The 72,089-nt window shown below is 29.8% G+C and overlaps 3 protein-coding genes across 8 annotated transcripts; all 3 read left to right on the top strand.

The window, feature by feature from the left end:
* Window positions 1-30,724: 30,724 nt before the first annotated feature.
* LOC113872936 (cyanate hydratase) lies at window positions 30,725-34,356 on the top strand. Its single transcript, XM_027510838.1, has 4 exons — window positions 30,725-31,072; window positions 31,515-31,586; window positions 33,319-33,427; window positions 34,002-34,356. The coding sequence occupies exons 1-4, from the start codon at window positions 30,804-30,806 to the stop codon at window positions 34,047-34,049; spliced, it is 498 nt and encodes a 165-aa protein (XP_027366639.1). The 5' UTR covers window positions 30,725-30,803; the 3' UTR covers window positions 34,050-34,356.
* A 4,279-nt stretch (window positions 34,357-38,635) lies between these two features.
* LOC113872898 (ribosome biogenesis protein BRX1 homolog 1-like) lies at window positions 38,636-42,340 on the top strand. 2 transcript variants are annotated; one of them, XM_027510776.1, is made up of 9 exons: window positions 38,636-38,692; window positions 38,861-39,080; window positions 39,267-39,408; window positions 39,841-39,919; window positions 40,110-40,234; window positions 40,780-40,881; window positions 41,518-41,586; window positions 41,669-41,767; window positions 41,875-42,340. In XM_027510776.1, the coding sequence occupies exons 2-9, from the start codon at window positions 38,884-38,886 to the stop codon at window positions 42,004-42,006; spliced, it is 945 nt and encodes a 314-aa protein (XP_027366577.1). In that variant the 5' UTR covers window positions 38,636-38,692; window positions 38,861-38,883; the 3' UTR covers window positions 42,007-42,340. The 2 variants fall into 2 exon arrangements, with proteins under 2 accessions (XP_027366577.1, XP_027366578.1); XM_027510777.1 differs by lacking the exon at window positions 38,636-38,692 and having other exon boundaries at window positions 38,764-39,080.
* Window positions 42,341-46,867: 4,527 nt separating this feature from the next.
* Window positions 46,868-64,922, top strand: LOC113871128. Of its 5 annotated transcripts, none has more exons than XM_027507930.1 (10): window positions 46,868-47,013; window positions 48,789-50,366; window positions 50,460-50,597; window positions 55,992-56,063; window positions 61,009-61,050; window positions 61,322-61,408; window positions 62,139-62,249; window positions 62,383-62,475; window positions 63,463-63,542; window positions 63,642-64,905. In XM_027507930.1, exons 2-10 carry the CDS (start codon window positions 48,789-48,791, stop codon window positions 64,378-64,380), a joined length of 2,940 nt encoding a protein of 979 aa, XP_027363731.1. In that variant the 5' UTR covers window positions 46,868-47,013; the 3' UTR covers window positions 64,381-64,905. The 5 variants fall into 5 exon arrangements, with proteins under 5 accessions (XP_027363731.1, XP_027363730.1, XP_027363733.1 ...); XM_027507929.1 differs by having other exon boundaries at window positions 46,901-47,013; window positions 48,746-50,366; window positions 63,463-63,551; window positions 63,642-64,922; XM_027507931.1 differs by having other exon boundaries at window positions 46,902-47,013; window positions 48,746-50,366.
* The last annotated feature ends 7,167 nt before the right edge of the window (window positions 64,923-72,089 follow it).

Here is a 72,089-nt window from a genome sequence, read left to right as displayed (position 1 = left end):
ATAGGACTGTTACGGACAACAAAACTTTTTTTCTAAATATGTAATTTTATATATTCAAACATTTATAAATATGTTATCTAAAAGTTAATATTTACTTATATTTTAATAAAATTTTATAAGTTAACATAAAATAATAATGCACTGTCTATTACTTTTTGAGTGTATATCAAATTTTATATAAATTTAATTAATTTATTTGACAAGAACATTCAAATTATTATTTGAATAATAAAATTTTGTATTATACAAAAAATTATTCGATGATGTAATTTTTTAAAGTTAATACATACATACATACATATATATATATATATATATGTATACGTGTATGTGAAAGGTTATTCTTTAATGGGTCAAGTCTACAAAAATGATACAACAAAAACCATTTAATACGTCATTGGACAATTTTGTTTTAATCTTTGTTATACATTTTTAAAATATAAATAAATATTGATTGTAAAACTTTTATATCTACCAATGTTTAATTTATCTAATATTTAATATGCATAATCAACATGATAATACAAATTTATTTAATAATTAGATTAACAAAATTTAATATTTATAAAAAAAACTTGTTAAACAAATTAATCTTTTATTTATTTTAAATTTAATATACACAATTATTAATATAATATCATATGATTTAACGGTTAAATTAATAATTTTATATTTAAATTTCAGCAAAATACATATTGAAGATTTAGAACATGTTTAATTTCATTTTTTTTTTTAAATTTAGTTTTAATATTATATCTTTTTTTAAACTAAAAACAATTTTTAAAAATAAAATCAAACATCCTCTTAGTCTTAGTATTTAAATTATTTTTAATCTAAAATAATAAAATATTTCAAAAAAAAAAACTAATTTATTTGGTGATAAATTACAATAAAAATAAAAATTTTATAAACCTAATAAATAAGATACTATAATATATAGGATCAAAATTGATATAATATTTAATGTTAAAAAAATTTTAAAAAAGTTCTTAAGTGAAAAGGTGAATATCTAAAATATTCTCACGTGACATGATTTAATATTTAAAAAAATGATTTTTTTTTTTTTTACATATGTAACAAAATACTTATTACATATCTTCTAAATAAAAAATGATTTTTATATAATTATGCTCATTTTTTATTTATTTATTACTAAACATGAATATTTTATTAAGGACAAATTTAGAGTACAACTATATATGGATATTCCAATCCATTACAACTCTAAAGAAAATTAACAATACATGTAAAGGGATTGTTAATCCAATTCACATATACAATTGATATTTTTGAGCGAGTCATTTTTAAGAACGATATTTAATAGAATTAAATATTTTATTAGTATTTAATACATTGTTATTGAAAAATATTATTTTGCTGAAACCAAATTTATATAAATGTGCTTCCTTGATCACAATATTATAAATAAAAATATTTTATTTAAAAAGAAAAATATTTAATAAAATTATTTTTTTCTTATTAGCCACATGTATTTTTAAAATTAAAATTAACGCAGAATAATATGTGAATTATATTTATTAATTTTATTCTACATTCTAGAGATAACAATTTTTATTATATTATATGGACTTATAGATTTTTATTGTAAACTTATATTTATATTTATAAAAATTTCTTATTACTTATATTTTATGACTATAAAGTTAAATTAAAATAATTTTTTAAAATTATTGTCAATTTGTATATATAATTATTTAAAATTAATAACTTTTTATTTATTAAAATATTTATTTATTTTGAAATAAAATACTTGTGTACTTTATAGAGAGTTGAAATAACTTTGAAATATTAATGATTTAAAATATAATATACAATGATATAAGTTATTATGAATTAAAATGTAATAATAACTATCAGCGGAAGTTGGTCCAAGTGGCAAGCAGCTTGGTATCGCTTAAGTAAGGTTTTGAGTTTGAGCTCTTGTGTATGTAAAAAAACTTCAATAATAAATTCACCCATCACATTCAAGTGCGCGATCGAGAACTGAATCAAAAATAAAAATTAAATGTAAGCAAAAAATAAATGTAATAATAACTATTAGCAAAAAAATAATAAAAATGTAACAATAACTCCTTTATTTTTTATATAAATTTATGACAAGTCATTGATACATTATAAATTTCCACAAAATAATTATCTTTTATCTTAAGTGTGAATCCCATTTCTTTTTTAATCTGTATTTTCTGCACGTCCAATTAATGCTTTCAAAATAATGTCGAGCCATCTAAACTATTTTCTTTTTCACCTATCAATTCAAAAAATAACATATAAATAAAAATATAATTAATATTCATATTTATATTAAAATATTTTTTATATTCATAACATCAACTCTAATATTATTTTCTCCTTTTTTTATAATAAATATATAAAATATCTAAAAATTAGTAAACAAAAACAAAATTAATGATAATCAATATTATTTTAAATTTCTAAATGGGTATATAATTTTATTTTTCAGTTTTGATCGTATTTTTAGGCATATGTTACATTTGTCGTATTATTATTATTATTATTATTATTATTATTATTCTTTTAAAATATATATATATATATATATATATATATATATTTCAAATACATAATAAGAATCTGTATATCTAATTTTTAAAAAAAATATATATTAAATTTGATATTTTTTTATTAAGCAAAATATATATTATTAAAGAGAGTTCAAGGAAAACTCAAAATCCATATACATAAAGAAAAAAACTAATACTTATTCAGAAAAATAAAAACTAGAAACATACTTATGTAAAGTTAAGACGGAAGCAATTTAGTAGGTTTAGATACTAATCTGCTAACAAAATAGCTTCTTCTTTATTAACAAGTGATAGTCATTTTCAAGACCTCAGAATCATAAAATTTATGACTTCTTTCTCATCCAAAACACCATTAGAAAACACTATTTTATTTCTATGTAACTACAAAAACCACACTGTACTTATCCAAATAATTAATAAACACATCCTTTCTCTTTTACTGTAACCAACACCAACCGAAAAAATCAAGTGAGTCGATAAATCTGAAAGTAAAATCAATGAAAATTCAAACCAACACACTTTTTTTTATATTAAATTATTAATAATACTGAATAATAATTATTAATTTTATATTATACATTAATAAATATATATATTAAAAATAATAATTTTATTATTGTTGTTATTATTGGCAGAAATTATTATTAATGAATCCATGTATCAATTTTTTCACCAACTTTTATTGAATGTTCTTAATTACTTTCTCGCCTTTTTCATCTTTTAATTTATTGTTAGTTGTATTTCGCCATTTATTTGTTTACCAACTTTTGGTAATGTCATTGAACAAAAAAAGGTCAGGATTACTGATTGTACGCACAACCTAATTCAATAATGAAATCCGGCCGTAAAGAAATATATACATATCTATCGTTTTGATTTTTTATTATTATTATTATTAACATTCTCGTACACAAAGAAGTCATTGATTTCACTGTTTATGACTAATTTTAAATGTTTTAAAATGAAAAATAATATAATTATTATATTAAATTATAAAAATAAATTAAATACTTATTTTTTAAATAAAATACTATTATTATTAGCTTAAACATAGTTTTAAAAGTCTGAAGTTAACATTTTTCTTAAAATATTACAGAATTTATTTTTTAAGAATAAAACTACAGGGTATTATTATTATTATTATTTGTAGACGCAGGTTTTCAATAAAATTAAAAATTTAAGTTCTGATAAATAAAAAAACTACTCTTCTCTTAGATAAGTTGTCAAAAATCTCTTATTAATTTATTCAAATGTTTATAAGATGATACAAGTGCATAAAAGCAATATATTATTCCATACACAACTTATTGCAATGTTTGAAAATGATTAAGAAATTAGACTGTTAATACAAAAACTAGCCATCATGGAAAGTTATTTTAACTTAAAGATATAAAAATTGAGGATACACTATAAAATTAACCTAAAAAAATTGAAGTAGACATGAAGAAGAATAAAATAATAATAATGTGAAAAATTAGGATAGAAATAGGTTAGGTTAGGCTAAACTTTGTATAAATAGGCTTGGCCTATTGAATAATTTTGAAGTCTAAACATGGCCTATTACCTATTATAAGCTTTTTATTAAGTTTAACCTGCCTTTTTAAAAATTTGATTTGCCGTATTAGCTTTTTTAATGACCTACTTTATATTGGGACATTTAATAGATCATTAAACTTCTTTATAAATAGACAATTAAACCATCTAAAAAAGGTATTTATTTTTAAAAGTCATAAGGTTTATATTTAAATAAACTATTAAAAAAATAATTCAACACATTGAATATGTAATAAAATTACATATTCTTGTTTATCACTTTCAAACCATATATTTAATTTAAATAAGTAAATTATTATACAAAAAAATACAATAAAATGAATATCAATTTATAAATCATTAAACAAATCTAGTAACATAAAGTTTTACACATTAAATCAATAAACACAATATAACTAAATAAGTTTCAGACGTAAAATTAGCAAATGCAACAAACAAAAATCTAAAGTATACAAATAGCAATATTTTTTCATAGTAAATGGGAAGTAACAAATATGTCATTAGATTTTCAAAGAGATCTTTTCATGTTATTCATCAACCTTCAAAATAAAGAAAATATTATTAGAATAAAAATATTTTAAAAATAGTTATTACAAATATTTTTTAAAAATGCTTTTAGAAGTTATTACCTTTAATTTTTCTTGTCAAATTATACTTATGAAGAAGCCAATTGAATTTTTATATATTATTAATATATTATTAATTATAATTTTTATATAAAATTATTTAATATATTATTATAAATTTTATGAATTTTAAACAGGTCATTCTAATAAGCTTTTTCTTAAGCTCAAGCTTAGTCTATTTAATTAATTAAGTTTTTTAAAAACCCTAAATTATGTCTATTAATTAAATAGGCTAGATCAAGTTATAAATAGATTAGGCTGTAAGTCCCTATTGAATGGCCAAGCTTATTTTCATCCTATATAAAAGACAAAAAAAAAAAAACTTTATATTCTTCTTTATGTACATTATATCTAAAAGAAGATAAAGTCAAGAGTACAAAAAGTTTACAATGTATTTAGTACAAAAAATTTCTAGACATAAAAAAGTGAATGAATGAGTTTAACAAACAAATAGTTGTATTTAAAGTAAACACTACCTAGACATAAAAAAGTGACTCAATGAGTCAACAATCAAATGATTGTATTTAACATAAACACTCTTATGACTCTATAAATTAAAGACACTTATATGAAAAAAAAAATATTACTCAACTATTACTCTATTTGCAAAATTAATCTTTGGAGAAAGAATTTATTGTTATCTTGAATAGGCAGAACGGAAAACACTTAAAGTGTGATTTGTTTTGCTTGAAAAGGCAATTTTAAGAAGTAATAAAGGGTTCTTAAATTAAGTTCCCGAAATATCGTCTCACAAGGATTGTTTTTTAATTACTAAGAATTTCCTAATTCAATTGTTTAAGTTTCAAATATACGAGATTAAATAAAAACAAGAATTTATAAAATCAATTATAAAATTAAAAGCAAGGAATACAATGCACGTCTTGGTTAAACTTATCAGAGAGGAACCTAGGGCGTATGAGTTTTCTCATTCAATCATTTATGTTATTTTTCTATTTAACTTTAAATCCGATTTCCTTGTAATTACTAATCATTCATACGAATACTATTAATACCCAATGGTCATGCAATATTAATATTCTTTTCTCTAAATTAACATCCCCAATGGTCATGCAAGACATCAATTTAAGAAAGTTTAAGGAACCTATGAACTTGTTAATTTAATAACGATTAGAAGAGAAAGATTGGTTTGATCCACCTAATCCTTTGTCTAGTTTTACCCTATAGATCTATTAATTAACCGAGGTACGGTCGTCTGACGATATAATTAATTAGGATTAAGAAAGAAGCGCAATAGGATAAAATCTAATCACATAACGAAAATCAAATTAAGATTCAAACATCAAAATCCCATAAATTCATAAACAATAGTTCTCATAGCCCTAACTATGGACTTAGTTACTCATGTAGAAAGAAAGGAACTAAAACATTCATGAATAAAGCCATAAAGAAAAGAAATAGAAAAACTAGAGTGTGATGAGTTCCCAGTCTATTGAACATAATAAATTCTTGATGAATTAGTTATCAACTATTGTAATGACTTAGTTATCAACTATTGAACATAATAAATTCTTTAGCTATAAAATAGCTAAGAAACATAGGATACTCTAGAAATGATTGATGAATTAATGTAACACCTTAAATTTAATTTTGATTTAATAATAATTTCACAAATTAGAATAACCAATTTTCATAAAATACTTCAAAATAAGTAAAGGGTTACAAATTAATATTAAATAACTGCTATAGGACTAGTTCAATTACAACAGTTTCAAAATAAAATCTAAGTCCTATAGCAGTCCATCCGTCCCTTCACTGAGTCTGGTGCTGATCATCTTAATTACCTGAAAAATGAATGTAAGGGTGAGTACTCTACACTACCTGAAAACACACAATCAACGTAAAGTCTCACCTCCAGAACATTTTCAATACATTAAATAAACACAATCACAAGCAACATTATCACATAGCTCAGGTCAATTTAACACCGATGCACTCACAGCATCAGCAGCATTTCACATCCATAAGTACAACACATAAACTCATGCATATGCATGTCAGCCACACTCACTGTGACACTGTGATCACAGATTTCCACTATGAATGATCGCTGGTTACCCCCGCCTCACGGATACTACGTGGGCAGTCACAGGTCGCTCAGCAAAGGTAATGGTCAGAGGTCTAGTTAAGAAGAGAGTGTGTGGCCCGTGGTGCACCCGTTCCACAGTCGGTGTCACCACCACTCTCCCTTCCCTAAGGTATTTCTACTGTCCTCATCTTCCACACCCCCAATGTATCGCTGAATCATTCACAGCACATTATAACGGCGCTAACACGTCCATTCACACATATATTTCATTCACGCATGCAATAATCATGCTTACACACGACACACAGCCCATATTGCATTCAAATACACGGCACTAGGCCCACATTCATTTTACATTACATGGCACATAGCCAATATTCATCTATATTACACGGCACTCGGGCCCACATTTGTTCACAATAATTATTAATTCGTCAATTAATGACATTTCATCACACACAATTTCTCCCACGGGGCCTAACTATTCCAGCACACATCACAATGCATACCAATTTCCATCAAACACACCATTTTTACTCCCTATCTCAGCCAAATTGCATTAATAATCAAAACACACAAGAATTACAATCCATTGAGATAGGGTAGAGTCCCCCTTACCTCGGATTGAAGACTCACACTCAGATTTGACCACGGACTTGCTCCCTACATAGATTTCAGCCTAAAACACATGGAAAAACTCCATGAGAACTTCAAGAAACCGAGAAACAGAGAAAAGGGGATGAGAAACGGAACCCTAACCATGAAAACTCACCTCGAAGCGTTCTCCATGCGAATTTAACCTTCAATCAAGCTCCCGAACGACTTTGGAGGCAATTAATCGGTGGAATAGGGCTTTGGGTCGAGGGATTCGAAGGGATTTTTGAGAAATGACTTCTCAAACCCTAAACCCCTTTTAAATCCTTTTCTGATCTCGACACTCTCGCTACAGCGATATATTTTCGCTGCAGCGAGACACCTCTCGCTGCAACGACACCCTCTGTCGCCACAAGGAAAATCTTAGATAAAATTGCACTCTAGTTTCTGCAAAATCTTGTTATAGCGAGACCCTCTCGCATCAGCAAGACTGCACCCAGAAATGCACCCCAAACTGTCGCTACAGCGAGAAGGCGACAGTTCTTATCTTTCCTCCCAGGGCCCTCTCGCTATAGCGATAACAGCCAAGTATCACACCCTGCATTTAGGCACTTAGCCCATCTCAGCTCTATCCAATCATGCATACACACATCCATGTACTTAATACACATATGAATATATATATATATATAATAATAATAATAATAAATAATAATATTACCAAAATTTGGGGCGTTACAAAGAACAAGTAGCATCAAACCAACTAAAACTAACAAATTGGTTTATTAATACAAATCATTCAAGATGAAAAAAAGAGAAATCATCTAGGAATTGATTGAAAGGTTTCAGACAATTTCTCGATGGATTAAAAATTTAAGCAAAGAATACACCATTGAAGAGAACAAGTTGAAGGTGTTTGAGAGTCTTCTAATCAAATAGAAACAAAAAAATCACAGTAGTACAATAAGTCAAAGATTTGAGCTCTAAATTTTGAGGAACTACTAATCTCCTTCATAATATATGATCTAAATAGAAGTTAAAAGAATGAGAAAAATAAAGGCCAAACCATAATTTTCAAAGTATTTGAAGACAAAGTTCAAGGTGAAAAACAACTAATTTAAAAGCTCAAAGACAAATGAACAATCTAAAACATTTGACCTGACAACTCAACAAATGAACTCTCTCATTTGAAAGAGACTGAAAATTTTGAAGAGGAAGAAAGAGAAAAAATTCAAATCTATGAAAAGAGATAACAAATGTAAGGCCAAAGAAAAGAGACAATATACTTTGACTGTAGGAAATTGGACACTTCAAAACAAATTATTTGAAACTTAAAAACAAAAAGTAAAACTTAAAATAAAAAGTGATATAAGCATAGAAATAGGACAAGAAAATAGATAGTCATAAAACCATTTAAAGGGCAAAAAAAAAAAAAAGGAATTTGACTTTAATCATGACGTATCACTAAAGCTAAAGTTATAAAAAATGTATCTTCTTAGTAGAACTTATACATATACAAGTTAGTTCCTAAAGTAAGGAGCAACAAAAATCTCTTACAAGAGAAAACTCAATTGTATTCAGAATCTATTTGTTCATTTTGATTTACATATCTCTTATTTATAAAAATAAAAAAATTAAAATTTCTATTTTAGTGTAATTTAAGATAATTTTTATCCTAATATTCAAATTTAAACATACTTTTAATTAACATAATTCAAATTTTTATTCTATTATATTTAGGATAATCGTTATCCTAATTTGAAATTTAAACATATTTATAATTAACAAAAATTCCTGTAAAATCATTTTCATGTTAGAATTTCAAATGATTTGATCAATTTAACTCTTTGAATTATTTTGGGTCTTCATCTACTTGAACTTGCGTAAGTAAAATCACAATTTTATTTGTTATTTCTTTATGGATTTTATTCCAATGACCAAAATTTGCCTCTTCTTTTTCTTTGAACTCCATAATTAGGCATTACAAAGTTTGTCGCATTTTCTTAATTAATGCTTTATTTTGTGGGTCTTTCTGTAGAGAATATTTAGGTTGATTGGTTGAATTTCTATCATTTCTTTCTTCTTTGAAAAGATTTATCCTCAAATCGATCCTTTTATCTATATCAAATAAAGAGGGATCATTCACATTAAAAGTACCACTAACAATTCTGTATTTACTCAATGAAAACTTGAAATGTTTCATTTTCTCTTGGTTGTACTTTAAATTTTATTTGGGTTTGACATATTTGCTTCCTTATGTAAATGCAAACCTAATTTCTAGGTTTTAAAATCACTTTAATAGGCCTTTTATTTTGCTTTTCTTGCATATTACCACTTCTCTTCTCAATGTTGCCTCTGACATTACCATGCAACACCTTATCAAAATTGATCTTTCCTCACCATCCAAATTATCATATTCATTAGTAGACAAATGTAATATCTAAGAAATCAAATAATTAAATTCATACAACTTCAAAAGGCAAACAAGAAGCAGTAGAATGCATAGTTTTGTCATATGTAAATTCAATATGTGGTAAATAATTTTTCTATTATTGTATACAAAAAGGTAGTGTCTTATTCACAATTTTAATTTGTCTATCTTTTTATAGGTAAGTAATAGTAGAGAATAAAACCTTAGTTAGCAATTTATTTCACAAAGTCTTCTAAAAGTGACTTAAGAACTTAACATCTCTTTCACTTGCCATTGTTCATGGTATTTCATGTAAACACAACTTCTTTAAAGAATAAGTTAACAATATGTGTTGCATCATTAGTTTTAGAACATGCAATAAAATGTATTATTTTGCTAAATCTATCAACGACAAATATAGTATTATTTCTATTTTGAGATATATGTAAATTCAATACAAAATTCATTGAAATATAAGCTCATGGTTGATTAGGTACAAGTAAATGTGTATATAAATTGTGAAATGTGACTTTAGATTTGACATATTTACATGTAACGCATTTCATACAAATAAATTGTCCATCACGCTTCATGTTTGGCCAATAAAATGTTCATTCAAAATATTTAAAGTCTTTTGCACTCTAAAATGTCCTATTAATCTACTTCTTGAGTTTCTCTAAATAAAATTTTACGTAATGAACAAATAGGCACACATAGATACAAAAACTCATTGTGTATAGTAGTCTCCAAAATCATAATTGAAACAAGAATCTCACACTTGCTTAAAAATCAAAATCCATACAAATATTTTACAAGCTCAAAACTAAGTATTTAGTTTGTAAGAAAGTGAATAAAGTATATCTTCTAGCCAAAGTATCGACTACAATATTTTCTTTATCTTTCTTGTATTTGATCACATAAGGAAACATTTCAATGATTTCTAACCACTTGACATTTTTCTTGAGTGTTACTTTTAGATTTTATAAACTTTAAACTTTGATAGTTAGAATGGAATATGAACTCCTCTGACTATAAATAATGCTATCAATTTTGCAAGTTCTCATCAATGCATATAACTATTTATCATATGTAAGATAATTTAATCCTACCCGACTAAGTTTTTCACTAAAATATGCAGGTAATTTAGAATCTGCATTAATGCAACTCATATTCTAACACCAAAAAACCATATTCAATTTTAATAGATTTATAAAAAATTAGAAAAATAAACAATGGTACATTGGTTAATTTATCTTCCAAATAACTAAAAGCTTTATCATGTACATCGGTTTATTTCAACACAATATTTTTTTTTGACAAACTTGCATTCAAATATCTATTTCAATGTAGTCGAAGATAATTTTTATTTTGATATTCAAATTTAAACATATTTATAATTAACAAAATATCCTATCAAATTACTTCATGTTAGAATTTCAAATTATTTGATCAAGTTAATTCTTTGAGTTGCACTCTTATTGGGGGCTTGTTTACTTAAGCTTAAGCAAATAAAATCACAATTTTATTTGTCATTTTCTTTTGAGTCTTACCCTCATGGTCTAAATTGTCTTTTCTTTTTCCTTGAGCTTTATAATTAGATCTTACAAAGCTTGTTACATTCTTTTAGTTTTTCTCTAGTTACTAGGCCTCCTTTTTTTCCATGGTCCAAATTTGTCTCTTCACTATTTAAATGTATAGAAGACTGTGTTTACTGAATATGTTGTGTGTCTAATATAGACCACACAGTATAGATTGATACTCATTTACAGAATCAAATACAATTAATTTTACCTAATAATCAGGAATCAAATCTGTAACGGCTAAAGTTATTTACATTCTAACAATCTGTAACAGTTAAGGCTATTTACATTCTAACATTGTCCCTCAAGCTAGAGCATATATGTCATATGCACCAAGCTTGTTACAAATGTACTCAACTCGAGAGCCTCTAAGGGACTTGGTGAACATGTCAGCCAGTTGATTGCTAGAATTGACAAAATCAATAGTGATTTCTCTAGAGAGCACCTTTGTCTCTTACAAAGTGACAATCAATCTCTATGTATTTGATTTTTTCATGGAAGACCAAGTTTGATGCAATGTGAAGTGTAGCTTGATTGTCACAAATAAGTTTTGTTTCATGTATGTCCCCTATTTTTAGTTGTAGTAGTAGTTGCCTAAGCCACGTGAGCTAATAAGTGGCCGCTGACATAGCACGATACTCTACTTCTACACTAGATATGGCAACTATGTTTTACTTCTTGCTTCTCCATGAGATCAGGTTTCCTCCGATAAGAACACATTACCCAGAAGTGGATCTTCTGTTTGATAGGGATCCTGCCCAATTCGCATCAGAATAACAAGTGATCTTAGTATTGCTTTTGTCTTTATACAATAACCCTCGTCCCGGAGCATTTTTTATGTATCAAAGAATACGTGTCACAGCATCCCAATGGCTATAACAAGGGTTATTTAGAAACTGGCTTACCACACTAACCGCGAAGGTGATGTCAAGTTTGGTGATGGTGAGATAGTTGAGTTTGCCTACCAAGCGACGATATCTTTTCGGATCTTTCAATGGATCCCCTTAACCTGGAAGGAGTTTTATATTGGGATCCACGGGAGTATCACAAGGACGACAGTCAAGCATACCAGTTTCAGTAACAATGTCCATGGCATACTTATATTGATTAATAATAATGCCAGAAGAAGATTGGGCAACTTCAATGCCTAAGAAGAGGGCCCAAATCTTTAGTATGAAATTATTGTGAAAAGCACTTTTGAGTTGTTGAAGTCTAGTCTCATCATCACCAGTAATGACAATGTCATCAACATAGACAACAAGATAAATGCACTTGCCGGAAGAAGAATGAATGTAGAAGACAGAATGATCAGCCTCACACCTAGTCATGCCAATTGTAGCAAGGTAGAACTAAAACGACCAAACCATGCCTGAGGAGATTGCTTCAAACCATAGAGAGACCAATGAAGCTTACAAATAAGACGAGAATTACCAGGAGCAATAAAACTAGGGGCTTGATCCATATAAACTTCTTCTTATAACTCACCACGTAAGAAGGCATTTTTATTATCCAGCTGACGAAGAGGCCAATGATAAATAGCAACCAGAGCCAGAAAGAGACGGACATAAGTAATTTTGGCCACAGGGGAAAAGGTGTCCCCATAATCTAGACCAAAAATCTGTGTATATTCTTTGGTGACCAATCAAGCTTTTAACTGATCAACTTGACCATTAGGTCTAATTTTCACTGTGTAAACCCAACGACAGCCAACACTTGTCTTGCTAAGAGGTAATGGAACAAGTTCCAAGTGCCACTAGAATGTAAGGCTGCCTCTACCATTGCCTGACACCATCTGGGATCAGCCATGGCTTCACCTGTAGTCTTAGGAATAAACACAGAATCCAAAGAAGAAACAAAGGAGAAATAAGATGGAGACAAATGATCATAATTAATGGTAAAAGCATAGAGAGGGTTAGGATTATGAGAGGACTGAATACCTTTTCGAATAGCAATAGGAAGTTCAGGTCCAAGAGGCATGGGCGGAGGGGCGGTTAGAGCAGGAAATGATGTTGGAGGATCACTAGAGTGAGTCACAATCAAATTTTGAGACCATCTATGGTATTGAAGCAATGGAGGTGGAGGAGAAGCAATTACTTCAGCTGGAACAGGCAGAATGGATGAGACTTCTAAAGAGTCTGTTGCAAAATTTGCATCATAGTGGAAGTGGAGAAGGGAGTAGTCTAAAAAAAGGTGATGTAACACCTTAAATTTAATTTTCCAATAAATAAGAAATTTCACAAATTTTTGAAATAATAAAATTTTCATTTTAATTCAAGCTTCATCAACCATTTCAAATAAAGGAAGGGGTTACAAATTATAACAACAATTGCTACATGACTTATTCTAATACAACAGTTTTCTAAAATAATATTCTAAGTCCTATAGCAGTTCCATCCACCCCTTCACTGAGCCCAGTATTGATCGTCTTGATTACTTGAAAAATAAATGTAAGGGTGAGTACTCTACGCTACCAAAACACAATCAAACATAGAGTCTCACCTCCAGCACATTTCCAATACCTTAAACAAACACAATCACAAGCAGTATTTCACATCCATAAGTACAAAACACAAATCCATGCATACACACACCAGCCACACTCACTATAGCACTGTGATCACAAATTTACACCATAAATGGTTGCCGGTTACCTCTGCCTCACGGATACCACGTGGGCAGTCACGGGTCGTTCAACAAAGGTAATGGTCAAAGGTCTAGTCAGGAAGAGAGTGTGTGGCCCGTGGTGCACCTGTTCCACAGTCGGTGTCACCACCACTCCCTCTTCCCCAAGGTATTTCTACTGTCCTCATCTCCCACACCCTCGGTGTATCGCTGAACCATTCACAGCATATTACAACGGCGCTAACACGTCTATTCACACATATTCTATTCACACATATCCTCAAAGTGGCTACTTTGGGACCTTTAATGCCCAGGCTTGCTGTAGTTGTTACTTTTGCTCCTCAAAGTGGCTACTTTGTGGGCAACTTTCATCCAAGGACCAAGATTTCTCAAATTTAACTTGGGCATTCTGCAAAATCATCAAGATAATTAAAATTGCAATCTATATCTATGTAATTAAATGCAAATTAACCAAAAATTAATAAACCTGTGATATTTATTCAAAATGTGATTTCTATATTATTTTCACTATCTAAGTCTATTTTTTCTATCAAGAAGCATAAAAAAGGCAAGTAAAAATATAATAAAAAGTGGATTCATCATTCCCCTCACAACCACCTAGGGTCGACAATCCCCCTGCACCTACCGAAGCTCCCAGCCCCATTCACCATCACTTGCAACAGATCATTGCATCCCAGCGGTCTTTGAGGAGCAGCCACCGAGACTGTATTCATCGTTTGACTAGGCTAGAATCCACAGTCGAAGCTTATTTTGCTGCTCTGTTTAATCACTTTGGTATCTCAGCACCGACGATTCTCCATCCATCTCCACCCCCTTCTGATCACTTTTTCAGTTCAGATGATGAAGACTCGAGAGATGCTAGTGCTGCAGTTTAGTTTAGCTTAAATTTAGGATAGAAACAGTTTTTGAGTTTTCTTTTACTTATGTTATTTTTAGGATTTATATTGCCTTTGTCTCTTTACTAATTCTGTTCTTTATTGCATCATTTTGATAGTTCTTTCTTCTTGTCATTCTGAACTGAGTAAAATTTTCCTATAAATCAATTTTGATCAGGTTTCCCTTCCAAGTCAATCTCAGATTAGTTTTGCTTCCAAAGATTCTTTGCTTATTTACTTACTCTCCAGGGAAGTTTCAGTTGCACTTTAATTTTTATATTTGATTGAGGACAATGCAAATCTTACAATGTGGGGTGGATAATTATAGATGTTTGAACTAAATTATTGTTTTATTCTTGAGCAATACTGAGTCAATTTTACTGTTGCATAGAAGATGATATTCCTGAAAATAAAAATAAAAACAAAAAATAAAGATTCATATGCAGTTATTCTAGATATTGGATTTGTGTTTTTGATTGTTTCTCGATTGAAGTATCGGTAGATTTTTCTGATTTGAGGACCTTGAATCTATGCCCTTGAATCTATGCCCTTGAATCTATGCAAATTTTTTTTAAGAATCGTTAATATCTAAAAAATTGGGGCTCTGCTCAGAAATAAAAGAGTATGTCATAGAAGCATAACTAGTTGAATGTGGATTGCAGGCAATGTTCGGATACCACATCCTAGAACCCCGAAATTGTTTGAGGTACCGATGTGGAAAGCAAGGGGTGGAATTTTCCATTAATACCTAGTGCTAATTGGGATGGAGCATAAAATGCACCCTATTAGCTGATCATGGCTCAAAGTAAAGAAAATTAAATAACACCTTGTGGAAGAATTCAAAGTTTTGAATTAAAATTTTAAGAGCTAATGATAGAGAGGTCCTTATTTCAATTTTGTCTGAAGTTACAGAGGTCGAGAGCAAAAGAAAGCACAATTTGATGTTTAAGAATTACTTTCCCTCTAAAATAAAATAAAATAAAAATAACAATAATAATAATAATAATAAATTCAGGAAATTGATTCTTTGTTGTCAAGGTTAAAATTGATCCATTCCTTTGCTTGGGGACAAGCAAAAGTTCAAGTTCGGGAGAATTTGATAAATGCTCTAAAGACTTAATCCTATATTATGATAATTGAGAGTTTTTAAGCTATTCATTGATAGATATTATAATTAATCTCATTTTATTTATGTTTCAGGAAAAAGGATCAAGGATATGAAAACCTCAAAGATGTCGAGAATTGAAGAAAGAAGAACCCAGAGATATACACGGGCAGATACACGCCCGTGTATATGAGCGTGTACATCACTGGTCGCGTCAATTAAAGTGTATCATCAAAACCAGAGATGTACACGGCCAGATACACGACCGTGTACATGAGCGTGTACTTGTCAGGAAAGATTTGAAGGACACCTATTAAAAAACAGAAAAGTACATGGCCGTGTACTTGGGCGTGTACTTTTACGCGCGTCAGAAATTTAACTTTTGTGAGAACCCTAGGACAATTCCTATAAAAGGAGAACTGGTCTTGAACCTGGAGGAGTTTTTTGGAAGACGAAAGACTCAGAGACGGCAGAAGGATAGGATCAAGCGTTTTAATTCATCTCTTTTGTAATTTTAATTTCAAGATGTTTAGATTCTAACTTTCCTTTAAGTATCTAGATGTAATGAATCCTAATTGACTAAATTTTCTGGAATTCTTCTAACGCTATTTTATGTTCTTTTTTCTTGGGTTTAATTGAGTAGTATCAATTTGCTTCTATCTTGTTTTCTTGTTTGAATTTGAGTAAAATTCTTGCATGAAATTAACATTGCTCAATTAAAAAGACTTGAATGTATTTCTAGAGATAGAAAGACGTGACTTTTCTGTCTTAGGATTAACCCTAATTATGGAATTCATAATGAACTGAATGCAACCTACGGGTATTAATTAAGGAAGAGATTCTGATTAATCAACTGAGGGTTAGGAATTATTATCCTTAAGAAAGGTATTGATTTAATTTGGAATTTCCTGCAGCGATAAGGGTTTGAAACTAAGTAGTTGAAGAAGAATTTCAGTTATTTGGACACTTAGGAGGATTTACAGTCTAGATACTTGCCTTTTTACATTGAATACCTTTAGTTATAATTTTCTATAATTTATTTTCACAAAAATATCTGTTTCTTTTAAATTATTATTCTTTTACTTTTAGCAATTTTGGATAACTCTTTGACTTTAAAGAAGAGGTAAAAATGGTGATAAAATATTATGCAATAAGGAAACATCAAACATTTTTTGTGGTTGAGTCAAAAGCATAAACTCATTTTGTCAAGTGTGTGAATCATAATTTTGGGTGTCCTTGGAAAGTAAGAACATTACTATCCAAAAATTCAAATAAGTAAAAAATTACGAGATAATACCTGCATAAATACTATGATTTTTTAAGACCACAAAAAGTTAGATTCAAATTTTATTTGTTCATGCATTCTTGGTACATGAAACCCAATTGAGATTATTTTTGTTCGTTTATTTAAAATGATTTTGAAATGATCATTAGCTGAGACGTATTGTTTAATTTTATTGACAGGTAGGTTAAAGAAGAACCTTCAGTTCCTGTTTCATTAATCCGAGAGAGAATAAGTGGACAATTTGGGTATTCAATTTGATATAAAAAAGCATGGAAAGCAAAGCAAAAAGCAATTGTGACAATATTTGGTGATTGGGATGAATCTTATGCAACATTGCTAAGATGGTTAGAATACATGCAATTACATGCTTTAGGGTCAATTTACAAAATTGAGACCGATGATTATGTGAGAGGTAATGTAATGGATAATAGATTCAGAGTCTTTCATTGATTATTTTGGTCGTTTAGGCAATGTCGTAAAGCCTTCAATTTTTGTAAGCCTATAATACAGGTAGACGGTATCTTTTTGTATGGTAAGGATAAGTAAACATTGCTAATTGCTACAACTCAAGATAGCAATAATAGTGTGCTTCTTGTAACATTTGTCATTGTTGAAGGAGAAACATTATCAACATGGGAATGATTCTTAGCCATGATCCATCTAAATGTTACTGATAAAATTGGAATTTGTTTGATATCTGATCGCCATCAAAGTATTAAAGGTATTGTGTCTAACCGACACATTGGGTGACAACTCCCCAATGCTTACCATGTTTATTGCATTCGTCACATTGCAAGCAATTTCAATAGAAGATTCAAAAATTCCACCTTGAAGAGTATACTTATGAAGTTACGTAAATTTTTGATAACATTTAAATTTTACATTAATTAAGAATATATACTTATTTTTCGCCATTAACCAACCATATAACTTATTTAAATGTAGTATATATACCCTGCAAGCAATGATTTGAAGCGAAGCCTAATACATTTCGTTCGCATTCTCCTAAAATTCAAACTTGGATTGACAACATATCAAAGAAAAAGTGAAGTTTGACTTATGATGATCAAGGGCGGCGTTATGGTCACATGAAGACTAATTTGTCAGAGTCAGTGAATAAAGTTTTAAAAGAGGCAAGAAATCTCCCAATTACTGCTCTTGTCAAAACAACCTATAGCAGATTGGTCGAGTATTTTGTAAAGTGTGGTAAAAGCGCAATCAATGACATGAACAATGGTAAAAGGTATTGTCATAAATTAATTGAAGCTATAGAAAAAAATCAAGAAGAAGTATCTTTACATTAGGTTCGTCGTTACAACATACAAAGAACAAGGCTCAAGGTTGAAAAGGCTTTTAATCCAATGAAACAAAAGGGTGGTCATAAGTGAAGTGTGATATTATCTAGACGATTCTATGAATGTGGCAAATTTCAGGCACACTGATACCCATGTTCACATGTCATAGCTGCTTGTGTTACTTTAAGTATAGACTTTTGGCAGTATGTTGACCCTGTATATACTTTGCAGCATGTTGTGAATACATACTCATCTCAGTGGTGGCCGCTTGGAAATGAAAATAGAGCGCAAGGTAAAGGATGACCAAAGGCTTTTAGAATTAGAAATGAAATGAATTAGGTTGAGTCACAACTATGACAATGATGTAGGTTATGTCGACAACCAGGTCATAATCAATGTCATTGTCCTCAATAAAGCAATGCTAATATTTATCACAAGTAGGATTTTATGATTGTAAACAATATGTTAGATTAATTTAATGTATGTTGTCTTATTAGTTTATATTGATATGTTAGATTAATTTAATGTATGTTGTCTTATTAGTTTATATTAATGTTATGTCACATATTTAAGTTTCAGGCAATGTGAGGAATATGCTAAAATATAAATGAGTTGTGCATGTAAATCAAATAAACTATTCACTAATATCGTCTAAAGTTATAACAACCAACAAAGAAAAACTAATCATCCAAAGTTATATAATATAGTATGATAACATATTCTCAATCAAAATCCAAGGATTACTCATAAGGTCCCTCCTCATGAGATGTGAGAATGTACTGTCGACGACAATCTCGAGCTTCACGGTGAGGGTTATGTCTCACATCAAGTCCTGCTGCATCTGACACTCCAATAAATTCAGCATTAAGATCAATTCCATGCTCATGCCCAGGTAGTAATGATGTTGTTTGCTCACCATGTCCACTTTGATGAGCACCTACACTAGGTGCATTCAGTGTGAAAAACATCGGCTCATATGGAGAATGTGTCATGAAAAGGGTAGCGTCAGGAACATAAAATTCACCAGTGGAAAATGGAGATGCATGAGGGACATTTGTTTGCTGTGATGAGTGAATATAAGATGACTGTGTCCCTTGCGATTGCCGAAACGGAAAAGGTGGAGGGACATAAAAAACACCATCTCCTCTTTTAGGCAAAAAGGGTAACATAAAATCTGTGGCTTGTAATTTTAAAAATATAACAATATTCAATATTCAATATTATAATTTAGGTACAATTCGCCAGTGAAGCATAAGGTCATAATACCTAAACTGACGTTCGCCGACAACCTTTGCCTTCCCGATATTGTGCACCTATACCGATGTCAATCTCAGGCTCATCTAGATTTTCATTTTGGATAGGAGGATCACATGAAGATGAAGGCTCTAAGATGCGTTCTTGCTCATTTTGCAAGGCTAACATTGTCTTACACAACTCCTTCATCTCCTCAAATGAAAATGTGTCCTTACCATCACTACACAAGTAATATGCCCTTTCATGAGGAATATTAGATTCTATTAAACAAACTAAATAGTTTAAAATAAAAGAATAATACGTACAAGTAATGCAAACATTGCAACATCCCTGCTCATCCACCGTCTGGTATGAGTAATGTAGCACTACATGTATTCAAAGTTCGAACTCAGTAGACCAATCTGCAGTTTACTACTCACTACCCAATCTAATCTCTTATCACAAAGCTGTAGTATGCCCCTAAACTTCGACTCCCAATTATCACCAATCTTCCCTCTAAAAGTAATGTCATGTAGTTGGTTTGGCTGATAAGGAGCATAAAGAATATGTTATACCATCCTAAATTGACGCATGACATGATCGACCTGGTGCCATTCACATATTTGGAAACAAATAAGTGGCACAATTGTTCTCCATATATGCATGCTCTTAGTGCATATGGCAGACAAAGTATGCATCAAATCCATACTATATGGTTACCACACAAACTGCAAGTCAAAAAAATATTAATTTAGTTATTCATAAAATAAATTGATGATAACATATATCATTAACAAATAACAAAATACCTCATCACGTTTCAAATGATCAAATTTGAATCTAAAGTATGCAAGATCCTTTCTCCCCTTCCTATAATTTTGAAAACCTAACCACCTATAAAAACATAAATATTAGTATGAATGTTTGTAATAAAATACTATTGTATAAATATTGAATGAAAAAAAGAACATTTTAGGCATATCGTGCACCATAAGGAAGATCATTTTGTGTGTAAGGGAGATTACCCGAAGCTAGAAATGGAAACATGTCTCACGCCTGCATCATCACAAGTGGAGTCAATCCTCCAATACCAAACCGATCAATATTTGTGGACATGCATAACTCTCTGTATAGGAATGCTAACGCTGCAGCTTCCCAACTATATTACTCAGTTATCTCCAAATCCTCATGTAAGGGAAGGTACCTAACCGGGACCCAGCTACTAGAATGATCAGCTAACATAAATTCACCTATAAGTCTTAAAATATAAGCTCTAGCAAAACGAGTTAGTTGAATGGAATTTTAGTTGTGCAACTCAATATGGAAAAAATGTTCATCCAACCAAGTAAGTTTCAAGCTGCTCCCTATAAATGTAGAACTAGGTGGTCTAATTCCCAACAAATCTTCGTTGATCTATGCCTTGTCACCTCCTGTAATGGCAATAATTGGTCTTCCATCAATACAAAGACCCATCTGAATAACAATGTCTTGAATAGTAATAGTATACTCCCTAGAAGGCATGTGAAACGTATGGGTCTTCGGCCTCCATCTTTCTACCAAAGTTGTAATCAATTGGCGGTAAATAGGAATACTAGTCAATTATGCTACTCCGGCAAATCCTACTAGTGTCAAACGAAGAATAATCTCTACTAGAACTTCTTCTATGCCAACATGTATGAAATGACCTCTCCTCACTCTTAAAATTGGGTGTCCATAGCCATCCCAAATATGCTCTGAAATATGAATAGATTGATAGCGCAATAATAAACCATTCTCGGGACCGAAATTTAACACCCTACTACAAAACAAAGATGACATCATATGAAATCTATTTAAACAAGTAAACTATAAACTTCAAATTTACAATATAAGCAACAAAATTTAATAAAAATAATTTTATTTCATTATTAAACAATTTGTACCTTAAAATAGACTCTATCAATTATTATATTAACAAAAAAATTATTTTACTAAATTTACCTATAATTAATAAATTTACAACATATATTTCAATAATAGCTTACAACAAAAATTATATTCTCAAAATATCATTATAGAAAATTTAACCTCTAAATTCTTACTAATGTATTTAATAATTATTTTTTTCACTTAAATTAACACATAAATTTATTATTATTAATTAAAATCACATAAATAGCTACAAACATTTTTAAAAAATTCAAATGTCTAAATTACTAATTATCTAATTTTTTTTATTTTAAGTTATTTATATTTTAAAATAACATTTTCAATTTTATTTAACTTAAAATTTTATATATTTATCTTTTTTCACTTAATTCCTTATTCTTTTACTCTAAATTTTTTATAAATTAATCCAATTTATAATTAAGTGATGAATAACTATATTTTTATCTTCCACGATTTTAAATTATTTACTATTTCTTAATTATGTGACATAATATTTATTAAAATATTATTACAAATTTAACAATTGCAGTTTTTTTAATAATGTAAATTTATTAATTAACATATTTCATTTTTATTATTTTAATTTTATTTTGTTATAATTTTTTTATTTTAGTAACTTTCTAATAATCACATATAATTCTTTCTCATATATTTATCTAATTTAATTATTTTATATTTCTCATTTAATTTATATTTCTCAATCAATTTATATTATATAGGTTTAAAATTTTGTTATTTGAACATAATAATATTTGTATAACTAAATAATATCATCATTATTTTTACTTTTAAATACAGTTTTCTACATAAAAAGGTAAAAATATTATAAATTTTAATTTAAATATTTTTTTATTTTCTATTTTCCTATTTTCGTATTTTCCTATTTTTTACATGCATAAAATTACAACAAAATAAATTATAATCTAAATTTTGACTAACCTTTGACGTGAGAATGCTGAACCACCCGAAAGTCCCCCTTTCAATCTTGTAATCTTTTTGAAATGGATTATGCAACAAAAATGGATAAAAGAAATTATATTTTTTTAAAAATATATTCATATTTATATCTAATATACCAAAAAATCATTTCTTCTTACCTTACAAATTTTAAAAAATGGCAAAACTTCTACCCTTTCTCTGCATTTTCATTTTTGCCTTTTTGCCAAAAAAATTTTAACTTCTTCAGTTACTAAACGAAGAAGATGAACAACTACAGAGCAGAAGCACTAAGGGAGAGAGTGAGGGGCAAGTGGCAATGACCTCTTGCAATAATCCCACGTGAACCAATCAGACGTGTGTTGGTCCTGAATATGCCGATACTTATGTCGTCCAGCGCAGTACTAACACTAAAGTCAGATCTGAGTCATCCGACACACTAGAGAACCTTCACGTATTTGGTTTGTAGCCGTAAATCAATATTTTAAAAATGTATCCGTTAATTTTTGTAATAGTGTCGGTTACAAGTTTGATGACACTATTAATTTAAAAAAAAAATTTGTGTCGCGGTCATGTATCTTCCAATACTACTTACACGTAGCATTCTCCACCCTAAACACAACATTTGTTATGAAACAACCCTATTTGGAGAAATTGTTTCTCCTTTAACCCCATGTGGGCAAAAAAGCCTACAATTTAATCAGTCAAATTCCAAGTCAGTGAATTTTATGACTTTTTTTAGTTTTTTCACTCTTTAAAGCAGTAACCTAAGAAAAAAGGACAGAACAGGATAATTCATATCATTAGAAGGAAATAACAAAACATCTTCTGTGATAGATTTCACATCTTTACTTTAGTAAAATATGGAAGAAAACAAAAATATGAATTAGAGGATTTGAAATTCTCCTACACGAGTTAAAAAAGTAATAATGACATAGATTAGACTTGAGTTGACATTACACGTATAATTATCCTGTTAGATAAAATTAAAATTCAATTTGTCTACAGACCAAGTTAAATACCTTGTCTTCATTTTTAACTTCTAATTTGAAAATAAAATTAAAAAATCAACTATTAAGTTGGGGATTGGGGAGGCAAGTCAAGACGCCTATCAATCTAATGTTCATGAAATATAACAAAAGAATGACACTACTTTGGAATTAGAACAATTCAACAACTATACCTACTTGAATTAGCAATATAGAATAAACAAAATATTGTTCTCGTCAAGATTGTAACTTTAGGTACAAATTTCAAAATCTAAATCTGTATTTGAATTGAATGTTGAATTGAAGAATCCGATTTCAACCTGTGGAATATGCAATAAGCCTAATAGAATTGAATAAGAAAATAGAATATAAAGGTACTTAAGCTTAATAGGGATCCATAAAAAATCTACCATTTGAATAGAAAAAGGTTTGAATCTTTCCAATTCTCTCTGAAACATTCAAAAATCATCCTAATTTCAATTCTAAAATGTAATTAAAGATCATACTCATCATAATAGGATTTTGATAAGCTAACTTCTTTCTTTAACTAAAAATTCTCATTCCTTTTAAAATATTTTAATTGAAACAAATATTTGATACAAAGAGATAAAATATTATATAACTATTGTATTGTTAATTTTTTTAGAAACGTAACATGTTAGAATACTTCTTCTATTTTGATTTTATTTTTAATAAAATATTGATACTTAACTAAAAAAATTATATAACCGCTAAGTTTTATTTTTTGAACTTGGTGAATTAAAAAAAAAGAGATTCAAGAACAATTCTGATTAACTAATTTATAAAAGCATTTAAGATTGCAAGTGAACATTAAAAAGGTCAGAATCTAAATTAGGAATAAAAATTTAAATTCCATTGAATTTAGATTAGGAATCCTCATCTCTTAACAGAAGATAACTAGCGTTTTATAGTGAGAATAAAGAAAGGGTAAGAAATAGAAAATATAGAGAATGAATCAATGATAATTTGTCACATAAAATCATTGCCCCACAAGTTTTGGCTGCAAGATTTAGAATTTGGTTTATTGCTAACGAGTGTCCATAATACGATAACGTTATTAGTTATTCCGAAGAAGAAAACATTTAGGTTATTTGTGCACTATAATTAAACAAGCTAATAATGACTTAATTATTAGTTAATGAAGAATAAGAAATAGATATTACATCATTTTGGGGGTGCTGATGAATACCTCGTTCAATGGAAAAAGCTTGACACTTATGTATTTAGGGGTGTAGAGTGGTCGCCGCACCGAATACTACATCATGATGACTTTGATCCTGTAAGGGGTCAAAAGGGTGGAGTTTATAGATTCAATTCAAGTGTCTACAAACTAAAGAGAAACAAGCAACCAATTATTTGTGTTCTCCTTTGTGCAATTTCCATACGAGATTATCATTGTCTTTTTCACTTTTCTTACTTTTCTGTGTTGAAATACGCACTATTGCAGCCTTCAGTGTTTACCTCCTAAACACTAGCATGTTGCCAACACAACATTCCATCTAAAGTAAAATTGGTTACAAGTTTGGGAATAACTTCATTACAAACAAAAAATGGTCCTTTTCTTTCGTATTATTTCTAATTTTTAGCATAACGTATATTTTATAAAAGAAATTTTAATTAATCAAAATATCATAATAAAATAACTCTATTTAATAAAATTTTTATTAAAATGTTACAATGTAATTGCAGAGTAATATAAAAATTAATCTCTAAATTTATTAATTTAATATTTAAAATTATAAATATATCATTTTATTTCTTAAAATCATCAAATATTGGTCATTGTTGAAATGTCATGAGTTTATGTTTAATATTTTTCTTTTGAATTTTAATAATTATTATTTTAATGAGTTGTAACTTATTCATTATATGCATAAACTTAAAAAAAAATAAAATTCTTCGTTCAATAATAAATAAGGTCACAAATAATGAAATTAAGACATTATATTAACTTTTTATTAAAAAATCATTTACTTATAATTATTTATTTCATAATTAATTATAATCAAGAAAGGAGAGAGGTGTTACCGGATTCATCTTCCATCCAAGAGTTGAAAGCACCAAGATTTCCATTCTCTTAACTGTTTTTGCTTCAAACAGGTATCTACTCTCTTCCACCTTCACATCACATCACAGTTTAGAGAAGAATGATCATATCAATACACAACATAAATAAATAACCTATGATCAAACTCCATATTTTCAAGGGACATACTTGAAGGTCTATACAGAGGGGCACATGGGTCTCTTCAACCTTAGCAGCTAGAGAGAGACAAGCCACAGCAGCTAGGTGTGTGAGCCAAGGTTTCTCATTCTGAAAGCTGAAGCTGAAAAGGAACCTATCGAAGTAGTTGACAGAAAGAACTGTGGTGAGGGCAGAGAAGGAGTGATGGGCATTCACTTTTACAATCCTTATTTGCGAGCTAAAGCCAAACTTACTTATTTGACATAAATAAATAATAGAAAATATAAGTATAAAATTTGCTTTCTATTTAAAATAAACAAAGTGCTACCTTTCTAAATACAGGCACCACGTGGACATTATCCAGAAATATCTCAAAGAAGTTCCATAACATCGATACCGACCAAAATTTTTGTTTCTTGCACTGCATTTCTAATAGCTAAAAGAATGGAGTGGAAAGCTTCCTCATTTAGAGATGTCTCTACTTAACGCATGGAGATTACTTCCGCTTAGTCTTACTTCTTAGGAAAAATTGAACCTTAGTAGTTATAATCAATCCAAACATAATTGGCAATTACCAATTCATGTCTAGGATTATATCTAAGTTCGACACAAAGATACTAATAAGGTTCATCTTACACTGTCGATCCTTCATTATTCTGAAATACTCAATATGAACAACCGCAATCATCACCAAACTCAAAATAGGGTGACCCTACTAAGTCACACCTTCAGTATAACCCTAGGTTTCTTACACATATAACCACTATAAAGGCGTGGTTTTAGAATCAAAGAGTACCGAGAGAAAAGTACCTAGCACTACTCCTGTTCCTTGAACAAGGTCTTCTGCTTGGGCTGCCTCCATCCCAGATTTGGTAGAAACTCTTGCATCAGCTCTAGGTCCCATCGTATGTGGAGTATCTGACAATTCTAGGCCACACTACCTGTAGAGCACCTGTCAGAGACGGCGCTGCTCTATTCCGAGAGATAGGACAATTTTTAACAATATGTCCCTGTCGCTGGCAAACATAACAGACTCTATTGTCAGCTTGAGAGCACTTGCTCAAATAGTGTGATTCTCTACACCTAAAACACTTGATTGTCAATGGCGCTAGAGTTCTACATACTGATATACTTGCACCTCTAGGTTGAAGGGTAAAAATGGCAACTTTCCTTGGGTTGAGAGCTGATGGCATAATTCTCACAAACTAGGAGGGCTGTAATTGTTGCTGGTAATGCAACCTGCTATAAGGGTTCATCCTTGTACCTCTATGTTCCCCATGGATATGAGTGTCCCTACTAGACCACTTCCTTCCCTCTCTTCTAGTATTTCCTGTCAGAACATATGCAGCAGTAGTTGTTGCCTCTGCTGCATGAGCTGCAACGATCACCTGATTCACGACTTGTTGTTGTCGAATCACCTCTAAGCTCTGTCTCATGGTCGTTGCCATTTTAATACGAAACATATCCAACTTAGAACACTTACAACCAGCTTTATCTTAGAATCGCTTATTCATCTATACAATCAATCTACTAAACACAATTCATAAATCTACATACCACACCACACAACAACACAACTTTGTACATAGATTTAGCATACAGCAATGAAAATATCAAGCATTTCACAACAATATAACTCATTCAGCATAGCACTATTTTAACATTCTCAAACAATGTAAATTATACACATAACTCCTTCATAACTCAGCTTAACAATGCATCTCCTAAGTAACATAACTCACCCAAGTCTCATATGCCAAAACTTCCTACATCAGTTATTCTAGAGAACTGAGGTGATCAAGCTCATTCTCCACATAACCCAATGTTTAAAAAAAATATGGTATATGATTTACAACTAAGACTCTTTACTCAGAATACACAACTGAAGCCTAGTAACCTCACCTCTTAGGTTTACTTAGACCATGCTCTGATACTACTAAAATGTTACGACCCCCTTTTTGTGAAGAATTAGTGACATCCCGCATTATTATTCATAATTCATTTATGAGATAATATATGTACAACGAAAAGAATATAGATTTTTCAAAAATATAACTTCAACATCCAAATTGACAAAATAGCAACGTTCTAAGGCATTTTCATATATTACCAAAATTTACATAAACTCGTATATTTACAATAAGTATTCAGTAAACAAATTCAAAATACAAGTTTTAAAATAACAATTACATCTCCTCAATTGTCACTAAACATCCTAGATCTATCATCTAACTTAGATTGACAAAACTAAAGCTACAATCATTTCTAATATATATTGTCTATGTTGTTCCTCAATCAGACCTTCCAGCTTGAGAAGTAACTAGAGTACCTATCCTCTCTGCTTATGTACTACAGTACAATCATTGCGAAATACACACAACACAAATAAAACACAAAGGTGAGCTTACGAAACATAGTCATAATCATTATATTGCAAACATAAATATTAAAACAACTCATTATTTAGCAATTTCTCTAACATTTTTCTCAGCAAAACAACCCTTTTTATTAACTCACTAAATACCAACAACTACGGCTATAACAACAAGAACAACAATATTAACCTCAATAATAACATCAATACAATCTATCACAGTATTTATAACAACAACAATTCAGCTTCATTCAACATCACAGCATTAATGAATTTAGAAGGAACTTACTATTTGGCACGTTTGCCTACCACTTGGCATATTGGCCTACCACTTTTCCATACGATTTCATTACCTTCACATAATAAATATTAAAACACCTCATTCATAATATTCATCAATCGATATCAACATAATATACAACCACAGAATGAAACAACATAAAACTCCATCACAACCACATCAGGCTTGTCACACAAATCAACAACAATCAAATCTTGAGCGAGACACTCAGCATCTTAAACTCTCAATTCTTCTTAAAATGAAACAACACAAATCCTTGGCTATAATTCTTAAGTTATCACACGCACAACATACTTAAAACTCAATCCCTAACCCACACAATTAACCACTTTCAACAACACCATCATACCTCAGTGCAAATACACTGCTCTTTGTCCAGCAATTATATAGCACTAATTAAAAGGAATAATGCTTATATATATCATTGTTTGACATCTAATCAAATTTCGCACGACAAGTCTTACTTAATTATCAATCCAACGACACTACAACTCAAAACTTTCATCTGTTAACTGCACAACTTACCCATTCACCTCTGAGCATATGAAATTTTATACTGTTCAAATATATGTATTATGAATTAATAGGAATAATCCATCTATAACGACACTATCTTACTGTTCACGCTGCTTTACTATTCACTTTTTTTTAACTCTATCTAAATCTATTTCAATTTCAAATAATCCTTAAATTAATATTTAACAAATACAAAATATTATAGATTACTCAATAATAAATTACAGGCCTAACAAATTTTACCAAAAAAGAGTTGACAAAATCTTTAAAACTAATATCAAAGGACCCAAAAAGATATGGGTAGCTGAATTAGAAATCATTTTAATTGCAGACTTAAAGAAAAAGATTAAGTAAATGGTACTTGGACAATCAATGCTCACCATATATGATAAGAAGACAATATATGTTCCTAGACTTAAGATCACATGAAGAATGATATGTTACATTTGGTGAAAATTAACAATGATTTGTTAGAATAGGTAAAGTTGGTAAAGAACTTCTATCTCCTTTAAATAATGCTTTATATATCAAAGGATTAAAATATAATCTATTGAGTATAAGTCAATTTAAAATATAGGATATGATATTTTATTTATAAAACAAATGTATAATTAGAAAATGAGATAACTTTGTAGTCTTTACTATCTTAAAACATCTTAATCTATATAAAATAGATTTAGAGGAGTTAAATAAACAAAATATATTGTGTTTGTTTTCTAATAGTGATGAAAAGTGAATCTGACTCAAAAAACAATTGTTTACATAAATTTAAAACATATTTCACAACTTTTGCAAGAAAAATCTTATGAAGGGACTACCTAAAATCCTTGAAGAGTGAGATTATATGTTGCATGCCAATACGAAAAATAAACTAAGAATTATTTTAAAAGCAAAAATAATATTTTTACCTTGAGGCCACTTAAACTTTTTCATATAAATTTATTTGACTCTATTAGGACTCAAAGTAAGAAAGAATACCCACAACAAATATATGGACTAGTTATTATAAATGACTATACTAGGTACACGTGATATCACTTCCAATATATAAAGATGAATCTTATCATGCATTTAAAGTCTTTTATAAGAACATTCAAAATTTAAAAACAAATATGCATAATAGTTGTTAAAAGTCATCATACGAGAGAATTTGAAAATAAAATTTTTGGTAAGTTGTTTGATTAATATGACATATTTTATGATTTTTTAAAAAAAATTATAAAAAAATGGAGTTATATGAAAAGAAAAAATAAAATTTTACAATAAATAATTAAAATCGTGATTTGCAAAAAAAAAAATTACATACCTCTAGACAATGGTAGCAAACAATGCATGCAATATTTAAAACAAATTTTTTATTATAATTTTACATTAAATAAATTTTTTTATTTAATAAGACTTCATATTCAAGAGTATTATTTTAATATAAATTATATTTTAAAATTATTTAATTTTATTAAAAAATATTTTGATAAAATAGTTGTAGAATTAAATCAAAATAGTTTTTAATAAGGTTATTCTTTAAAATAACTTTACTATATATGTATATTATAAAATAAAACACATGTGAAACTAAACTAATAATAATAATAATAATAATAATAATAATAATAATAATAAGAGGAAATATCATTTAGCTTATAACATGAAGACGATAAAGAACAAATCAATTTGATATGTGGAAGATGCGTGAGTGACACTTCAATTGGGGTCTCAGAATCTTGACTCTTCACTTGTTGAGATGGAGGAGAACAAAGGAAGCATAGTGACAAGACTTCAAGCTGTGAAGCAAAAGTGTGGTAAGTCCTACAATCAGTTAGCAGAGGAAACTGGACTCACCAACGTCTATGTTGCCCAGCTCCTTAGGAGACAGGCACAGCTCAAACCTCACACTGCCCCTATACTCCGGGCAGCCCTGCCCGACCTGCCCGAAGACCTTCTTCATGAGATGATGAGACCCCCTCTCAGGTCTTATGATCCTAATCTCATCCAAGACCCCACTGTCTACAGGTCCCACATCTCTTTCTTATTGTTTTTGTGTTAAAGGTTTCATTTTTAGATGTCAATTTGTGTTCAAAACATGCATCTGTTGTCTGAGGTCAAATGGCTATGCATGGAGTATAATCATCATTCAATTTATGAATGAATGAATGATACTTTTAGAACTTCAGTCTGGTCTCAATTCAAAACGGGGAGAGAGAGTGGCTTTAAGGCTTAAGGGACATGTTTATCCAAAAGGTCTTAGCAATTTAGGCTCATGGCTCTCTTGCTTATAAACCCTTTAATTTGTTCTTAACTCACATATGTGAGACTTTTATTATCTAACAGATACTGCTGGTAAAACTTAAATCAAAAACCTTTTATACTCCATGGGGTATTACAATTAGGAAAATGTTTTAAAAGTAGTATGATTTATTTTGTTGGCTATGTATGCTCATCTTCTGTTCCGTAGGTTGAATGAAGCTGTGATGCATTTTGGGGAGAGCATCAAGGATATAATCAATGAGGAGTTTGGTGATGGGATGTAAGTTTTGGTTACATCAATTATAAATTGTCTGATATGTTTCTTTATGTCACTTGTGTCAGGTTGATAATGCTATTGTTGCCTATTGGTTGTATTGTTTTTGCTTGATAAAGATATGTATTGGTTTAAGGAAATGCTCCACATTTTTGTTTTTTTTTACTTGGTTCCAAAATTATTTTCTCTATCTCCATTAAATTTAAACTAATGTGTGTTGATGCTGACTGATAGAAACAAGATTTCTATATTATGCAACTTGGGGCAAGTTGCAGAAGTCCTTAGAGAGAATCTTCAATTGATAGTATGCAATGAATATATATTCCTATGACTGTGCTTTTACGATTTGCAATCACAAATTCAACAATTGAAGATTTAATACTTAAAAATATTATTCACAAGGGAGTGAGGATGTCTACAGTTTGGATGGGATTATATTCTTAAGATCTATACATATTCTTAATTTTCAAAAGCCTTGCCTTTGCTGCTTGGTTCTTCTCCAACAACAATAAAATAAAGCATCTGTCTGAACTCTGAACAAGAAATAACAGAGAAAAATCTAGGACTTAAGTCTCAATAAATGGATGACATTGTAATCTCTTATGTAGTAATAGTCAAAGACCTAGATCAAGGGAAATAACATATTATAAAAAGATTTGAGGTTAAAGGGTATTGATTAATAGAGTTTTAGGAGGATATCAAACGAGACACTCAAAGACATCCTAATTGTCTGAAAGTTCCAGCCTTAGTTTACCAATCTTGGTGATTAAACCCTTGATTGATTTATGTTTACTGTGTTCTGTGATTGATTGTTGAATGAGTCTCAAAGATTTGTCAAAGTCTTGCAAAATCCTTAACACCTTACTTTCGGCATATCCCGTTTCTGTCTCAAATTATAGAGGTAAAACTGCAAGGAAAATTCATAATCTTTTATGATTTGTTAAAATTTGAAGAAGATGAAGTCAGATATGTAAAAACTGAGAAGTGTCAGTTTCACTGTAAACTGTAGGCAAGGTGATAGGTAAGTTGTAGTCATACTGAGTTCAGAAAATGCAAAATCATTAATAAAGTTTGAATGTTAGGATGGTTAGTGGATGGTGTCATGATGATGTATCATCTCTAATGGGATTCAGAAATCAGTGTGATTGATGGAGATTAATTTGAGGATCTAATGCTTTTTTCTATAATATACAAAGTCAAATAACTCATCTTGTACCAAAAACAATAGATTTGAAGCTCAAAAGTAAATCAAGATTTGAGTCATATAATCATCTCCAATAGAGTTAAGGAGAGTTTTGAGGCATCAATCTGAAAAGGAAAAAAAATGATGTATTAGGAAGTGGGCTGGTTATCTTCAGAATCAGAAGGCTCTTTTCTGTCCTTTCCCTTCCTTTTCCTAAAAGGTTCTAAAATGAAAAGAAAATGAAAATGAAGAAGCTATGGGTTTTCTCTTTGGACTATCCCAAAAACTTGCTGCAACAGCTGACTCCCTTTGCCCCCCTCTTAAATGAGCTTAGACTTTCTCTGTAAAAAAATAGGCCATTTTATGTACATCCGACATATTATGTTTCTGATTAAATTGATTTTGTTAATACTTATACGCTCCCAAGATTTGAGATTGATGTTACTGGTGATGAAACATACCATGCATAACAAATGGCATGGATAAACGCATAAATATTGTTGTGTGGTTTCGAGATTTTCTTTCTCATTGTTCATTTGTTCATTTAATATGTAGCATGTCAGCGATAGATTTCTACTGCTCCGTTGACAAAGTTAAAGGAGTAGATGGGAAGAATCGCGTGGTGGTGACTTTTGATGGAAAATATTTGCCTCATTCAGAACAGGTCAATTGCTTCTTATTCCTTTTTATTCTGTTAGATTATGTTGGAGAGGGCAATAATCCATAGAAGGAATGAAAAGGTGAAAAAGAAGAGAAAAACATGCTAATACTCAACGGCAGTAGGTAGCTGAAGCAGAAAATTGCTGCAATGCTGAAGCTATGTTAACTAAGAATATATCATTGTCAGTCATTTGATATGGGAAAATCATCATCATATTCCCCCTGCTGTTGTAATAATCCTCAGAAGATTTTGAAAGTAACTAATCAACTAAATATTGATTTTTCTTTTCTTTTAAAATGTTTGTCTTTGTACTTTTTCTTCCACCCAAATCTTTAGGATGATCCTAATTCTTATTACATGAAACTGGTCCCTAGTGAGCCACTGAAACCAGTGATGTTCTAAACAAATATATTTCTGTGAACTCCATACCCATGTTATTGCCATGCATCTATCATATCCAGAAATTCCTCAGTTTGAGTCCTTTCATTTTTCTTCTTCTTGGGAAGCACTTTATGCATTATGTTTCCTTTCCTTCGCCTAAATTTTATGTATTTCAAATTTTTTGTAATGTGAACAGAAATCTGAGGACATGGTTTCAAGAGCAAGGCCACTGGGAAAGCAATGAGTATCTTAATGCAAAAACCAACCTCAAAATCTTTAATGCTGGTCTACCTGCACAAGCTGTATTTGATCACTATTATGTTGTGTTGCCTATAGAAGAGAGAAAAATAAAGATTCAAAAATAAAATGTTGCCAAACATTGGTCCATGGCCACTTATGCAATCATTTGTGACTTTGGAGATTTAATTTGTGGCTCTTCTACTTTAGATTTTAATATGAGATGCTTAAATAAGATGGAGAAGCTTGTACTGTGCTTGGTTGAGTGAGTCAAACACATTATAATGTTTATTTTCTCCACTTTATAATGCCCCTTGAGCAAAAATTGTGCAACTCCTGAGATAGTACTTCCTTAGCATTTGAGAAACATATAATTAATTTATTAAAATCAGTAACAAATAATTTTGAGTTATATATTTATATTCTTAAAAATATTTTTAGTGTTAAATGGTTAAATCAGTAACTTATATGTTAAAATAATATGAATACGCTTCTAAATGTGTTTAGAAGAGTTTTTTTTAAGTGTTTTTCTATTTGGGAATTGTCCCTTCTTTTCGGCTTAATACTCTCTTGTTGGGTGGGAGGTACTCAGTAAAACCCAAAACAAAAAAATAAAATAAAATAAAGTGTATTTGCTACTGGTTTAATTTAACCATATTATGACTTTAACTTGTTAAGTTCAATGTTATTATATGTACATTTTTTTTAAAAAAAATCACTTTAAAAGTTTATTGTAGTTTTTTAAAAATAAAAATATTTTACCCTTGTCTAAAACATTTGAAATTTCTAGTATATAAAAAAATTTCATATTCTAAATGGATTTTCTCTTTCTGCTTGCCCAAGACTTTTTGTTGTGCAAGATTATATTGAAAGTTCTATAATGGAATCTTCGTCATTATGCTGCACCTTCTATGAGATTCTATTTGAAAATTAGTGCAATAGTAATTTTTTTTCTTGAAATAAAAATTGGGTTAGCAGTGCTTTGATTTTATGTTCAAATTCACGTATACCATAATATTATTAATTGTGACTTTTTTAATTTAATTTACGTTTAGTTAAACATTACTAAGTGTAGTTTCTACATTTAATTTACATTTTGTGCTTCTATAAAAAGTAGATTTGACTTTTAGAATTAAAGTTAACTAGTTTAATAGCTCTTACACATTATTATTTTATTTTAGAATAAATATACATATAATTAAATAATGGATTTTATATTTTGTAAATAATTATATATAATAAAATTATTTTAAACAATAAATTTTTTTAAAATTATTTTGACTTAACTTCACAATTTCAAATATTATATCAAAATAAAGTAAAATAAATTTAAAATATAATTCATTTTAGAATAATAATTTTATTGGATTGTGTCAAAAATTTAATTAAATGTAAACAATTAATATTCTATTGAGTTATCATGCAATATATAATGATTTGGTTAATTTTAAAAAAAAAATCAATTCTTTATTTTTTAAAATATTTTTATCTATTAATCAACTACCAAATTTAAAACTTAAAGAATACAAGTTATATTATTATTAGTTTTTATTTATAATATTTTTGTAAACTAATTTTTATAATAATAAAAAATTAATATACTTTTTATTTGTAAACATTAACATATAATTTTTTATGTATTTATATTGAAAGCGTTTATTATATTTTTAAAATTCTCAAGTTTATAAAATCACATATTTATTAGATAAAATTGACAAAACAATTAATAAAATTATTTATCAAGATTTTATGTATCTAGTAAAATTTTTAAATACTTTAAATTTTAATAAATTTTTCTGCTATAACTTACAAATAAAAAATAGAATATCAATCGTATTGTATTAAGAATGTGAAATGAAATAAAATTTATTATCATGTATTTAAAAAAGTAAATAATTAAAATAAAACTAATTTTATGAACAAATATTATATTAAAATATTTATTTTATGAATAATTTTAATAGCAAATAATTCTAAGTACTTTTTTTAAAAGAAAATAATTTTTATTAAAATAAAACTATTTAGTGTGACAATAGATAAACGTTAAAAATAATCATTAAATTATGTTAGATTATATTTATAAAAATATATATAATTACTGTCATTTGTATGTTGCATTATTTATAACAATCTTTATAATTAAGAAGAATAAAAATATATAAAATATAAAAAAATTGTATATAAAAATATTTTACTATCTTTTTAATATAATTATATTTAATATATAATAAAATTTTATTATTTTTATATTTAAATTATAATTTTTTTATTTTAAAATAAAATAATTTAATAAAAAATACAAACACACAGATACGTTAACTGATTAAAATAAATACTTTAATCATGTTACATTATCGTTATGGTCATGATATGATTGTATATTATGAAAATTGTATATATGATTTCGTGCAATTCATTTTCCTTCCCATAAATAAATATATAGTTGTAATGCAAATTTATCTGTAACATTTTTCCCAATAGGTAACCTCACTTTTCAACATTCAAGTTTCACAGATCTCAAACACAAAATGATAAAATAAAAAATTAACAAATTCTCTATTACATCATTTTACAATCTAAATTCAATTATAAAACATGATTGACAACTACATATTGAAATTGAAAGAAAGATAAAGATTTTAGAGTAAAAAGAAATTGATGAAGCCAAAATACAAAGTTTCAATAAGAATTAGAAAAGGGGTGTATGTGTGGTGTTACTTGGATTCTGCTGTTAGACTAAGCGAGGTGAAGGTGCTTGCGGTGTCGGTGTCGGTGTCAGTGTCAGTGGCAGTTTAAAGACCTTAGCAGTTGAAAGAGACAGAAAACAACCAACAGAAACTCCGGTGTGTAGGTTTCGGGCTTGAGTCCGGGCTGGGCTATCCGGTCACTTATTCAGGCCTGAACCCATGGGACGGAAAATTTGTCTTTTTGACGAGTATTAAAGTTTAAAGATTTAGTAAACATATTTATCTTATAAAAAGTTTAAAGTTATAATTTATTAATATAAATTTAATTTAAATATGTTAATATATCAGTTTTTTTTTAATAAATATATTCGTACATTGCACGAATTTGTTTTATTTTTTATTAAATTATTTTATTTTTTTAAAAAAATATATAATTTAAATATAAAATATGTATATGTAATAATAATTTTTTATTATATTAAACAATATTAAATATAATTATAATATTTTTATATATATAATATTTTTTAAAATAATATTTTTTTTATTTTTCAAATTTAATTATTTCATAAAATTATTCGTCACTATAAAATTTAAAAATAAATAATTATAACAATAATTTATTAAATTTAAAATATTTTTATAATATAAATTATAAAATTTAAATAAAATATATTTTATTTTTTTATGTTTTATTCATTTATATTTATTTAACTAAATATATACTACATCATTCATTTATAATCATAATTTAAAATTGTTAATAAAATTTTTACTATAATTATTAAAGGAAATAATAATATTTTAAAAAATAATTTATCAGACTAATAATAATAATAATAATAATAATAATAATAATTTAATTAAAAATAAAAAATAGAGCAACTAAAATGAAAATAAAATAAAAAATATATTTATTTAACTAATATATGGAATTTAAAAATATAATTTTAATATAAATATATGTGAATATGTTAATACCTAAAAATAAATATATTAAATTTTTATTGTTATATTTATTATCTAAAAATATTATAAATAAAAATTAATAATAATGTAATATATATTTTTAATTTTAAGTTTAGTTGTTGAATAAAAAATATTAAAAAATATATAATTACTTTTGAAAGTAATTATATAATTCTATATTACTTAATAACCTAATAGAATTTATATTGTTTAATATTATAAATAAAATAATTTTATTAAATAATTAATTAAATATAATAAAGTTGTGTTATGTGGATTATCAAATTAAAATAATAAATTTATTAATTATTTTTATACATTTGTTTAAAATGTTTTAAAAAATTAATATGGCTTGTCAATTATTTATTATCTTAATTAAGAATCAACAAAAATAAATTTAACTACAAATTAATTTAATGATATAAAATATTTTTAAAAAAGTAAAAAACAAAAAATATTAATTTAATAAATAAATTTAAATATAATTTTATAAACATTAAAAAAATTATTTGATTAGTTAATTAATAATTTCAAAAATAAATAAAAAGTAAAAAAAAAAAGAAGAAAAAGAAGAAAAAGAAAACCATATCACATTCTAGCAATTTGGTTTCTTCCCATAAATAAATATATTGTTCTAATGCGATAGATAAATATTTTGAGTACAATATAATATTTTTATTAAGTTAATAATTAAAATAACATTATTTATGTTTACAAAATAATTTTCTATAATACTTTAATTTTTATTCCCTATTTCCTAACAATTTAAAAATAAAATACTAAATATATGTCTTAGACAGTTTTTGCTATGTATTAGTCTTAAAGTAAAAACCCTAGTCCCAAAACCCAAAACCCTCCACCCATAGTTACGCAAGAGTTCTTCTCTGTTAATAGGTATGGAATAGTTTCTTTGGTGGTTGTTCTTCTCTGCTTCCACCTTTCAGCTTTCTCTGTTCAATCTCTCTGTTTGTGTTTGCTCGTGCTTTCTGAATTGGTGTGTTTTGCTTTGCTCTCTCTCTCTCTCTCTCTCTCTCTCTCTGTGTGTGTGTGAGTGTGTGTGGCAATGAAGTTGTTCTGTGAAGTAAAGAGGCCAAGTGGGTCAGTGCCAAATTTTTATTCTCTTTTTATGTTCTTTTGTGATTTTGAATGTTGGGCAATGTAGATTTTTCACCAAAAAGATAAAACATGGGGAAGAAGAGAAAGCACAGTGAGACTACTGAGCCCAAGAAGGAAGACTCTGCTCCAGAGAGACCAGTTAGAACCCTTTTGGGATGGAAGGATAAGAATCAAATCAGTAATGAGAATGAGGATAATGGTGACTCACCTATATTTAGGAACAAAGAGAAGGTATTGGTCACTTGCTCTAGGCGCATTAATTACAGGTATTGAAGTTAGTAGTTACAGATTTTGTGTAATTGTTTGGAGTTTCTGTTACTTTATTCTGTTAGAAATTTAAAAAATAATTATAATTGAAGTACTGTCTTGCTGAATAAAATTGAAAACAAAGAAACTTTTGTCTTGTCTTATGGTGTTGATGGAATGGAGTGTATTTTTGGTAAAATCGATAGGTACCGCCATTTGATGTTGAATGTGGTGTCGCTTTTGCCTCATTGTAAGAAAGATAACAAGGTTGAATCGAAGGAAACTAAAGCTGCCACCCTCAACGAGCTTGTCGAGCTCAAAAATTGTTCCTCTTGTTTATTTTTTGAGGTATTCATTTTCTTCTGTGCCGTAGGGTCTTTCAGTGCTGTCTTTGGTTAAATTAGGATCAATTTGTTATGCTGCTGTTTGCTAGATTAGTATATACGATATTTTTATGTTATTGAGAGAAATTTTTCTGCCTGTTTTTGGTGTAAGGATTCTTTTATTGGTCACAAATGTCAGTGTTGTTGTTGTGTAGATGTGATAAGCTATTGTTGGCTACTTTCAACTACATATGATTTTTTATTTATGGATTCATATTTTATCCATTTCAAATGAATTTCTACGTTGGCTTTTCCATGTATTTAAGCATTTGATTTAATTTGAACTCTGACAATTGGGGTAATATTTTACAGTCCAATTCATAGTTATGACTTTGATTCTGGTCAATTTGTTACATTCTGACTAGTGTCTTCTCCCTTTTTTATGTATGAATTTCAGTGCAGGAAGCAAAAAGATCTGTATCTCTGGATGGCAAAATGCCCTAGTGGCCCATCTGTAAAATTTTTAGTTAGTGCTGGTAATATTCTCATGATTCTCATCATATGATTCCTACAATATTAAAATTCCTACTATGATGATGTACTGTTCTGGGCTTCGTATAGTTATTATTCATTCTCTTTGTAGAATTATGATGTTCATGTTTCTCTCTCTTCAACTTTTCCTGATATCATTTTACTGAATTCTCATTTTACTTCAATGCTTTCCAGTGCACACAATGGAGGAATTGAAGCTAACTGGAAACCACTTAAAGGGTTCCCGTCCTATTATGACATTTTCAGCAAATTTTGAGAAAGATGCACATTGGAAACTGTTAAAGGAGATGCTGTTACAGGTATTTGGTTGGTTTCTTTCCTTGCAAGCAGTATTTCTTAATTGTCTATCCAGTTTCATCTGAAAGAAGATTAGGAAATCCCTAATTGTTGATTACTCTTGTATGTACTATTTCATGTACAATGTTAGTTCAATAATTTTGTCAATATTTGTTGCTTCGTAGTGTTGTACAGCATAAATTGCTAGCTAATCAAAGATTGTTTCATATGCACTTTCCTGATGTATTTGTGATCTTATACTATGGCTGTGTTGTTATATATTTGCCTAGGAGTATTTTCTTAATTTGTTGCTACTGACCAGAGAAATTCTATTAATGTTATGTTCATCTTTTGGCATAATTTAATTGAGTAGGATTTGAAGATCTGTTCCATGCAATATATTCATATCCATAATTTTCTCTATTTCTGATGCTTTTTCCTGAGTACTGTATTTGAGTGTGGGCTGTGGATTTTTTCTGTGTGATGTGTGTGGTTTCTGGTTGATTAAATAGTAAAAGTTCTGACAATTTTGATTATTTCTGACATACTTTCTCTTTCTTTTACTCAGATATTTGAAACATCAAAGGACCATAGAAAGTCAAAGCCTTTTCATGATCACGTTTTTGTTTTCTCAATAGTTGATGACCATATATGGTTCCGGAATTATCAGGTTTGTGTTTGTATTTGCACAAGATGTAAAAGATTGGCATATGATAGGATAAAATCTGGAGATTTGTTGTTCTGGATCTTTTTTCCACCTTCTAATCAAACAAAATGTGTACATTTTGATTATAATTATGTTGATTGTTTTTGTTAGGGATTAAAAATAGAAGTGAAGTTTGCGATGAAAAATATAAACCTTTTTCTTTCTTGTGAACGTTACTGAGGAGTGATTCAGAGCTTCTATTCTTAACATTCCAATTTGAAGGATTATCTATGGGTTCCTTAACAAATACACTTCAGGATGAAATTAGAATATTTTAAAACTCAACAACTTTGAGGATGGAGAATAATGGGCCATATGATAAGAGTTTAAATTTGATATATTATAAAAAGCATTTTTTACTATCAATGAACTAAGAGGTCCCACCACACTATTGCTTCCCAAGTTTGCAAGGAAAGCTTGCAACTGATTTTCTGTATTGAAAACATGGCTCCATGTGGTTCACAGATAGTGCAAAATTCCTAAAACTAGCTATAGATCAAAATTGAATAATACTTTGCCATGCTATAGCATTTTCTCCTTTTCTGCTTCTTATTGTTGATGCCTACTAAGCATGTTACCCACATCTTTATTCTTGTGCAGATCTCTGTGCCTCATAATGAGTCAGACAAATTACCGAGAGGAGGCCTTGATAAAATGACATTGATTGAGGTTTGAAAATTGATTATTGATTTATATTTTGATGTGTAGAATTCCAATATTCCTTTAACCTGTGTGTGCAATACTTGTTTAGGTTGGTCCACGATTTTGCTTGAACCCAATTAAAATATTCGGTGGCAGTTTTGGAGGCCCAACTTTATACGAGAATCCGTTCTATGTGTCACCAAATCAGGTACTGGCCAGCATATTCCCCATCTATACTTATAGTTTCTCTAGTTTTCTACTGAAACAACATTATCATTGGTTATGTTCATGGCTTCTTAATGTTGGTTTGTATAGATTCGAGCATTGGAGAAAAGGAAGAAGGCTGGAAAGTTTGCAAAGAAGGTCAAAGCAAAGACCAAGAGGAAAATGCATGAGATGTCTAATCCTCTAGAGCCTGATGAGTTTGCAGATATGTGGAAAGAATGATTTTAAATACAACTTCCACTTCCACAAAAAGTAACAGAAATCCATATTTCACCCTATATATCTATCATGATATGGTAGGTTTTAGTTGGCAGCTCATGTTTTATGCCTTAGATATGGATTGCTCTGTATGTTAAAGTGGAAGTATAGGCTGTTGACCAAAAACAAAAAAGTGGAAGTAGAGGCTGATAACTTTGTGCTTATCTTCTCATTATAATCTATAACATAATAGGGAGATTCTTATGATTTATAATGTTATTTTCTTCAATTCTTTTGGGGACTGATTATTCTGTGATTCTTTAGTGTTATTTTCTGTAATTCCTGTGGGGGGAGTGGTTATTCTCTTGTAAGATGTTGGTTTGGTGGAAATTAAATTTTGGCAGAGAAGGTTAAGTTTTTCAGCCTTCGATTGTATGAGTGATGCACAAATTGTATGTTGGTTATTCTCTTTTATTGCTAGTGTAGGATTTTTTTTTGTATTAGAGATGTAACTTGCAGCAAGAATCCAGATTCATTTTGACCAACTCGTCAAATAGAAATAAAGATTTTTCACCACAGATCCAAGGTTACTCTTACTAGTAAAAAAAAAATACAAAAAACTCTTTGCTGGAAAGTTCAGAATAACATGTTCTCTACGAAGATACGAAATTGATCAGTACAATTGTGACAAGTGCAAGATTGGGACTAGTGTGAAAAAATCGTTGGATTGCTTGATGTAAATGTCCAATCACTCGTGGTTTCTTTGGTTTTCGTTTGGTTATTAGCTGCACCAAGTAGCCATCTGCTACGCCTCCAAAACTTATAACTTCAGCAAATTTTAAGAAATTAAAAATAGATAGTTTATTAAAAAAAAACGATATCCATGTTCTCCCACCAATGTACGCTTGTTATGATTTTCAACAAAAATATATACATTAATTTTATCAGTTCCTTTTTTTAATACCCTCCTAAAATTTCTTAAATCTTTCAATTTTTGGTGGTTAAGCAGGGAACAATTTTAGAGAGTTTTTTTACTCTTATTAGTCAAAAAAAATTTTAGTCATTTTTTTTTCTCTATCTTCTTTAACATTCTATATTTTGTTTTCAAGCTACCACCTACCCTCTCCTTCATTGACTTTGGTATGATCCATTTATTTTTCATGGTCTTTTAGGTTTTATTTGGGAGTTAGTTTTAAGGGGAAAGAGAGGAGAGGAGACTTATTTAATCATAATATTTGTTTGAGAGTTTTTAGATGAAAGGACAAGGAAAAGGAAGAAGAGGAGACTTATTTAATCATAATATTTGTTTGAGAGATTTTAGATGAAAGGACGAGATTTTGTAAACTCTCATAAACTCATGTTTTTAAATTCTCTGATTTTGGAAAGTTTTTTATTAGCCCTCATTCCTTCTCCTTCTCTTCTTTTTTCCTACCCTCCAAACCTTTATCCTTCCCTCTCCTAAAACTTTGTTTGAGAGTTAGTTTTTAGAGAGAAAGGGAGGGAAGGAAAAGACTTATTTGATAATAATCCTTATTTAGAAGTTTTTAGATGATAATAAGTAGTTTTATAAACCTTTCAAAACTCACCTAAATCTATAATCTTAAATTCTTTCATTTTGAAGGACTTTTTATTAACTTTCTTTACCCTTCATTTCTCTATCCTACCAAACTTCCAAATAAGCCTTAAACTTCTTGATTGAAAGCAAATTTGCTATGCTGGTAGAGTTGGCTTTGTCAAAATACAATAAAAAGAAGTGGCAATGAAAAAAAAGATTTTTTTTTGATAGATTTTTGTTTGTGGGAACAAAATTGATCTTGAAAGTAGAATGAGTATGAGAGTTTAGAGGGAGAGGGAAGAAAATGAATTTGAAAGATAAGGGAGGAGATGGGAGGGGAAGGAAATGAAAGGAAAGAGGAAGGAAGGTTAATTCAAAATATTTTAAATTGGAGAACTTAACAACATAGGATTATGAAGACTTTGAACAGTTTATAAAATATTTTATTCTAATCTAAAAACTCTCAAATAAGAATTGTCATATATGTTTGATTAATGTTTTAAAAACAGTTTTGTTTTTAAAAATAAATTCTAGTATAAATTTGTATTAAAATTTATTTTTAAAAACAAAAAATTCTTTTCAAAACAGTAATCAAACATATCCAAGTCTTTGTTTTTCCTCTCTTCTCCTCCCTTTCTTTCAACAAAAATTAATTCCTAAGTAAGACTTTAATTTTTTTAGTTTGGCTTTTTGTTCCTAATGTTTTTGTTTTAGTGAATATGTCATGTTTTATAGTATTTTATTTTCAAAGCATTGAGGTATAATTTCTTTGGAGATGTATTTTTCATTATTAGATGTAAGTGTAGTTATTTGTCTATTTAATTTTTAAATTTTATCATCTTTGAAAAAAAATACCAATAGTAGTCAATAATAGCATAGTTATTATGCATTCTCTAAAAAAAAATTACTAGTAACTTTTGATATCAATAAATTTTTTTTTATTGATATTATGATTAGTAGTTGTCTAAAGATAAATTATTTTAAAATATAACATTCTCTTTGAAAGTTTGTCAGCTACATGAATTTTTATGTTTATTTTTAATTTACTTTTGTATAATTTTAAAAATATTTTAAGCTTTGTTTGAGAGTTAATTTTTTTATAAAAAATAAAGGCTCATGTGATGATTATCCCTATTTAGAACCATAAATGACTCTTTTATTATAAAAAAAAATAAAAAAAATAGTTAAAATTTCATTTGACAAATTTAATCGTTTGTGAGAGACTTTAATTAATCTAAATTTAAAATTAAATTATAATATTTTGTGTGAAAATAATACATATAAATATTTTCACTTTATCGGGAACTAAAAATGGGCAAATAAATGGAACAGTTTCTTTTGATAAATATTTTTTGATTTCTCCTAAAACAAAATATGAAATTTCTTCGTTTTTTAATTAAAAAAATTAATAAACTAGCATGTGAGAGAAAAATAACAACAATGATAAACCACTGGCAAAGTCTATATTCCTAACAAATGAGACTACAATATATTTATTTATTTAGTAAATAACACAAACCTCCCTTGAGGTTTGACTATATAACGCTTCAGAATTTTCTTTGAGATATTGCACTGCGCTCCAATGCAAAGTTTACGCTAACTGTTTTATTGGAAATTTGTAACAAAATATTTTGTTTAACACTAAACTAGTTCCCTAATTCAACATGTCAACCACATTGATGCTTAATTATCCCAAAACCAAATATTTGATTGTTTATTTTGTGGATCGTCTTCAATTTTCAATCTCCATGTGTTTGAACTCTCAAGCTCCATCCATGATTCAACCAAGGACACACACACACTGTCTTTTTTATTTTTCTGTATTTTCCAATGTCTAAATATTTTGTACCTTTGTACAAAATTATTGATTCAAAGGACTTAGTATAATGTAAATACTAAATAATTAATTTTCATATTATTTTCACTCCCAAAAGATAATGTTTGTAATATTGTTGATATAAGTTAAGATTTAATTAATTAAAATTTTTAAAAATTCTTTCAACAATAGCAACTTTTAAAGAAATACAAATATTTAGATAAGAATATAATCTATTGATATAGATTAACACTTTTATTAGAGTATTAAATTTTTAATTAGCATTTCTCTCAATATCTTTAAATCTAAAAATTAATCAAGGTCATTAATATCAGAATGTATTATAAAAAAAATTCAAAATTAATCTCCTTTTTTTTTGTAATTCATTCATCTAATGTTTTATATATTTTTTGGATTCAAACAAAAAATTTAAAATAATTTTGTATTCTTAAAATATCTAAAAAGAATAAGACTTTCTTTCACTAAAATGAAATTCAATAAGTACATCAATCATCTCTTATTAAAAAATTTGGAAGTTATGACATATACTCATAATTGGTTGCATAAATTTGATGTTGATGATAATTTATTTAAATTGCATGTCGCTATTATTTAAAATTGTTGTAAACTATTACTTTGTTTTGATCTGAGAATTAATGGATTATGATTTATGATTTAAGTTTTTTAAATTGTTGAAACTTGTGTATTTTATTATTATAAAATTATAGTTTAATTATATTTTGTTACTCTAAATTTGTAATTATAGATAATATTTATATTTTTTATTTTTAGTTTTAATATTTTATAATTTTTTGTTGGTTCTTTTAAAATGAGGATGGGAATGGATTAGCCTGTGACTCATCTCTAAACAGGTGGGCTGGGCTGTCTAAAGTAAAGTAGGCTACAGTGACACTTTTAATTCCTCGTGAACTTGATTTAATTAGGAAATAATTTTAATTTAACTAAAATTTAATTTATCAAACTTATCCAACTTATAAATTCTTTTACTATTTGATTATAATATTAAATATAAATTATTTATGATTACGATTATGCATTTTATAATCTAATTCAATTAAGATATATATATATATATATATATATATATATATTTTTTTTTTTATGAAACAAGCAAAAGATATATAAATATATCTATCAAAAGACATATACACATATAAAAATATTTTGTATTTATTGTAGTTAACATAATTATGCAATTAATAAATTGTTTATTATGTAATTTCATTTTCTTTTTTATTACTAAAATTGAAATGATATTTCGTCCAAGTTCTTAAAAAAGTCTAATGGTTATAATATATTTTAAATTAAAAATTATATAAAATCTTTAAAATTATAATACAACTAGTAACAATACATACACAAATGCATAGGTTAAAAAAATTCGAACCGAAATATGAAATAAGAAGAGAAACCTTCTTTTCATTAATTTGTTGTAGAAATAAATTTAAAATTTTAAGGGGATATTTATTTCTTGCAATTATTTTTTTAATTTTAAAAATAAAAGGAGAAAAATGAAGTGAGGAAACAGTACGCATTGCGTTGAATATAGATAACACACCGCCCACACGTTTCGTTCTAACTCTCTTCGCCACCGCTGCCACCGTCGCCAACTACCGCACCTTAACCCTTCTCTCTTCAGGTTCTCTTTCTTCTTCGTCTCGTTGCGCGGTTGCATTTTGCGTTTTCGAATATTAAGTTTTGGTTATGTGTTACTGATGAAGTTAACTACCTTCGATTTAGGTTTTGGGATTTGAAAAGTATCGCAGGTTTTACAGCTAAGCATAAACCCTAGTTTAGAGGATTGATTAGGAATACAATTGCAATTTAGCATATTAAGTTCATAGGTTAGATTATTAGAAGGCAAAAAAAGAGAAGAGAAAAAAAAAATGCTTCGGTAAGTGTAACTTCAAATTTCAGTTGGGAACTACTAGTAGTTCTGTGCTTTCTGGATATCTATACTGTATAGTATAAGTATTTTCAAGGTGATTTCTGGATATGTATGCTGAGAATGCTAGAGATTCACTAATAAAAGGAAAATGAACGAGACTAGTGCTGTTAGTTACACACACACACACATATATATTGATAAAGTTCAAATTGTTAATGATAGTAGTAATTGTTAGTAGTAGTATGCTAAGCACTCATCCCTATGGTTCAAATTTGATTCTGAACTTTGAAACTTTGGGGCATAAATGGCATTACATGGGCAGTGGCGGGTGCTTGAAACATTGATATTTTAGCTTGTTAGGACTTAGGCTGTGTGGATTTTTGTAGGTCAACCTTGCTTCCTTAACTTTACCTTGGTTGTGGACTTTCTTACTTAACATATCCAGGAGGCAATGCCTTAATGCATGCTTTTGGAAGATGATATTGCTCTAATGGGAGGATCGAGAGTGAGGAAATAAATGTTAAAGCAGAGTTATGGAGTGAAGCCTTGGAATGGCATGACTTGTGTTTATGTTGAAATAAAACTGAGTAAATGAAATGAAAGTTCAACAGGACATGTTGTGATATCAGCTCGGAGGTGAAAGTTGGAGATCATTATACCTCACAAAATTTGGGTATCTTGGATCTTCCATATGCAGTGATGGAGAAATAGGCAGGGTAATATAAATTGTAAGAATCAGGCTGGCTAGATGAAATGAAGGAATGTTTTAGGTGTTATTTGTGATAGAAAGATGTCTCTCAACCTGAAAGAAAAATTTTATTGCAAGACTAGCAATGTTGTATGGAGGATATCTTAATGAGGTAGAGGGAAACCAAGACAGTTCTAAGTGAAACCATTAAAAGGATTTAAAATGATGTCATTTGATCCATGTTGCTGATCACCCATCTAGTAGGATTAAAGCTTTGGTCTATTTTGTTGTATTGTTATGCAATAAACAAATTGAAGTTATTTTTTTGAAGTTTGCACTCTGGTGCAATGTACCTTTTTTTTTATAAGGTTTTAGTCTTCTGAAGTTGATTTCGGTTTGTTAACTGTGTACTATGCATTTTACAATATTTTTGACAAAGTCATCATCTGGAGTTCAGATCTACTGATCAATCTGACTGTTAATTTGGCTAAGTACATCTTTCTAGAGACTGGATCCATATAATAGGAACAAATTTATATATTATATTCATTTTGTTGTAGTTTAATCATTACTTCATAACATTTTTGAAAGAAATCAACAAACATATTGATGCTTGAAATGGAACTTTCTGCTTTGCATTTATTTGAATGAGTTGTTGCATATTGATGCATCTTTGTGGTTGTGACCTCATTGCTTTTCCATTTTGGGTTCCTCAGGAATGGTGTAATCTATCTTTGCATAGTTTCAAGATTTTGACATGTCATTTCATTGGTGCTCTCCTTAATCTCTTAGCAGGGACATAATTAATTTCTTTTGTAATTTGTTTGCATCATACAAGATGAGCAGATCTAATCGTTCAAAGGAGAAGCATGGAAAAAGTTGGCTTTCTGAGGAAAACTGTGATGAAGAGAGTGCTGCCCGTACAAGGCCATTAAGTTTTGAAGAGATTATGCTTAGAAGAAGAAACAAAGAACTGCTTGAAAAAGTAAAAGACCCTGCACATGGAGGCTCTTCGGAGAAAATTGCTGATCATTTTGAGTCTGCCAAAATCTATAAACATGATAAAAGTTCATCCTTTGGCATGGATAAACATGGTTCAGAGGAACCAGTGAATGTAAGTTCTAGAAAGAAGATTGAAAGCACCTATGTAAAGGAAGATGATCTAACTGAAGGGAAAGCTAGAGCAAACTATATTATAGAAACCAAATCAAGTGCTGGATTAAATAATAAAGGCAGGACAACTAAAGAAAAGACTGGAACAGAGATGTGTGGTCATAGAAAAAATGATCGAATTAGTGATAATTCTGATTATAAAGTTGGAAATAAGCATTCAAGAAATTCAGTTAACAAGGATAGTTATGGAGAAATAGATAGACCAAAATCTGAAAGGGACATAAAGAAAAAGAACAACATTGGAAAGGATGAGAATCCTATTGACTATTTTACTGAAAAGAGGCGTGACAAAGATAGAGATAATAGGTGGAAATTGAAAAAGCGATTAAGCAATGATTCTGGAGAAGTGCCTGAAAAGATGCATTATAGAGAATCAGATATGGATAAGCATGCAGAGGGTAGAACAAAATATGACAGAGAAACCAAGAGAAAATACCGAAATGGAGATGATGAAACTCAAGACAAGAATAAACCAAGGAAACAAGATCTTGTGAAGCATCGGAACCTGCACATTAGTGAGAGGAAGGAGAGGCGAGAAAAGGTGAAGTCACATCACGAAGAAACAGCAAAGAGGAGACGTTCAAGAAGTCGAGAATATGATGATAGAAGAAGGTCCCCTTCTTTTTCACCCAGGGAGCATAAACATACTTATCAAGATGGAGAGCGTAAAGAGTTGTCTATGCTTTCTCAGAAAGATTGTTCTCGAAAAAAGCATTCTGATGTTGATAGAAATAGAGTATCAACTAATGGTTCAAGTAGTCATCATCATCGTCATGGTGGCTCCACAAGTGGACTTGGTGGATATTCACCGAGGAAGAGAAAAAGTGAGGCTGCTATTAAGACTCCTTCACCATCTAAGCATTCTGTAGAGAAGAGACGTGCTGGATGGGATCTCCCTCCTGTAGGGACAAATAATCCTTCTCCAGCTGTTGTTTCTTCAAGTTTTCAATTATCAAATTGTGCTGTGTTATCCAACATGCATAATGTGGCTTCGGCTAGTTCTCTTGATCTAGCCCTTGTGAAGCCTCTGCCAGTGTCTTTTCTGAATGGTGTATTAGCTGGGAAGAATACCAACATTGATTCTGTCCAATTGACACAAGCTACACGGCCTATGAGAAGGCTTTATCTTGAGAATCTACCTGCTTCTGCCTCTGAAAAAGCTGTTATGGAATGTTTCAATAACCTCTTACTCTCTGCTGGTGTAAATCATATCCAGCAAGCTCAACCATGTATCAGTTGCATTGTGAGTTTGTAGTGCAAAATTTGAAAATTTTGTTTTCTTGCCCCTCTTATGAAGCAATGGGTTTGAGTTTGTTCTTGCATATCTTCACTGCAGTTGCATAAAGATAGGGGGCAAGCACTCATAGAATTCCTTACAGCTGAGGCTGCATCAGCTGCTCTTTCTTTTGATGGAAGTACACTATTTGGCTCCATTGTGAAAATTAGACGCCCCAAAGACTATGTTGAAGTTGCAGTAAGAATGAAAACCTTATCCATCCCTTCTTTTCTTCCATTTGTGACGAATAACTATATTAATATAGTAGCTGTTGGTGTAGTGATTGGTTTTGTCTCTTCTTGAATTCAATATTTATTTTTGCTTTGTTTTAGATATTACATTCTGGTATTTCCTTTATCAAAATGTTGATTACTAAAAAAAAAACTAAAACCATTTATAGAGAAGTGTCAGATGAAAATTGTCTTACCACTTATTTTGCTTACCAGCACTTTCCACCTGCTTTAGATTGACTAGTTTTTTTTTTTTTTTTTTTTCAGTTGGGATTTGCTTTGCTTATTGATACTGTGATGAGAGTGATGTTTTAATTTGAAAAGATTCCACTTACTATGCTTGTGCTTTCTTCTATACTTTTTGTTCATATTCCTAGCTTTATTGAATTTTATGAAATGATCAATCTACAATGTTTTTGTTTAAAATGAATAATTAATCCTTAGTGAATGAAGTTGTGGGTTTTTCTCAATGGTGCATGGTTACTTTTAATCTGAAGAAAATAATTGCTTATTTCAAAGGGAAATGAAATTTCTATGTTTATGTTACATTAATTTGACTTAATATGGATACCTGCTAGTGTTTTCTGTATGGCTAATACAAAATAAGCTTTATGGTTCCTATTGTAAGTGCACTTTAATGACTATTAATGAATGAACTACAAGTATTTGCTTAGGTTTTCTGTATTTGCCAGGTATTGTTGTATTGGAATCAATGTTTTTAGTTTCTGTTAGTTACCAAACTGCAGTTTACAGTCATAATGGATCTTAGATGACCCTTGTTTACGGCTTGAATTACTTTAGGATGGCTCTACCTTTCTATTTCAAAATCTTTCAAAATTGCAGGGAAGCCAAATTGAACAAGTGCTTTCTCTGGTAATGTCAAAAGCCTGTGACATGTATCTGACCCTTGGTGCATCCATCTTGGGTTCAGTCTTGTATAATTGATACTTGAGATCTTTTCCTGCTCTTAAACTTGACTTTTATATCCTGATGATTTCATTTTTAGTTTCGAGACTTTATTGACAAGGTACTTTATTACAACTCAAGATTGGCTATAAAATTACCTATCACTGAAACCATTAGAAGCAAGTTGGTCTGGAGTTTTGTGACTTATACTGTTTTTTCCCCCTCAAACTGTGAATGATCCAGTGTAGAAATTTGAGATATTGATAGGAAATGCTTTTGACTCTTATAAGAGACAATGGAGTATAGCTCCTTACAATAGGGAAAATCAATTTGGTTACCCTAAAAAACAGAAAAATGAAAAGATAGAATCACATACAGATTTGAGGGTCTGCCCACCTCTTTGCCCAAACCTACAAACTGAATCTCCTCTTTCCTTATTTGTCACTGCTAGATAGGCATCCTGTTGTGCTGCAATTGAATGTTCCATTCTGTCCTTACCCCATATGTTCTGATTCTTTTTTCTCTTCTTCCCATCTGCCACCTTGTTGGCATAGGTCTTAGTACTTGGGGGTCTGTCAGATATTATAATAAGATATTTTATAGACCTTCCCATCATAATAACTAAATTGTAGGGACAATTAAAATCACTGTGTATCTGCAAAGGGAATCCCCTTATCTAATATATGCATACTTAATGTGAACATTTGATCTTTTCTAACCACAATATTGTCAGACCAGTCAGACACTCTGTTTTTTGAATAATTAACCTTTATTGTTATTCTGTGTACTGTGTCCACAAAGAAATAGATACCTAGGCTGGGCATGTATAAAATTTCATCGCATTTTATTGTTTGTCTGCACTACATTTAAGCTTAAAGTTAGTATCAGAATCTAAAAATAGTGAATAGAAATTTTTTAAAATGTATGTTTTCTGGAGTCTCTGTTTGATGGAAAATGCAATTAATTTATGACAATTTTTTCATTATTTCTATTTTATTTATCTTAGAAATGAATAATCAAATAGTTTTGCCTTTCAGTTCTGTGTTTATGGTTGTGTCTTGGATATGATGGTCTTTTAAGTTATTTAAAAATGCTAGAATTATAGGTTTTAGTTACTTTTTCGGTTTTTCCTGCAAAATTTGGCAATCTGACTTGCCCTTCTAAAGATGAGTTTATGGGGTATTCTTTCTCTGAGCAAACTCAGGTTCCATGTATTCTATCACTGATTTTCTTAGCTATATTGTTTGGATTTTGAAAAGTGATGTTTTTTTATTAATACATCTGGATACAAGAAGAAACATAATAACTAAAAGAGTAAAGCTACTGTCTCTATGATAATGACAGAAAGAACAACTTGCTTGAAATAGCAGTGAGCTGAACACCATAGAGATTAAAAGCCTGCTTGTTTAAAGTTTGGTAGAATTGATTTTGATAAAATTAAGTTTAACTGTTGAACATAAATGGGTTGTGTGCTCATAGTAATCTTAGTCATGGTAGGAGAAATTGATTCTGAGTAGTTGTCAAGATGGGATTTAATCCTATATCCATGGCAAGGATATGGGAAAACTAGAAGAGACATTCTTGGTAATTTGGGAATTCTACTCCAATCAAATGCTCCAAATGACTGCATAAATAGCACATTACCACAAAATCTTTGCCTCCTAATTTTGACAATCTTTATACCAAAATCATAAAATGGAGCTCAAAAGTTTAAAGACATACCTAGTGCCTGCCAAGAATTCAAAATATGTTATTCTGATGAGAGGTAGCCACTTTACAATGCAAAAAAATTGTTTACTGTTTCTGAGCTAGTAGCTACAGAGATTGTTTACTTTTAGGTGGCATAGTAAAGCTTATGAATTTTACTATTGTTTATTAGTATTAATCATGTTAAGTCCAGGTATTTGATTTTATACAGAATCACAGGTAATTGAACCTATTGCAACTAGCCTATCTATATTTAAGTAACTGTGGAAAATCAAATTCTTAAAGCGCTTGTTTAGCTCTATTGGGGTATTTAAAATGTAATTCTATTTCATTTTCAACGCTTATGTTTTATGCAAAAATAAATTTCATGGTTATGTTTTTTATGAGTCGATGTTGGCCACACCATAAGCTAGTATGTAATTTCCATTCTTAGAAGAAAACTAGTGACCCTAATTGGTAACTATCATTATATTGAAGTATTATTAGTCATGATGCACTTTTCAGAGGACAGGAATATTGTGATCTTTCATCTTTATGCATATTTGTTAGGTTTTAGGACACTATAGCCTATCACTATTTTTTTCCACTGATATGCTCATAAAAATGAAACTAATGGTGGTTTATACTGCATTGGTTGCTAATAATCAAGTTTGTAGTTGTGCTGATTGAATACCTTTGTTTGAAGAATATAGCAAGAGTATTAGATCCTAATTTTGGGTCATACATAAAAAACACGATTATTAAAATTATAATAAAGGAAAACACTTCTAGATTAATTCTGTCGTGCCTGAAGAATCTTGTGTGTCAAGGAGGCCTAACTTTTATAAACCCTAACTTTTATAGGCAGTCTTGTCCTCAGCCTTGAAGGCTTAAATGTCAATTTTACTTGGCCGTGTATAGTTCCAATCCTGTGTTTTTCTGGTAAGGTGTTCTTTATGAACTTAGAATTTGTTTTGTGACATATCTAGTCATAGGTTTCTTGGACATTTGGACAATAAATTCATATTGTTCATAACCAAATGCTAGAAACTGCTTCTGTAGCTTCAAGAGCTTTATAATTCACATGGAGTGATCTGCTTGTTCCATTTTATGAGATATTTTCTGACCCTAGTATTGGAATCTTTCAAATAGGATGTTTATATGGGGTATATCGTAATACACATTCTGGATGGTGATGAAGCTGACTCCTAATTAAGAAGACTTCCAGGTGTATTGACAAGTTTGATGCGTTACCAGGATTTAGCTGCCCAATGTTTCAGGGTTATTGTTCTAGGCTGCTCTGACAATGCTATTTATGATCTCATGCTTTGTTTGTTATATCGGGTTCAGCATGTAAGTGCTATGGGTTGCAAGTTATTTCTGAGTTTCTTATGTTACTCTTGGTTCCGGTGCCTGCTTTGTACTTTTCCTGGGGATCCTGATTTTTCTTCATGTCCAATATCCTTAGGGTTGAACATTTGGGTTATGTTGAGTGATGAAAATGTGTCTTCCTTAATGAATTCAGATGAGGTGCATCTTACCTAAAAAAGGGTGTGATGGATTCACCATTCTTTGCTTGATATTTTATCCCTTTTTACGTAAAATTTCATCCATATTGATATTTATTACTTGACTTAAACATTGCTTAAAGAACCTTGCTTGATTTGGAGTATGTTCACATTTTAATCTAAATGGTCCTTTTCTCACTGTAGTCAATTTCAATATATGAATGATACATGCTGAAAGGAATGAATGTTGTCTTAAACATGCCGCTGGTTTTTCATCCGTACATGGTGTCCTTTGTGAGACTGTATGTACTTGTGTAATTTTATCGCTGAAGGGTGATTTGGTCTGAGTATTTCTGTTCATTTTGTTTATGATCACAAGATCACTTAATTTTGTGGCAGAATGGGTATGCTGTCTTGCAGGGAGTTGCCACTTGCCATGTAATTGCATGACAAAAATGAGTTTTTTTGGTTCTGCTAGTGGAGACTTCAATTTTATGTCTTAACTTCTCTTTTTTATGTTCCTTTTGATCCTATGCAGGGGGTCATAGCTGAACAACATAAAAAAAAAAAAAAGAAATTTCAAAGTGCTTGCAACATTTTTATTTTTCTTTTCTGCTCTGTTAATTAATAGTATTTAATGTGACCATGTATGTTACAAATGATTTGATTTATGGCAATACTAAAATTGGTATTTCTTGACACAGTATTTGTTGGTAAAAGTAATGTTGAATTTAATTGCTTTTACTTTTTCCCTCAATCACCTTGAAACAACAAAAGAAACATCCTGTTCTTCAACAGTTTCTGATCTCTAGGTTTGTCATAGGAGGATTTTAACCTCTGAAAGAAGAAGCCATTTTTAATTTTTATGTTGCATAGGATATTGATTAATATGAAAACATGGAACAGCTCTAATGACTAGTATAAATTAATAAAATGTATACTCTTGTGCTGTGTTAGATGTTGGTTACTCATTTCAGTTTATTTGACACATTTCTGATATAAGTGAGAAGTTGTTGGCAGGATTTTGTATTGATGGCTGATCTTTTCTGTTTTTAAATTTTTGTTTGTTAAGTTACTTATGGTGCTTACATTCTTTATCTTAAAAAGTAAGATTTATTGAACTGTTCTCTTAATATTTTTTAATTCTGACTAAAAGATATTCTTATTCCAAACTAATGCCCTTTTTAAGCTTTACAATTCTAAGGTACATTGTGGTTATCATCCATGTAGCAGGTTTTCAGACAATTGCTATTTTCATGCAGACTGGTGAACCGCAGAGATCAGTGAATGCTGCTGTTACGATAAGTGATGTTGTAATTGATTCGCCTAACAAGGTATGCCTGCACAACCATAATTTTATTTTCATATGTGTAAGTGTTGATCTGAATGCAGAGCATGCTCCTTTCTTTTATAGGCATGGTTGAATGGCTTAAACTTTTCACACTTAGTGGCTTCTTTTTATTAGTATGGAATGCAACTCACTGGGGTAAATGAGTGAGTGTTAATGTATGATTTCTGTAAAAATTGTGTACCAAAAACATGTTTGACTCGGTGTACTTTAGTCAAACAATAATTTATATTCATATGTAATTATGATGACTGTTTAAAATTTTTAGAAGAAGTGCATAGTATGTGAAGTGAATATGTCCCAACTGGATAGGTGTATGATTTTTTTGAAACGTGCAAGGGTTGTCATAGAAATTGTGAAATGATATGACATAAGCATACTGATAAGAACCTTGGGAGAACCACATTACAAAAGGTAAGTGTTGTAGTTGGAGTGCACAAGGCCTTATAAACCCCACATTAGAATCTCATACTTCCAATGTGGCCCAAATTGCATACCTTGCAATTGAATCCTAACATCCCACCATGCTTTTGCCTTGACACCCACGCAGGCTAGCTGTGCACTAGGCCCTTATACTGGCCCCAGAAACATTGCAATGCTGGGTCATCACCTGTTCGCTTGTTTGAAGCTAGGAGACATGTTGGAAGGCTACTAATACCAATTAATAAGAACTTTGGGAGAATCACACACTACCAAAGCTGGCTGTTGTAGTTTGAGAGTCTGAGCCTTATAAACCCCCCACATTGTTCTCACACATATTGGAATTTTCTTGTTGGGTTGGGTCACATGTCAAGATCAAAGACCAAAATGAGGAAAGTCACTATAACATTTAACAAGTAATATTGAGGGACTATGTATTGTGCTATTGCTTTTGAGTTTAGACTTGTACTAGTTTCGTTGCTCTCGCACTTGATTCAATTCATTTATTTTAGGCTTAATTGTACTTTCATCCCTCTAGTTTAAAAAATATGTGCAATATTGGACCTAGTTTTTTCAAGCTAATTATTGTTAATTTAGTTTAAGTTCTATATTTAAAATTAAAGCAAATTTGTTCCTGATGTCTATTTTCTTCTGCATGAAACCAACGATTTTTTAATTTTTTCTCATATTTGCAGGGTTTATGTTGAACTTAGGATATTAATTAATTTTAGAACTTAAGCAAAAATTTGATAAAATTTAATGGGTTTAAGGATGTCAGATTAGGGTTTGAAGAGGTAAAAATTATAGATTTATTTATTAATAGTGGGACTAGCTGATGGAGGTTTCTCCTTTGTGGTGTTAGTTAGGTGGTGTCAAGCTTTACATAAGTAGAGATAAAAGGAAGTCAAAAGGAAGACAAAGGACTCAAGATGAGATTCAGACTTCTTCTCAACTTCAAGAAAATTCTCCCCTTGAAGCTGAGAACCAAAGTAATAAGATCGTGACTCATGAAATGTGACATACATAGGGATGTAAATATGACGACTTGAGGGGTGATATCATTTGTACTGCTTTTTTTTTGGGAGGATAACCAATGAGTATACATTTTAGTGCTCTAGGATCTAGTTTTCCATGGGACTGACTGTGAACATGAACAAAGGCACTAACATTCAATCACATGACACTCGAGAGTGTTAATAATGGGAGTAGAAGGAAAGGATATAACCTGGATAAGACTAACTCCTTCAAGAATTAAGTAGGTAGCCTGTTTATTAGATATGCTGCCAATTGAGGTACTGACATCTGAGAGAGAAGAGAGAGATGACTGTTTTTTCTTTTTGCAAAACCAATTTTGTTGCGAAGTGTCGACATATGTAAGCTCATGAATCATACCATTCTTTTTGAGAAACTCAAATAAAGGTCGATTCACATATTCTTTCCTATTGTCAGAGTGTAGCCATTTTTTTTTTATTTCCCAAATTGAGTCTGAACCATAAGGTATAAAATCTGGAATAGTGGCATAACTTTAATTTTATCCTTCATCAAGAATATCTAAATTACACAAGACCAATCATCAATTAATGATGCAATCCATTTCCCCCCACATCAAGAATGGGCAAGATCAAATGACTCAATACTTTTTTATTATGACTAGGAATAATAATAATAACACTTGTATGGAATTGTTTGAGCTAATTAATCACTGTTCATCCCTTTTGCATTGGAGAGCACCTAATGGGCTTGTGATGTCAAGCCCTTAAATCCTTTGAGGTGTCTGAGGACATTTTTTTCCCTTGAATCTTAAAACAAGTCTCTTTGGTGTGACTTGTTCTCTTACAATAGGAGTATAGGGATCCTCCCTTTTTCTTGAAATCCCAAAGAATTTGTCTTGAGTTTAAGAATCTTTTCAGAAGCCAAGGCTGAACCTTTAGTGGTTCTTTCATTCTTAACCATTCTATGATTCTTATCTTGTTGAACAGTATAGAATACCCTGGAAACTAAGAGAAACTTATCTTTACCTAGTTTTGTGCTCGAATGGGATCATATTTAGGATTATTAAGGCTTGAGATAAATCTGAAAATTGGGACTGTGCGTTGTACTGAGCTAATGTGGTAGCATCTTCACTATTCTTCAACTTTAGATTTTGGTAATGGTCTAGGTCGATCCACAAGCCATGGATACTTTCATTATAATCTGTCATCGAAAGAGTTCCTTGTTTAGCATTAAAGATTTTGCTCTCGAACTCATAACAAGTGGAGATATCCTGCTTCTTGGAATATGTTATTAGGTTTGACTGAGGTTATATCCCAAATCTTTTGAGTGAAAGAGATCTTACCTGTAATTTCAGCTAATTTCTAAAACCAGAGTACCCTAGGGAGTCCTCATCATCCCAGGTGTCATTCTGCATCACCCTTTATTTGAGCCTTTCCTTCAATGTGGTTTACTGCTTTCTACCCTTAAAGGTTCTTTGGACAAATTGGGCCCACTGAAGATAACCCTAGCTGTTAAGTCAGTTAGACGAAGGCAGTGTTGAAAGATCATGAAAGTTTAGAGGTGCTTGTTGAGCTCCAGTAGGCTGGAAAGTGGTTTTGGGTCCCTCCTCTTTGGCCATGATAGCACCATATAGTACTAGTGTGTTTGGGGTTAGGGTTTGAGAGAGAACAACTCGAAAGGTTGTGGTTGGCTGTATGACGGTCCCAACAAAGAGAGAAGGTGTAGACAAACATTTTTTGGACTGAGGACAAATGGAGACTTAGACAGCAGTGCATGGCTTTTACACACTAGAGACACACTGCTGTTTGGAAACACTCATGAAGGTGTGTGGAGATGTTTGTAGGCTCAAGCTTTTTGGGGTCTGGCAGATCTTGGGGAAGCGCACCTCTTGTTATGGTTGTTGTGCATAAATGAGGTGGTAGGTCGTCAAAAAATGATGTTAGATGAGTTCTTTGGTGCAATGAAGGCGTTGGGAATGATTGATAAGGGGGAAACCACATGCACATATTAAAAACAACAAATAAGCATGTCTCATGAATTTGGGTGTAATTGAATGTTTTGGTTGATGAATTTGAAATAAAAGAAGGTTTAAAACAATTTAATTGATTCAATTTTTTAAGTTTTGAGTAGATAATGAGAATTGGAGAATTTTAGGTTTAAAAGTTGACAAAGGAACCCAATTTGCTAAATTTTAAATTAGAGGAACTTAGTGGTTTGAAAAAATTTGATACCAAAATCGCTTGTAGTCCAAACTAAAGGAACCAATAACAACACAATAACAATCAAGCCTTATCCCAATAGTTAAGGTTGACTACATGGATCACACAAAGTCATTGAACTAGGTCAAAAATCAATTTTTTAGAAATATTATTTATCACTTGTTCTGTTTCAACAATTTTCTATAAAGTTTTTCTTAGTTCTTTCTATCTTTTTTTCCGGAAAAAAAATTGCCATCAACTCTCTTCATTGATACCTCTAGTAACCTTTGCACGTCACTTCTTTTACTATAAGTATTACACCAATATTCTTGCATATACAATTATTTCTTTTTTATTTTTTACTCTAGTAACCTTTGCACGTCACTTCTTTTACTATAAGTATTACACCAATATTCTTGCATATACAATTATTTCTTTTTTATTTTTTACCACTCATCCGTTTTAATAATCTTATTTGTGCCACTTTCACTTTTTTCTCGGGTTATTCTTTAAGGGCTAACATTCAGTACCATATATTATAGTTGATTGTATAGTAATATGATAAAACTTTCCTTTTAGTTTGACAAGTACTTTAGAGGCACTAATAGTTGTTAATGTCTGTCTTCACTTTAACCACTTAGCTTTTATATTATGAATAATTTTCATTCATTTTTCTTTTATTGTGTAGAATTGATTTCAAGTACCTTAACTCAATCCCTTACATTTCAAAGACTCTAAATAGAAGGGACCAAGTCCAAAACTACAATTATAACTCATTAGGATAGTGAGGCCAACCTATAGGAAGTTAGAGCATCACATGCACAAATATCTATTTTCTTACACATCTCATGTTAAAATGAATATATTCTCGAGAATAAAGGGATCATCATGCTTAATCTGACTATTTTGGTTTAAATTCATTTGTTGAAAATATCTTTTTTTGCTGTTGGGCTTACTTCTGAAACCTTCCCTTCATGGTCTAACATTTTAGCTGTAATTAGCGCATGCATTAAAATTATAACTACAGGCCATTTCAACAAAATAACTTGATACAATTGCTTGGTGAACTTTTTATTGTTTTAAAGATTTTCTTAGCCTGTTATGTTGACTGTTCAGTTATTGTTTCCTGATGTCATACCTTCAAGTGTATTTTGGGTTTTAAGTTTAGCATCTGATAAGGACACCGATCTGTGTCAATTTTTCTGATTTCAGTGCTTTGGGTCATTTAACTATCTTTTCTAATAATGCTCGTGTGTTTTGCTGGTTGGTTTTTTGCTCAATTAACTTTTTGTAGTGATTGTATCTTTTATGTCGCTGCAGATCTTCATTGGTGGAATTTCAAATCATCTTTCTTCTGAGATGGTAAATATTAAGAAATGAAAAATCCTGTTTCAAAAGGTTTAAAACTTTAAATATTATTTTGGTCTCTCTACAATTGTGTTGTTGATTTAGTCCGTATACAAAAAAGTTTAAATGGGTTTTGAATAGGAACCAATGTAGTGTTTAAATGTTTTCACAGTTGGACATTGAGACCTCTAAATTATATTTTTGGTATTTAACAGCTTCTTGTATTCAAATGTACATACTTTGCCTTTCCATGATTAAGACTTATTTATTATATTTCTTTGTCTAGCTTATGGAGATTGCTGGTGCATTTGGATCTTTGAAGGCTTACCACTTTGAGACCAAGGTCAGCAATGGATCATATGCTTTTCTTGAGGTAAGGATGCATTTCTTCCTTTTGTATATTTTGTACAATGGAAGTATTAAAATATACACTTGTACTGTCTTGTACCAACCCAAGTGAAGCCCAAATGAGTCATTCGGGAAACCACTTTGTACTTGTTGAGTCATTCTGTAAGCTTTTTGGCGTGATGATCCCATTATGTGCTATCAGAATGGATAGACATTCTTAAAAATATTTAATCTTATCTTTGTAAATTTATTTGTGGGATTAGTTCTTATTTTGTCATTATCTCTTTGGATTGGTTATCGTGTTTCCTTATTTTGTCATGCTAGTAGGTTTTAACAATTTTATTATTTGTTATACATATATCTTTTCACTGTTTCCACTGTTGATTTTTCAATACACAGTTATAACTTTTCCTTTTTCCTTTTAAAGCGCATCCCTTGCTTTAGAGGAGTCAAATTCAAGTGCAAAATGTACACAATGTGATTGTTGGTTATATGATTAAATTTTATGAATTTTAGCATATTATGGTTGTCTCCTAAAAGTTGTCTGTTTGAACTCTTCCAAAATCTGTAATTTTTCTTCTTTTAAGTATCTTTCCCAACTCTAAAATGTAAAAAAATTCTGAAAGCCAACATGTGTGCTGTTATTTAATTTTGTTGGATTTTGGTATATATTTTATTCTCTAATTTTATTTTCTCTGTCCTGTTGTAGTCTCTTGTTTGTTTTATTAATTACTGATTTGAGCAAACTTTGTCAGTATGTGGACCACTCTGTCACCATCAAAGCTTGTGCGGGTTTGAATGGGATGAAGCTGGGAGGGGAAGTACTAACAGTAGTTCAGGCAATGCTGGATGCATCATCATCCTCGGTAACTTCACCATCCACTCATCCCTATAGTCTGGTTCTAATCTGTGGACATGATTCCTTGATTGGCTTTGAATTATATCCATAGTTTTTTACATGACTGGAGCTGGGTTCTTGCTAAAATACAAATATTCCAGGAAAATGCTGGTAAACCACCATCTTATGGGATTCCAGAGCATGCAAAGCCACTACTCAGAAAGCCAACACAAGTACTAGAGATGAAAAATGTGGTACGAAAATTTTTTATTTAGCTTTTATCCTCTTAATATATTTTCCTTTAGTTTCAGGGGGCTTTTTTTTTGTCTTTCTATTTTTTTAAGTGGCTTTTAGTCCAAAAAAGATGTTATTGTGGTAAATAGGGATTATTTTGCATCATATGAATTCAGTTTTTAATGCTTGTAATGTTAATATGAAAATTTCAGTATGAAGTCTAATAGTGTTTGGTAAGAGGAGAAAGTGCTGAGAGAAAAAATGAGAGCACGAATCTGATTCTATTGATTGAAAAATGACTAAGTGATTACAGAATAGAATCCTGTGGGTGCTCTATATTTATAGAACTGAGCCTATATACCAATATACTGACAGTTGGATGACAGCTTTCAGTTAGTTACAACAGAAGCAACTGATTAACTAGATGCTAGGAGTACAACTAATGTAAAGGTCTATGTTAGAAGGAATGAAGGGGCTGTAAGTGTAGGGGATTACACTAGGAAACAGCTGCACTATTGACCACTTTCTTACAGGAATGACAATTAGACAGTTAAGAGAAGGGTCAGTTTTGGAACCGTGTTAGAACTTAGGAGATTGGGTAGGAGAGTGAGGATTATCAAATCTACTTGGTTGAGTGCAAACACTCGGTAATAGAGTTCTTACACCTCATACTTGAATCTGAATCATCTTGATTCAGTGCCAAGTTGAAAAAGCAATTCAATAAAATGATTCCTAATTCATTATAGTTTTGGTATCTCGCTGACGACTGACCCAGTTTCTTGGTTTCAAGCAGAAATACTTGTTTCCTGTACTTAATCCATGTTTTAATTCTGGTTGGATTTCATGTTGAACGTGATCTAGAGTCTAGACTATATAGACTTGAACAAATCTTCATTGGGCCCTTGGTTAACCCGTGCTTTAGGTCAAATATATGTTTCTCTTTTCAATATTATTGTTAGTTACATTGGATATTTTGATGATTACTTTTGTTTGTGTAATATGAATAGGTCGCACCAGACTCTATTTGGTCTCTATCTGACATGGCAATTGAAGAAATTTTGGAGGATATACGGTTGGAATGTTCAAGGTCATTAAGGCTTGTATTTTATTTCCTCTGGAATTATTCATAATGTTAAAGTTTATAAATTATAAACATGTATTATATGAAGTCCTTATTATCTTGCAGATTTGGGACTATTAAATCAGTCAATGTAGTCAAGCATAGCAGTGACAAGCATTTAGCAACCAATTTAGAAGAATGCGAAGTCATAAACAAAGTGGATTCTAAAGAAGCATCTGAAGACACGCTCTGTATTACTAATAATGCAGAATCTAGTTTTTCTGAAAAAGATACTTACCCCAAATGTAAGGGAACAAGTGGAGTGGAATTCCATGATGACAAAGAGTTGGAAAAAGTTGCTGATGGTAGCGCTGTTAATGATAAAAAAGATCAAGTTTTTGGCTATAAACCATGTCAAGAACACCTTGTGAGTGATACACCAGTTGAAGACGTGAACAATAAGAGCATACCTTGTAGTATCATTCAAGAATGTCCTGATCAACAGGTTACACCAAATGATGGACCCGAATTTAATGATAAAATTGTTACTAACGATAATGACGTGGATATTGAAAACAAGATGGTGGGGAGCAATATGGACTCAAAAAAAATAGCTGGTGCATTTCAGGAAGGCTGTTCTGAACGTGATACCACTTCAGAATTGGTTGGTGCCAAAAAGGGCATTGACAAGGATGATGATATTTTCTGCAGTGTATTTGAACTGGGTTCAGTTCTTGTTGAGTATGGAAGAGCGGAAGCATGTTGTTCAGCAGCCCACTGTTTGCATGGACGTTTCTTTGATGGCAGAATGGTGACAGTGGAGTATGTTCCTCTCAGTTTATATAGAAAAAGATTTTCAAAATGAGCATCTCAGAGATCGGTAACTCTTGGTTATATGATGAACATCATTAGTGTCTCCATTATTGTGCTAGAATGGATTAATCAATCTAATTGGTTATGTCAACAAGTTTCCTGGGTTTAGTGTGTGGAGAGAGGATTTTAACTTTCAAATTTACGCTGCTGATATTTAGTATTTTTAACTTTTGGAGTGGGGAAAAGCTTAATTGAGCGGTCGATTTGAGGAAAATGCAGTATAGCATACATCAAGTTTGGAGCTACAGACTATCTGATCAAGATCTGTTTTTTAAATCGGACATATGATGAAAATGTTATTTCATACCAAATGTTTTAACCACGGTTAGACTTTGAGCTGGTGGTCTCTTGCTATTTTGAGATGTTCTGTGCATAAGGTTATGCTGCATTACAGACTAAATGTTGTATCGTAGTTAGTTTTAGATGTTGGTTACAGGACCATACTTTTCCCAATATTTGTCAAACGTATTTCAATTACCGTAACATCTTACAGCCCTTTTTTTTAATCCTAACTATTGGCATGAAAATTATCTTTTGCAACACGCAGCGGGAGACATTGACGCACACGTTATTGTAAATTAGGGAGTTAGTTCAATTTTATAGTAGGAATGAATGAATGATCGATATGACATTGTGGGTCAAAATATGAAAAATTGGTTAAAGAACCAAATAATGTTCAATATAATGACGTTTTAATGTTTCACGTTCTTAATTAATTTGATTATATGGCTACAAATAACTGAAATTGGGTTGAATGTCCTGAACTTCCTAGAACATATTCACGGCAGTATTTTCTTTTTTGTCATCAAGGTAGTGTTTGTTACGAATTCATTTATAATTTTAAAGGTCCATTTATAACCAAGAACTCGATACATCTAAACTTGTCCCGTGTGCTTGGTAATGCTAGTGAGTATACTTCTCATGCTTATAGAGATTGTGTTTTGGCCATTGGTACGTATTTGCTTGGGTTCATACGAAACACAGAGTATTCTAAGACACATGATCTATAGTTTATGCATTTTAGCTCAACTATCCAATACTGAATTAGCCATGTTTTAAGAGAACAAAACTCCCAAATTTGCCTAGGAGGATACACTTCACATGCTGTTACACTTTTTGGTATAAGGTTAACCATTTATCACAAACCTCCTTGATATTGTCACAGTCTGGCCCAAAGCTATATGTTTCAAACGTAACAATGTTCAAACAGGCGACGACGTAGCCGTATTCATTAATCTCTCATTTTGAAAAGTTTATTTCAGTCCTTGTAATTTTTTTCCTTTTTAATATATATTAATCTTTCATTTAATCAGTTTCATAGATCATTTAAGTAATAAGGGATGAAATGAAAATTTTGCAAATATTTAAAGAGACCAAATGGATAAAAAAAAATGACAATTAATGAACAAAACAAGCAAGGGCTATATGGGAATTGTTATTTTTTTTAGGTTAAAAACTGTATTACACCATTGTTTTGACATGAGGGATTAAATAAAAAATTTGTAATATTTAGATGAACTAAAGATATAATTAAACATTTTTTAAATATCAACATCTTATTATTCAGGTCATCAAAGAAGACAATGTGAAAACTAACAAAGTCTGGCATAGTTGGTGGATAAATGAATGCTTTAAGCATGAGAATTAGAGTTTGATTCTTGATTGTGTTAGAAAAAAAAATACTTTATTGAGAAATAAAAAATAAATTATACCCTAAAAAAAGTTAATTTTCGATTGATCAATTGAGACATATTCTTGTCGCAAAAAAAAAGGCGATGGTGAAAAATAAAACATTAAAAATGATAGCAAAATGAATTGCATATGTTTATTTTTTTATACAAATGAAAATTTAAGAGTACATTTTTTTAACTTTTTAAAAATAATTTTTTTAAAGAAAAATATAATACAAATTTATATTATTTTTTATTTTTAAAAAGAGAAAATTATTTTAGAAAAAGAAAAAGAACAAATACTTTAAATGAGTCAGGCATTTTAATTAGAAGCAATGTATAAATGAAATAAATCTTAAAAATGGAAAGGGAGCTACAAATATTGTTAAAGTAAATAATTCTAAACATATTGACCAAAAAAATAAAATAAATTCCAAACATGATCTGTTATTAAATAAACACACACACACACACACTCCTTAAGTGATTTCAACTTAAAGCAAAGAGTTCTATCGCTATAAGAGCAAAAAGTAGAACCAAAAGGAAAAGGGTTATGAACAATATATTTGAGCATAATGCAACACACAATATGATTGGAATCTTGAAAATAAAATCGTTAAATAATATTAACAATAAAATAATCTGGCAAAATTGAAAAAGTCTAGCATTTAAGATCACTCCTTTGCAAAATATGAGGGTTTTGAACATGAATTCAAGCCCCCAAAATGGTTTTAGTTGAGCTGAAGTCTAAATCACAGAAAACTGCAAACCAGTGCTAATACTTGGATTGATGTGCAAACCAAAAATGTGGTAACAAGATACCATTCATAAGTTTGACAATCATTGTATTGTGGTCGTTTAGTTAGTTGAAATAATATTCTTACAAGGCTCCTAAACAATACAAAAACGATAACAGAAATTTCATTTTACCTTCTAAATCTGATCATGCAAATATATATGATTCATAGGATGCTTATCTCAAATCACGCTTTTATGTTTATCTATTCTTATCTTACTGACCTTACTCCTCTCTAAGTCATAGTCATTAGATAAATGATCACATAATCATCTCTGCAATTATAATTATTAGCATCGTGCAAAACATTGATAATTACGGACTAAATTATTTTGATTTTCATAACGTGCATTAGGACACACAATACAAACATATATATAATATTTTTAAAAGAAAATTATAAGATATTATAAGATTTAATACATCAATAATATTAATATTATATTTTTTAATATAAATTTATTATTTATTAGTTTCTTATTTTATATCGTTCAATACACATTAAAAAACCGAGCTTTCAAACTAATAAGTAAGAATATATTTGAAGGAGCTTAATTATGAACATGTCATAAAAATGACTTATAATTCTCGTAATTTTTTTGGTATATATTATCAAAATAAATTATTTTTAATTTATCTAATATATTTTATAGTTAAACTATTATTTTTAAAAAGATTATCGATTAAGCGTTTGAGTAAGCTCTCCAGTACACACTAAATCTTGCAATAATTACAATGAACCACACCACGAGAACATTTGCAGGTCAATAAAGACTGCTTCGATTTCCAGGAATAATATACATTTCCGATATAGTTGCTTAAGTAATTTATATAATTTTTAGTTATATGTTTTGTTTCTAATACAATTTTTTTTTCTTTTTCTTTTTGAATTTACAGAGAAAATGATGAAAATAACCAAACTCCTACTATGATTTTAAGATATTTTCTTGTTTCTAGAATGATGCATATATAGAATGATAGAAACAAGGCTTTAGAATTTGTTTGATGTACAGGAAAAGATAAAAAATCAATTGTATACGAAACTTGGTTGATAAAAGGGTAGGATAAAATTAAGATGAACTCCCATTCTATATTTAATATATATTAAATAATAAATTAAATGACATTATGTTATTCTACCGGTTATTTCTGACCTAAGTGATCTTACAGGAAAAATATATACACTAGAGAGATGAGTTTATTATATTTTTTGGTTAAATAAGCATTAAAAATAAGATAAGACAGGAAAAATTATTTTATCTTATTCTCTTATATACTCTATCCATCAAATTTAAAAACTCTTATTGTTTTGTGTTTTTTTCCTGAATTCTTAAAATTGAAAGATAAAAAATAAAATTTCTATAATACTATTAGAAACATGAAAACAAAAAATAAACACCACCCAGTTTTATACCAGCCCTAATAACATTTTTAACCATGAATACATGGTAATGGTAATATATATAATATTTCGTGATTAAATTCACGTCATGATGGCGTCAATATCCATTAAATTATGACTTTGAAGCTCAGGATCATAATGAATCTCCTACATGATGAGCCACTACATCAACTAGAGGAAGAACCAGATCGTAGAACTTGTGCAGATGGATAATCTACAGTAACAATAACTATTAATATTCGTTGAAAGCTCCTCATAATGTGATAATATAGTGTCCATTATATGCATCGTTGACCTTTCCATACAAATTAATTCATTATTGATTGGTGCAAATCAAATGTTCCAACTTTATCTGATGTCAGAATTTCAATGCTTTCACTGTGAACTCTTTAGTGGGGTTTAGTGTATTATAACTTTACATCATTGTACTGAAAAATTATAAGGTAGTTGATAATATTCATGACATCAGCCAATTTCACATCAAATTATTGGAGGAACTTTCCAAATCATGGAATGTTTCAGATCACATATTATATAATCAATAAAATTATTTATTTTTTCTGGTTAATGCCTGGAGGGAGCATGTATCAAAAGTTGGAGTTAGGTTCAAGGAAGGTTAGAATTTAATAATCCAACAAATAAGAATAGGCCAAAGATCTCTATAGTATTTTTTTTTCTTTTATTATTTTATTGCATTCTTTGGCATGTTTGGTTTGGCCTAGTGGTAATGTGTCATTGTCACTATTTTAAACAAGCTCCACTCAAAAGATTGAGTAGCTCTGGCTTTTGCTTATTTGTCTGAAACATTAAATGAAATTCAAAGTTCCCCACTCAAATTAATGAGAGGCTTTCAATAAATTATTTTCTCTACTGCTTGATTGAGTCCACCTCGAATTGAGAAACTGAACTTTCTCAATGATGACATACCTTATAGTAACAACATATTTGATTCTGTAGCCAAAAAAGACAAAACAACAAAATTTTTGGTCCTTATTTCTGAAAGCTCTGCAGCATATTTTTGTTCTTACATTAAAATTTCGATTTTTTCAACCGAAAAAAGAAAATTAATAATTGAGCATCTGCTTTGGCGTTTATGTTAATTATGATTTAACTAAGAATTAAGCCGATGAATATAGTTGTATGTAGAAAATGATGTGTACAAATACAAACCCCAACTTAACGGTATAAACACTTGGAAATGAAATAAATCAGAAAAGAAAAGTAGAAGGCAAAGATCTTCAACATCAAGACAATATTTCAAAGGATGTACATTCCGTTGATAGTGATTCCAATTATATGTGTTGGTAATTAGGAATATATAAATATTATACGCAATGCTATAAAATCTAAGAAACTGTATTTATAGTCGTCGGATAATATGATAAAAAAATAAAAAAAGGAAAGACAATATACATAAAAATATGAAAGACATTTAATAGACGTTGAGATAGTAATGACATTGTTTTGACTTAAACTAGTTAAAATCTAATATAGCTTCCAAACTACTGTGAAAAATGCATTGATTATACCAAATATTCTAGTAGGGAGAGATAGCATTTGGAATCAAGGCCAAACTACATGTAGGATAAAAAAATCAGCATAAGCAAGACTACATTTGATATAAGAGAGGGGGTAATTTTACATACGAGATTGGAAATAAAGCTTAGACTATGGAATGACAGGCTGAAATGGAACCAATATGCAAAAGATGATTTAGAATATAATCCATTTACGAAAAGCCAAGTTAAAAGGGAGCTATTTAATTTGAGAAAAGATAGGCTAAAACGAAATAATTTTGTTGAAAGATAAGCTGAAAAGGAATAAAAAATGTGAAAAGATTGAAATGGAGTCAATTTGCCCAAAGGAGTTGGAATGACGATAATGATATGCATTTAATGAAAAGAGTTGAAACAAAATTCAACTCAACGATATTCACAAAAGAATACTAAGAGCAAACAAAAACAAATAACATGGTTTGATAGTAAGTGAATTACATGAACTCAATGTAATCATTATAAGAAAAATAAGTTAATAAAGATTGAACAGAAGCTGATAGTAATGGTGAAAATTTATTGTTAATTGGACATCAGTGAAAAATATCCTATGGCAAGAAATCAGTTAGATTTTCACTCCTAACTATTACCAATGCATGACTAATTAATTAAAAATCATATAGTATTGACATCCAAATAATAAGTAACAAGTGTTAAAAAAATGTAAATTAATCTTCAGTAATTTACCAATGGCAAGATCATTAGTGTTTTCAATTCGAAACTCATTAAAATTACATAGAAATTATTGGTAAGAATTGTTGAAAATAATGAAAAATAACTATGAATAATTTACCAGTGGTAAGATTATCATTCTTTTTTTTTTTTGTTAGTAACTTATTAAAATTTCCGACGAATGTTTGCTTAGGAGCTCCTTTTTTTTGTGTAAGATTACCATGCTTAATTCAAATGTAGTAGTTCAACATCAACTCATATGTATATAAATGGATCTTAATGTAGTAGTTCAACAATTAGATAGTTGCTTTTATTGTAAGGACAGAATCTCTTAAAAAAACGGTAGCATGTTTGATTCCTTACTTAATTGTAAACTCTTGTACCTCATTCACAAATTGTTGCTTAAGAGCTCCTTTACCTTGATAAACTCTATCATACATCCATTAATACTTTGAAGAATATGAACTCATTTTTTGGGAGCAAATTAACAATGCCATCTACATATTTATAATTAAACAACATATAAATTTGTTGAAAAAATTGGCAGCATATTTGCCTAAAGATTGTTATTAAATTAAATTAAAAAACACATCATAGAATTTTATTTACATACAATGAATAAAATTATTTTAACAAATATAAGGGCAAAATTGTATAAGCGCATACAAATATTGCATGCTCCCTTATTTCAGACCAAGAATCAATTGGCACCATTTCAAATAGAACAATGAACAACTATAATAATTGGCCACTTTCAAAACTATATTTCATTAACTCTCAATTCTATGTAAATTGTAAATCATCTATCCAACTACCTTTACATACATACATACATATATATATATATATATATATATATATATATATTTATCATGTCCAAAATAATATTGTATTCAGTTATGTATATTTTTATTATAATTATATTCATGATATACAATATACTAATAAAAAGTTTGTACAATATACCTAAAGTAGCAAATAGTGAGATCTGCATAAAGGAAGCAAAAATTACAGCAACATGAACATTATAAACGATTTCAAAAATATAAAACTACTACCAAAAACTAAAAGTTATTGGGTTTTTTTAAAAAAAAATAAATGCCCTAACATACAGTGGAAATAAGTAAAGTAGAAAATCAAATGAACATTCACAAATATTGGGAGCAACAGAAGAAATGAGTCAGTTTGAAACAAAATGTGGGGAGATTACGGCCAATCAGGACAAACTGCTAATAAGGATGAAAAAAAAAATCTTTGACCAAAAGCATATAGATAAGTATGAACCATATTATTGACAATTTTAATTTTGTTTCTGTTTTATAATTAATATTTTATGGTTTAATTGTCAGCAACATGGAACCAGAAGTCGTCAACTAATTTTCATTTGGAAAAAATTAGTCTGTTATTTTTTATTTAAAAGTATAGAGCTATCAATAATAAATTTTAATAAAATTGTAAAATTTAAGATGACATCACTTCTGAAAAAGTTGATGCCTTATTATTATTATTTTTTCTGAAGTGATATTAAAGCTATCAACAATTATGTAGTTAATGGTTCTTAAAAGTTTAAGTCTAAATCACTCTTAAAAACTAGCTTTTAAGAGTAGA

Source organism: Abrus precatorius, unplaced genomic scaffold (genome assembly GCF_003935025.1).
Source record: "Abrus precatorius isolate BTA unplaced genomic scaffold, Abrus_2018 Scaffold7, whole genome shotgun sequence".
Classification (NCBI taxonomy): domain Eukaryota; kingdom Viridiplantae; phylum Streptophyta; class Magnoliopsida; order Fabales; family Fabaceae; genus Abrus; species Abrus precatorius.
This window is presented reverse-complemented; position numbering and strand designations above follow the sequence as displayed.

Coding starts and splice junctions, on each gene's coding strand:
- LOC113872936 (XM_027510838.1), top strand. CDS start 30,804: ATGGAGGAGAACAAAGGAAGCATAGTGACAAGACTTCAAGCTGTGAAG. Junction 31,073..31,514: donor CAAGACCCCACTGTCTACAG/GTCCCACATCTC, acceptor TCTGTTCCGTAG/GTTGAATGAAGCTGTGATGC. Junction 33,428..34,001: donor ATTTGCCTCATTCAGAACAG/GTCAATTGCTTC, acceptor TAATGTGAACAG/AAATCTGAGGACATGGTTTC.
- LOC113872898 (XM_027510776.1), top strand. CDS start 38,884: ATGGGGAAGAAGAGAAAGCACAGTGAGACTACTGAGCCCAAGAAGGAA. Junction 40,882..41,517: donor TATGGTTCCGGAATTATCAG/GTTTGTGTTTGT, acceptor ATTCTTGTGCAG/ATCTCTGTGCCTCATAATGA. Junction 41,587..41,668: donor ATAAAATGACATTGATTGAG/GTTTGAAAATTG, acceptor ATACTTGTTTAG/GTTGGTCCACGATTTTGCTT.
- LOC113871128 (XM_027507929.1), top strand. CDS start 48,789: ATGAGCAGATCTAATCGTTCAAAGGAGAAGCATGGAAAAAGTTGGCTT. Junction 61,051..61,321: donor ATCATCTTTCTTCTGAGATG/GTAAATATTAAG, acceptor TTCTTTGTCTAG/CTTATGGAGATTGCTGGTGC. Junction 63,552..63,641: donor GAATGTTCAAGGTCATTAAG/GCTTGTATTTTA, acceptor ATTATCTTGCAG/ATTTGGGACTATTAAATCAG.